At 40.7% G+C, this 72089-nt stretch overlaps 1 protein-coding gene across 5 annotated transcripts; it reads right to left on the bottom strand.

Moving 5' to 3' along the window:
- Window positions 1-11417: 11417 nt before the first annotated feature.
- Window positions 11418-70664, bottom strand: KYNU (kynureninase). 5 transcript variants are annotated; one of them, XR_003257338.1, is made up of 15 exons: window positions 70618-70664; window positions 64887-65076; window positions 60022-60142; window positions 53615-53697; window positions 47723-47784; window positions 46366-46437; window positions 44910-44984; window positions 43405-43551; window positions 36082-36180; window positions 35004-35077; window positions 18133-18185; window positions 16553-16638; window positions 13189-13419; window positions 12382-12843; window positions 11660-11743 (listed from the first exon to the last, which is right to left on the bottom strand). XR_003257338.1 is itself a non-coding variant. In XM_026089086.1 (14 exons), exons 2-14 carry the CDS (start codon window positions 65053-65055, stop codon window positions 11591-11593), a joined length of 1425 nt encoding a protein of 474 aa, XP_025944871.1. In that variant the 5' UTR covers window positions 65056-65076; window positions 70618-70664; the 3' UTR covers window positions 11418-11590. The 5 variants fall into 5 exon arrangements, 4 of the variants coding, with proteins under 4 accessions (XP_025944871.1, XP_025944872.1, XP_025944873.1 ...); XM_026089086.1 differs by lacking the exon at window positions 12382-12843 and having other exon boundaries at window positions 11418-11743; XM_026089087.1 differs by lacking the exon at window positions 11660-11743 and having other exon boundaries at window positions 11751-12843.
- Between the last annotated feature and the right edge of the window lie 1425 nt (window positions 70665-72089).

The raw sequence follows: 72089 nt of genomic DNA, 5'->3' as shown, positions 1-72089 counted from the left end.
CCCAGGTGTTTTGGGGTTCTTGACACTCATTTATTTTAAAGGTCAGCTTTGTCTAGTGGTATCTTTAATAACYTAGAAAAGCCATCGACAATAACTCCAACTCATTGTGTAGTAATACTGCACTAAAAAAGGAGACAAAACACAAACATATGTTAATGCATTATTTAAAGACTTTCCGTGACAGGATTTAGTAACATGCAAGCTTTAAATGCAGTGTAAATGCATTTTCTAGAGTGTTAGGCCTCTGAGTGCTAAAAGTRCTAGAATACTGAACTGCCAAAAAGGTAATTTTACATCACGCAATAACGGACTTTAAAAAGACAAACGTGTGTCGTGCAYATTGTGTGACAATATCTTAATCCGTGGAGCCAGGCTTAAGGCAGAATTACAAACTGGTGCTACTAGAAACCTCCTCCAAGCCCTTCTCGTCTCTGAACTATTAGCAGCGGGTTCAGGTCTGACCCAAACTCTCCCTGCCAGCTCTCCCTCCCTTGTCAACTGGAGACATTTCAAAAACTGTCAGTGTTTTCACAGTAAAGGAAATCTGAAGTGGCTGCCCTCAGTATGAAGCTGATACTCCAGCCAGTGTTGCTCCTACCTCTATCATAGAAGCTTCAGCTACGCGGTGAAYAACAGGCAGGGAGAGTCCCAAGCCGTGTAAAGTCCCATGCTGAGCAGGAAGAGGAGAGCGCTCTGAGACATCCGAGGATATTGCTTCTATTGCTTCAGCCTTCGAGGAAGAGGAGGCTTATTTTGACGGTATCAAATTCCACAGGTACGTTCGCAAAAAGAGAAACGTAAGTACATAGTATCGCAAGATGTCCATGAAAATAATACAGCTCCCATCACATCTAGGAGAAATAATAACTTCTGAAGTCGTTGGCTGGCTCTTCCTAACAAAGCTTGTGTCTGGCCTGCAGACCCTGCTCTTCTCCCTCCCACGCTACCGTTGCACAGAGCAAAACAGAACTGCCTGGACAGGTGTGCCAGAAGATAAAAAGTCAATAAAAACAAGCAAAAGTCAGAAGCGGGAAGTAAAACTCCTCTGCAAACAGATGATTATTTTCTCTCAGGTCCAGAAGCTTTCAGGAGAGGCTGTGCTGCCTGGAACCAACTGGGGAAGGAAAAAAGAATTGGTTTATCGAAGATCTAAAGATGGAAGCAGGTAGTTGAATTAAATAATTGAGTACCTCAGCTCCAATCACATCCTGTGATTTTACTTGGATGTGCAATGCAAGGATACTTTTAATTTTTGTACACCGCTGTGCTCCAGTGGCCTTTCCCTCTGCTCCCTTCCTCCCGCAGACAATTCCTGTTAGACATGCCCATATAATTTGGAAGGCATTGTACAAAATCATAGGGGTTATTGGAAACAGAGCTACCCAGATTTAAAAAATACAGACACAAAGTAGTGCACCAACAGTACAATTAATAACTCCAGGTTGGGAATGAACTAGGGATGCTGACTGTTYAAACTTTTTGGAAGACACCTTTTACAGCAGAAAATAAGCAGCAGGTCTTTACTCAGACCACTCCAACACATCTCCGCAAACATTTGCTTTGCTTCAAGCAGGGGAAAATAGAAACCTGATAGCCCTCATTTTACAGATTTTAAGATTGTTCCAGTTTTTCAGTTCCTCCTTACCTCTAGAGTTTGTGGCCTCTRAAGACATACACTTCCCTTGTTTCCCAAGACCACTCTGTCCTCCTCACTCTGCTGGTTTGTGCTGATAATCTTGCTTTAACAAGCCTCCTTTTTATTCTATTTCTGTCAAACTTAACCTTGGGCATCGTGAAACAGCTACACAGTGTTCTCATATTCTCAACCTATAAGTAGCCTACAGAGATTATCATAGAAAGATCACCTTTATACGAAGGTGGTAGATGGGTGGCGTGACATTTTACATCTCCATTCCTGCCTGGCGTTGTGGGGGCACTGACAGAAATATGGCAATGCTGATTTCTTATCAGCTGTTCTTACACCTTCTGTGCTGTGAAAAGCACTCATCCAGAATCATTATTTCTATCGTTCCACCCATAGGCACCCTCTACTATGGGACAAAGTGTATAATTAACAGTTCAAAAGGTAAACATTTTTTAGGGTTAAGCAATTTTTAGGAGCAAGTATTTTGGGCTCTGGAAAGAGGGAGTTTAAGATGGTGATTAGCAGTGTAGTGATGTCTCTGCTGCAATCCGTGTGCATCTGTGAAGGCTTCATTACAGCTCCTGGAGCCCACCTCCCCACTATGGTTTCCAAATCATCTTCCAAGCTTCAGGTCTCGTGGCCCTTCCGAGCAAAAGAGTGCTGAACCTTAGGCCTGTTGGGAAAAAATATTCCCCAAGTATCTTTTCGATCGTGGTTTAAGTCCTCAGGTTCCTCCTTCCCTTGGCACTGGATCTTCAAAACCAGCTCGCTCTCCAACATGGCCCACATGGGCCCTTCTCCCCAGAATGGTCTATGACCTTGCTCAGACCAACCCCACCTCAGAGAGGTCCTTCCTTGGGGCTCTGTGCTACCTTTTGAGGAGCTGGACCCGATGCACCACTTCAGCATGCACAGCTATTCATGCAATTAAAGTTGGGCGCAAGTGTGCATGCATAAAATGGCACTGTAACGCAAAAGAATTTCAACTTCAAAACTGTGCAGTGTATGTCATGATATACTGAATGCAAAGCAGCTGTTACRAACAGATTTGGCATATAACAGGGGTAATGTAATTTTACACAAATCATTATGTTCATTATATTAAATTAATAGATTAAAATTAGTCAGCAGTGTTTCTTAAGGTTGTCTTATCCATAGATCCTTTTATCCTTATATTCTAAGGGTTTTTTTCTCTCCTCAATATTCTGGGCAGTGCGCACATAAATGCCCTATGGATCAAAAGAGCATAAGCCCCTAAATTCATGGCTGTTGAGCCTTTTCCAATATAAGCATCTGAGCGAAAGATACTTAAGGGAAATAGAAAATGACATCATATTTTTCCTGATCTTTTGAAGACTGAGTGATTTTTTTCCATCCTGCAGGAACAGATTCCAGACTAATTTTTCTTACTAGAGGCTTTAAAGTATAAAACTCATCAAACATCTTGTCCTCAGAGACAATGTCATCTAAGTTCAAAGGATGTATAGCCCTGCAAAAATGATGTCTTATTTCAGAGCTAGCACTTTTGCTTTCATTGAATGTTTGATTTCATCAAATTAAATGACTTTTTATACATTCTATAAATATGAAAAAGGAAGACAGAACCAAACCTTGCAAGTCTCTGAAAAGGAACACAYGTGCACAAACCCATACATATGAACATATATACTGTATGCAATCAGTTTATTTTTCAGTGAATTCCTCATTAATATTTTTCCAGGATAAATTTATTGTAGATTGTTTTTTCAAATGTTTTTGAAAAGTCTTTGAATTGAAAATATTAGTCTTTTAAGGCATTTGTTTTAATGAACATCATTATAATTAAGAGCATGCTTTCCATAACTACATATGAAGAGAATTTTTTTCAAGTCTGGGTCTGATTACTGATGGAGGAACTTCAAGATCTGGTTTGCTAGGCATTTCAATATTCATTCAGAAAAATGTCAAGATAACAGACTTCAGCATGTGATTTTGGTGAGTCATACTTTTTTTTTTTTTTTTGGTATTTTACCACCTCAGTTTTAATCCACAGTTGAAAGAAAGTTAAAAAAAGAAAAAGAAAACTAATGAAAATGAAATRGTCATATTCTAGGTCCATACTTCCACAGCATTTATGATCTTCTAAAATTTGGCCCATAGGCTAGGTAGATCCAAGGACTATCCTTCCTGCATATCTGATACAGAGCAGTAATCTTTGGTTTATTATTAAATTTGAGAAGTTAAGCGTTATTTCCTTCCAGAATTCACTGTTTTTGTCACTCCTGTTTTGGCCTATAAGGAATTTACCTTTTATAACACAAGCTCATTTAAAAAGAGATAAAAATTAGATATTACAAAGAACATCCATTAACTTAGTCTGCCACTGAACTATGTTCAGACTCTAGAAGTCATAAACAGTGACAATGAATGGGATTTTCACATGAACCTAAGAGTCAAGTTGCAGTGTTTTTTAATAAGACACTATACATGGTGAATACCATTATCTTACTAAGMTGCCTTTGCACAACTGTATCTTAAGCAGTATATAGCCTAGAAAAGTAGAAAGTGCAACCAACAACAAGAAAGTCTGAGGTCTAGAAATGCACTTCAAGCATGACTTCATGATCAGTAAAATTGAAATACCTGAAACCAAGATGGTAAACCATAGAAATCAAGTTATACCCCAAGATTCCCTTTTCAGTGAAAAGGAAATTAGGCAGATCGGATAGTCAATGGGGAAGAACTGGGTTTTGGTGAGATTATCCACCATCGCCTGCACYGAGCAGGGTAACTACTACCTTGACTTTGCCAGTGAAAAATACRTCTAAACTCTTGTTCTTCTCTAACGATTATGGTTGAATCAGGACTGCGCATAAGTGCCTCTGTCCACCCTGGTCCTAACGCAGACAACTTGTCTCAAACTTATCTAATTGAACAGAACTTGTGTTTGTTAATACACAGCTCGGGGTGGTTGCACCCTGGAAGTTACCTAACAGCTCGGCAATAGCATTTAGTTCCTTTTTGCTAGTTCCTGCTGGGCTCGATGACTCTTGCGCTCTCGTCAGTGCGCCCATCCCAGCTGCAGGATGCCGCRTTACCTGCCCATCCTCCCCACCATACCTCTAGATACTTTAAGCTCTTGGTTAGTGTCTTTTTAAGAAAGGTGGAGAAAATATGGACTTACTTCCCTTAGGCTCAGGCAGGTCTAATAGCCAGGTGCCCCCTTCCCTGGGTACCAGTGAGCATTTCTGAGTAAGGCTCCACCATGCCCTTTTTGACTAGAACAATAATCGTTGCTGTACTTGCTGCTGGGTTTTATCCTGTTGGCATGTGCTGGGGATGTTTTTAGCATACTTAGACTGGGCTGCTCTGGAGACCTAAGCACTGCTTTGTTACTGGATCATGAACCATCACCCTGCAATCCCCAGCTCTAGGAGGTGAAATCTCTTTCCAAGATGATATTCTCTTGTAAAGAAATGTATGTTATTAAATGTAAGTATGTTATCAATCCCTRTATTTACCCTTTATCCTTCTGAAACTCAAACTCTCAAACTCAGGAAGCACAGGAAAGCTCACGGGCATACTTGGACCCTGCAGAAGAACAGAGCAAAAGGATAGTAAAGGGCATGCAGAGCTATGTTTTTAATATTATACTATTTAAYGTGAATGGCATCTCCTGTGGGCAGAGGTTGGAAGAAAAGCACTACGGTTACTGTAATCATGCCTGACAAATCAGTTTATACAGGACTTTCGTTTCTTAAGCTGCAGTTCTCCTTTCTCTTTCTCCATGCATACCAAAGAGCCTTACACTCATGGCTTCTACATTTCATACCTCTTGCATCAAAACCATTTTTCCAGTCTCAGTCATACAGAAACTCAGCTCTGGAATCAGAGAAATAACCCTTTCAGAGTCAATTAAGAGAACGGAGATGTAGGACGATCAGGACTTTCACAGTTAATTTCTCTCGAGACCTCCATCCTGTTTTTCTGTGTAGGAAGCAGCAATATAGGGAAGTCTAAGAGCATCCTTGCAAACGTATGGACATTTCCTTTTAAGTTACCTTGTGGCAAGGGGTTGCTCTATCTTAGAAAGTAGGAATAGGCAGAAACTGTTGACACACTTGATGACTTTGGTTTAAGTTAGATATTGCATATGAGAGAATCCAAACATTTTGCATAAACTTTCAGCTGAGAAATTAAAACTGCTTCTATGTCCTGAGAGATGAGTATTTCTGCAAATACACAGTACTCTTCACCTCCCTAGTGGAAATTTAAATAAAACACTCAATAGAAAGAAACACAGTTCCACTATACCTGACAGACCTCACTACTAAAATAGAAAGTGTCTTACTAGAAATGTTTCTGTCGAGATTCATTAACGTCATTTCAATAGCTCCCAGTTATTAATATCTTCTGTCAAAGTACCAGCGTGAACTTTGCAGACATCACCTGCCGGTCAGCCTCACAATAAACACATCCACATCATGATCCCTCCTTCCTGGTAAACTGAGGCACCAGGAAAGCGTGCAAAGTAGCAAAATTGAAAGTTAGACCCAGGAGTCTTGATTCTCAGCCTATTACCGCAAATATAAGGTAACACCTATCCCACTACAGACGGTTTCTTCAGCAGCAGGGACCTTACTCAATGGCAGGACTGTYGAGCCCATGAGATGTGCTGCAACCTATGTTTATCTGCGCAATCTGAGCTTCGCTGGGCAGAGGGCACACCAAGGCATAAATCCTTTCACGCTTCCGTGATATCTCTGGTGCTCATATGCTTTCTTCCATTCCAAATATGCTTTGTTACTAAGAAATAACTGGAAAAGTTTTCATATATATCTTCATGTTTATACCTGGTGCTGCGAATGTTATTTGTTTTTATTTCAAATGAAGGGTTTTCAGGATCAGTTGGCCCTGTGCTTATTTCAGAAGCATGTATAAATCTTACCCCACATGGGAGTCATTTTGAACCTATTAAATAATGATTTTTCTATGTCTCTTCTGCTTTGATGTAGCCTCATAGGAGAAAGAACTATCCTGAATGTACAATTTGGCCATGTTTTAACAATTTGACAATCTCTTGAAAAACTTTCAATTAAAAAAAAAAAGAACTTCTGCACCCAGCTCAGTTGTCCCCCACAAATTATAACATAGCAACTTTTTGAACATTACTTTAAATTCACAATTCGTTTCTTATTTTTAAAGCCATTTTATATCATTTGATTAATTGCTTAAAACTGTACACAAAGATAAAGGGAACTTTGAAATTCCTACCTTGGAGTATTAACATGTATGCAGGACTAGACGTAAATGTCAGAGAGAAGAAAGATCTAATGAACTCTTTATTGGTGAAATACAGTATTGCAGCTGCACAGAATTCTAAACGGTTTGTAGCCAGCATCCAAAGCAAAATAACTGTAGAAGTATACTTACAGCATGGACTCGAATTCAGGATTTATAATGCCTTCTTCCGGGGTGGATAGAAGCCATTTGCTCTGCTAGAAGTTGCAGCTACTTCATTTTGTTGAAGTTTAGTGGGATCCTCTTAAGGTTAGTGAAATATCCAGGAAAAAAAAAAGCAAAGTGCAACCACAGAAATATTTTTCTGTCTAGAAAATTACACCACCATAAGTTTTCCTTTTCCCTGATGTCTTCCCAGCCATAATAATGGCTTCAGGATTTAAATCCTTTGCTGCTATTGTGACTTCAAAGCCTTAAAACTGCAATTGAATGAAGTAGCTCATCTGTCATTATTCAAATATGAAGCAATTATGATGAAATAAAGATAGAACTCCATTGAGAAATACCCCAATCAATTCTGACTTATGTTTAACTAGAAATGTAAAGTGATGCTTAGAAGAGTAAGTTTAGGTAATAAAAACTTGGAGCATAAAAAGTATGAATTACTGGTCTATAACTTATTCATTTTCATATTAGCTTTCTAAATATATTTCACAAATATTGACAAAATTTTAAGCTTGGGGTGGAAAACTGTCCCTCAGCTGGCTGGAAAGACCGACTAGCTTTCCAGAAACCTATTTTCGAAGGTTTGGGTGCCCAGAGGTTGAGACAGGTACCCACGGAGACTTTTAAGAGTCTCCGAGCAGGTCAGCTCCTCTGAAAGAAATCAGATCACAACATGTTAATTGGAACCAAACCAGAACCGAAAGTGGGTTTTRTAAAGGAGCATGTGTAACAACGTGCTGCACGTTCTCACCAGGCATGGAGATATCTTATGTAGACGGGGTCACCTTCAACAGGCTGTGCAGAACACCATGAAAAGCTGGGATTTGGGCGGCTTTCTGAAAGGCGTTTTCACACCCTTAGCACAGGGCAGGTGGAGCAGGGACCACGTTTCCCAGCCACTCTCAGGGCACCTGAAAGCCTTTCATCCCAGCRTCTCCATGTGGGCTGCTTTCCTGGGCTGGGAGAGGGATGCACACCTCCCACAAGACTCCTCCATGGATTTAGGACTGCGTGGTTATCACCATCTTTATAAGCACGTATATCCCTCATGAAGATCTATCCCTACCCTCACAGCTAGAATTTCACAGCGAATTCCCACCTGCCTAAAGTTGCATTTGGGAACACGGTATACCATAACAAAGCTTAAAGCGTGAAGTATTTTGTTTCCTTGTCTCCCATTCTGTCTTTTCCCGCACTGAGCGTGTTGCTTGGATAGATTAGTATTGTTTTCTCCCTTTTTCTTCTCATCTTTCTTCCTTAGTCTACCAATCCACAGTACTCAGTAAATGAAAGGAAGATGAATTCTGCTGCAGTTAGACCAAGGACTCTCAACATTTTACATCTTAATCTCTTAAAATGGGTCATGTCTTCTTTCATTTGCACTCACATAACAAGCTTCATCCTTTTGTCTTTGCTCCGAGTATATCGTTCCTTCTGAAAACAAGAGCATCATATGCTCCTTTTCTGGTGATGGAGAGGACTTTGCCTTCTCTCCAGCCTTCCCCTGACAAAACAGGGGTAAAATTGTACAGATGGATCCCAAAATATTTTCCCTTCAAGTTTTCAACAGTTACAGGGAGTTTAAGAGATCCGTWCAGTATTGTGTTGTGCTAAGAAACATCACATAGAACCGGGAATCTACACGTTCTCATTTATCTTTTTTCATCTTACAGACATTTTTTCACTCTACCTGCATATCACTTCCTGCCATCTACAGATCCTCATGTCTTGCAGTTTAATTTGAAAAATGTAATTTCTTCAGACAATGCTAGAATTCAATCTCATCACAATTAGAAACCAGAGGTACTTAATACGGAATTTTAAATCAGAGAAGTAACTAGCAAGAAGCATTCAGGGTATATACAATTAATTCTTTCACACATAATTATTCCTGATATTACGCTAACTGTGATAACTTAGAGCATTTGAAACTGTAGACTGTAACATTCCTTTTTTTTTTTTGCACAGAAGCTTTCACTTGATATTCTCTCACTAAATAATATGTAAAATACTGACACCTAATGTTAACTTTCAGTATTATTCATTTTGCAAAACTTTTAGTACAAGTAAAGAAAGAACATGCAAAACAAGTGCTTATCCTGTAATATTTTAATAAAATACAATACATCCCTGCCCCACTTTCTAAATTTCTTAATTTTCTAAATGTATATACATGTCCAGGAGAGCAAGGAGTCTTATGTTTGTCCTCACAGTTCATAGGTAAAAGAGAAAGGATTCAGAAAAGTGGAAATAAGTGAATTTTGACTCTGAACTTTGGCAAACCCATCACATAACACAAATGCCTATTTGTAGAATCGATATATGTACCAAGCCTCAGGTGTTGCAAAATGACAAAATACAAGTGACCATTTATTAATAAATTGCTATCTTCTGAAAACCAAGATTTTACAGATCCGGGAAGCATTTTACCTCCCCTCTCTGGCTCACATTCCATACCTTAAAGGAATTGTTTTTACAGCTAGTGACTTTAACGCAGATCCCAAACTGCTGTGCTGGACTGAGACCTCAAAATTCGCCACGTGTAATTTGCCGTGCAATTTCCATCCTATCTGCTTGATGTCTAAGTACTATTGGACATCAGCAGGTTCTTCCCRGGTCTACCTGGCAACCAGAGTCGAGCTGAAATCAAAGGAAGGCATTTTATAGCACGACGCAGGGTCACGTCTGCATTTATATCAGGCGTGCCTAATGTTCTGCGGAAGACGCGAGTGCCATCGCTGCGCAGCGGCACGACTGCTTCGAAGGCGCCAGCAATGAGTTAAAGCCCTTTGCGCCACGGCGCACTCGCGCGGCTTTGTGCTCGGTGCTTCTCTGACGACGAGCCGCTCTGCGTAAAAAGGTGCTTTTTGCAAGTTCGCGGCACTCGACAGATGAAAGCGGCAGCACTTCAGATGCAGGTAGGAAAATAAAACTGCAGCCGCTGAAATCCAGACACCTGGTCTGCAACACAATGATACGGTTTCTTTAAAATTAAAGAGGGATGACGTCAGTATAATCAAAACCTTTTAGAGCAAGCCAGAGCTTTCTAACCGWTTAAGAAGGCCGTGCTTACCATGATATTCTAGGTTAAGTGGTTGTTCTTACTTTTCACAGGTGCCAAAAACACCGACAAATGCTGCATTTGCAATTCTTTCCATTTTCCGCTATCCCTTACAACCGATGAAATAAGTATTACTGCAACAGGGATTTTAAAGCTACCCTTTTGGGGGGAATTTCGCAGCGGAGGCTGGCACTGCCAAGGCCCCGGCCGCGGTGGGACACACGTGCAGGAGCCCAAGGGGGACACTTAAAGCGAGCAAAAGCATCAACCAACACGAAAGCCCTCGGGCCAAAAAGGTTTGGAGCCGTCCTCACGCCTCCCTCCAAATCCCTTCACACCCTACAACCACAATAAGAAGCGCTGCAAAAAGTTCTCCTAAGTATTTCGTACCAAAAATCAGATGCACTGAGTATCTGGGGAGAGAAAATCTCACAGATTAGTTGATTCTGGAAAAAGGGGTACAGCCTGAATACGCACAAACTTCAGAGCCCCGTTACCATTTATGTCATTAATGCGATAATAAAACAACTCTGCTTAAAGTATTGGTTTAATGTAAAGTCTTTCATTATTGCACTCGGCTGTCTGATGCAAATCTCTAAAATTTGGGCCATACTGTAAGGTAACAATAAGATGTTTTGCTGTAGCTTAAACAATTCATAGTTCATTTCACCTAATCTGAAAAAAGCCTTAAAGTCACAGTAAATGCTCCTATAGCCCTTAACGCTGGTTTTCATGAACAGGCTTAAAATCCCTCTCAGCTTTCTCAAGCATATCATCTTTTAGATCACACCCAGAAATATAAGATAAATATAAAACTTCATGTTTTAGCCAACTGTATCACACCTACCTACCAAAGGCGATGTCCACACTAAATTCATTCATCAATTAGATATTAATTAAACTAGAATTTCAAAATGTTGAGGCCTTTGAAAGATTCGGTATGCYGCAGTTAACAGTCTTTTGACAACTAATTGCTCAACTTTCACTCTTCAAGTATAGTATACCATTTACTTGCTTTAAATAGAACTGATAAATTAAAAATGTAAATTGGACTGTATTTTTTAACTAAGTTAGAGATTTGTCTATTTTCCATTTTTTGTTATGCATCATTTTTCTAATGAAGAGGGATTTTTTTTCATTCCTGTTGTAGCTGATAGGAATTCTTCCATGCTTCTCAAAGCTAATGTAATAAAACTACATAAAACGTTTAAGAAAAGCCCCATTAAAATATACAAAGCATACTAATTCATGAAGTCAAAGTCAAAGCAGAGTGGAAATACGAGCTTTAATAAAACTATGTCTGTTGTAAATAACTACTCAAGGACAGTCATTTTTTTGCAAATTGCATGGGATATAGCTTAGTCTACTAGAAGCAAAGAATCGCTCAGTGGGATAAATGCATCTTAGTCAAAAATAGATTAAAAGATGCAGCCGAGCCATCAATAAGGAGCAGATAGCGCAGTATTGTTTGCTGTTTGTTTTGAAGCGGTAATTGCGGATCCCAGGATTTCAATAAATCTGTGCACATCACGGAAAGAATTGTAGAGAGGAACCGGGGCAACGCGGAGCGCGTTTGGTTCTCGCATGTCACACTGCAAAACAGAAAGGGAGTGCTTCGTAAATTAAGGTCACTTCGCATTTATTTGTCAGACAGTTGTTTTATTTCTTTTTTAAGGCATGCCAACCTTGTCTTAAGTAGAACTACCCCAAGGAAGGAGGACTGACTAGACAGAGGCGGAAGAGCATTTGCGCGGCCATGGGTCATAACTCTGGGACCCCCAAGAAACTCTCTGGGAGCGTTAGCCAGGCTGTGCGATCCTGYCAGCTGTGCTGAATTTATGCCTCAGCCCCTAGAGCAACCTGTAGTTGGAGCCTCACAGACGACAAAAAAGCCACCACAAAATAGAAACACGCCAGTATGGTAAGTCTCTTGTACTCAAGGTACAAGTAACGTCACAGGACTTGCAGTCATTTTTTTTTCCACCTCTGCAAATTTACACATTTTGCTGAATATAATAATCTCTCAARCATGAAACATATTACTGTATCGCAAAGACAAGCCAACAGTACGAGGCCCTATGCCCTCTTAAAAGCAGCGGTTCCTGGAATTCCCTGGCAGCACCAAAACATAAGCATATTTAGCCTATAAGAGCTGCCCTTTGGGAACACAAGTCACCAGCAGAAATAAAACTCGTATATCATTTATATGGCATTACGCTATCAGCCTCACCTCCCAGCACTTCTAAATCACCAAATGTATAGCCTTAAATTTAGCTTTTATTCCTTCCGAGTAGCGCTCGCTGGTAGCCATGTCATTACATGTCATTATCTTCCAGTGGCCTCTTTTTCTGAGTGCTAAAACACATCTCTAAGGAAATGACAGCTTCTTAATTTCTCCACCTCGGCGCCTTGCGAAGAACAAGGTTTCGGCCATTTGCAGATCATGAAAGGGACGGATTCGGGTTCAGAGCTTCTTATTAGCGCAAGGCTGTGGGTATCCGAATTTTGGCATTTAGGGTGGCAAGTGCAGCCTCAGCTTGGCTCATTACTGACTGTTAGAGGGCAATTCTTGAAATGGCAAAAATTGCTGTCTATTCTCAAGTTGGGCAGGGGTGTCCTTGCAGTATGCCGACACCAGTCTCGACTCCAAGAAAATGCAATGGTTCCACGTAGGCTGAAATATATCTGTATGCTGAAAGAGATTTGCATGCACGTGGCAATTACTGAAATGACCTAAACATTTCTAGATCTGCAAAATGATCCGGTTCTAGGTTTGCACATGAAGAAATCACATTTCCATCATCTGAGTAAATCCTCTCTTTTATTATAAGTGAGAAGTTTATCTTCTGCAAGATTGCTCTGAAACCTGCTGAAGTTACTTGAAGTTTTTCTTGGCCTTATATGAGAATACAAGAATAAGATATAGAGGAATATAATATATTATATTATATATACAGGAAGAAAAACAAAATGATTACTTTGGTACAGGATAGCTTCTCAAAACAGTGCATAAGAAGGTGAAGTTTGATTTACTCACAGCTACTCCTCTCTTCTCCAGCTCTTTAAATACGGATTTGATCGGAAGGGAAAAAAATAGTGTGAGTTGACATCCTCTTTGCTCAATCTGAGGTGGGGTGATTATTTTAACAAAAGGCTTCTCTGGATTTGTTTTATCCTCACTGTAGTGATGTTTTATCAGGTATTCCAAGTAACCAGTAAGTAGAACGGATTTCCTTCTCAGTGCTTTCATTGTGGCTTGACCAAAAACCTATAATGATTTAAAATCGTTAGAATGATAATGCATTGCCACAAAACACAAAAAGAAGTCGAAGGCGGCTAAGGCCATTTCTGGCCTTTCTAATAATGTAAATCACTTTGGTAACATGGGCACCAAACCCTGTCGTTCTTACTTTGCTAGGTAGCAGATTTCTCCATATGCATTATGCTGCCCGATTTCGGTGATAATATCTGATACACATTATACATATACACAGCAGAACTGGGCTTTTGAGAACAGAGGATAATGTTATTACTTTGCATAATGAAAGACATCCCTGTCTACTGTCAAATAGTTTTACACACATCCATACCTGCATACATGAATTTGCACACAAAAGCGGTTTGCTAAGGGCGCACTCAGCAGCATATCCGAAGAGGATCCCCAAATTCTCTGCAGATGAAACTGTGCTGAGTAAAACTCAATCGCATACAAGTTTTTCCTGCCTCAAGTAACACAAGTCAAGGGTTAGGACTGAAACATCCTGACTGAAGCGCAAACTGTTGCCTTTAAAAACAGAAGAACTAAATTAACGTATTGACATTGCAGGTGTTGAGTTCTGTGCAGGCAGGGTTTCAGGCTCTCTGCTCATCCAAATAAAGGAAAAAATACTTGTTCAGGTTTGACTTAACAGCTCTTCTGCTCTTATACAGCTACAAAAAACTCGAAATACGATGCAACATGTAAAAGCAATCGCCTAGAAGCCCTGCTTTGCTGCATTAGCAAGAACAAAAAACATGGCAAAACAGCATGGGAACGAGGGGAAGGCCAGGCAGCGCCTGCTCCCCCCAACCGTGCTCAGGGAAGGGCTCAGCTACAGGAAACGGGGGAAAACGCCCCCCTGGGAACTATCAGCCCCTGCCTCACCCAAAGCCTCCGTTTTTTCTTCCCGTGTAATCAGCTGCAGGGGAAAACAACAAGATCTAGACAGCTAAGTACCCGGCCGTCCCTTCGCATCAGCGTCCRGCACAGAAACGTAACATAGCCGCGCATAGACGCTTCTGCCTCCACCGACGGCGGCTGCAAAACCAGGGGTCCTGTACACAAATCCACAACCCTCCTCCTCGGGAAATCACCGCTCCGCACCGCAGGAGAAACTTCGGAGCAACACTTCTAAGTTTACATAGATCAAGACCCGAAAAAGCCCATAAAGCAGTAACTGAGCAGTCCTACTTGATTTACGCCAAACCCTGGTTTCCAGCAGCATCTGGAAAGCGCTTTTTTGCAGACTCTCCCGCTTATCCCACGGTGCCATCGCCACCACAAAGGGTTGCACAAAACCCAAAGCCGCTGGATTCCTTTTCTGTGTTTCTGGGCAGCAAACTGGGGCTGCTCGCAGACGGGCGTCACGTTTCGAGCCGTCACCGCTGGTGCAGGTCACCGCGCGCCGAGAAGCGTTTCCTTGGGTGCAGGCAGGCATCGCGCACCCGCAATTATTCACCGCGCTGCGGGAGGCAAAGCGGAGCCCTGCCTCCTCCTGTGACGGGCTTTGCCGCGACACGAGGGCTGGCTCTGCTTCGGCTGCGTGCAAAGAGCTGTTTGCTCAGGCTTCGTGCAAGGAATATTTAGCCTCCGGGGTGAAATTTTAGAAAAAGTTTTTTTTTAAATGTGGTTTTAGAGCACTGCATCTTTTTTCCCCCCTATAAAAGGGAGCAGCTCCTGCCATAACAGTCCCTTTAAGCGCTATTGAGGAATAAAGCGCATTAACGCCCGCGGCTTTCACCGTTTCCACTGCAAATGTTGCCTCCTGCTTAATGGGTCCCGGCAATTTCACCAGCCGTCTCTTGCCAGACAAAAACTATCGTGTTTCCCACTGCATTCGAGCAATCGGCGCCGGGAAACCCTGGCAGCGGGGACGGCGCAGCCCCGCTGCTCACGGCTCGCGGCAGCAGGCGAAAGGACACCCGCCCGCACCGACYGCAGCACTGGCAGGCTGGGCCAGAGCACAGCAGCTTCCCCCTCGTCCCGAAGGTCGCGCACAGTTTAAAAACTGGATAAAAATAAAAATTGGATGTTTAAGGGCTGACGAAATGAACTGTCAGGCAGAACGGGCAGCACTGCGCTGCCCTTTGCAGCCCTTCAGCTCCGCGCATGAGCTGGAGAAAGCGTAATCCGCAATTTTCTGACTTTGTTTGCTTAAGATGCTGCATTTTTAGTAAATAAAAGTAGGAATGTGCAGTGCATAGAAATCGCCCTTTATTCCAGCATCAGCCTTACCATTACGCTATAGTTAACAAACTGCTATTAGAAATAAATCTGTCCCACTTACGCTGGTGGCAAAACCTTGGCAACCCGGGCTGACTTGCAAAGCCGGTTAGGAAAAACGATAATCTAGTGCTACAGAGAAATCCATGCAAAACCCCCCTTCCCATCCGCAAAGACCCGGCGCCCGGCGTTGCGGGGGCGAGCCGCCCGGATGGACGCGCAGCTCCCTGCGCTGGGACAGCCCTCCCCGCGCTAATAAATAAAACCAATAAAGCGGCGAGAAGAAAACCAGCCCGGAAYGACACCGCGCTCACGAATTCCCCCTTTTAGGGAGCGATCGCGGGCGGTTTCTGCCTGCTCTGTTTGTAATAAAAGCAGATACAACGGATGACGTGTTCCCAGAGCCGCTCGCTCAATTTAAGCTGCATGACATTGAGCAGCCTTTTTTTTGCCTTTTTTCCATAAAGGCAGCAATTAGGTTTTGTCCAGGGAAATATATGTTGAAGCAGCTCTGGACGCAGCCTCTCAGAGCTCCGCGAGTGCTTCCTAGGATCTTCTCCAGCCTCATCCTTCCCGTAACTACATCGAGGCAAGCTCTGAACATCTGTATAGAGAAAGCTGCCATTTGCACCCAAAAAGCCTGGAGAAACGTAGTTCTAGCGTTGGCGCCTGTCTAAAAGCTGGAGGAGCAAACCTCACCTGTACTGAATCCGACAAAGTCTGCAAGAACGGTCAAGAATGGGCATAATATAAAAGGGCTTTTTGTCTCAAGGTTTCTCTCTCCCCCCTCCCCTTCCTTTTTTTTTTTTTTTTTTAACCTTTTCTGGCATTTTTAAGGAAGACAGCAAAAAAACCCCACAACATTCTTTTAACACTGTTATCCTCTTATATTCAGGGTTAAAGTAAAGCAGTTACTTACCTCCAAACTAGCTTGCAGAGCACAGACCAGTAAAATTGGAGGATTCGATAACCGAAAGCCATTAATTCCTTYACTTAGTTGCAATTCTGGAAAAATGAGTAACAGATATTAATGTTTTTGAATTTTTACTCTTAATCTATTGGACCTTATCTTGAAGTCTACCCTCATGCAATAAAATATATCACTAACATGGCCTTTAGGAATCAGTCATTAAAAGGAAATAGTAATCTATTCACAGCTAATACTTTTAACTTCCAGAGAAGCCCAATTTTATCCAGCAGAAGATCTCATTAGCTGCTTCATGGGAACTAGAGAACTGCAATTAATTTGTTTAAATGGTGTGTGTTAAAACCACCTTTACACTTGAATCTCTTTTAACACTGGCATAAACCAGAGAAACTCCAAGTCAGCAGAGGCACAYTCATGTGAAGCCAGAGCGCACGATTAGGGAATCATGTTCCTTAACTTTATTAAACTGACGAGACACGTGGGAGACCGCATATGCGGATAAGCGTAGCTTCAGGCCACGTATAGAAGTTACATAGACTTTCGGCTGTGAAATCTCACAAAACCTCTTTAATAAAGGCATAAAGCCTCACTGTACGTTCTGTGTCGTTATTTATATTTTATGCCCCAGCACCTGAGCAGGAGGACGTTGCAAGGGAGAAGGTCTTCACGCACAGCAGCCCAGCTAATTTTATAATGATTATTGCCCAGCTTCTCCCTATCGACTCTCCATGGAAATGAATATAAAACAAGTTTCTTCTTCTAACAGTATTTCAAGGTAATTTGTGTCTCCTGCCGGCTTTTCATAATGCCACTGACTTACATTTGGTCAGAAGAAAAAGACTAGGTGGAGGCTATTAGAGATGCACTCTGCAGTCAAACCCAGAACTGCCTCCCTCCCCCCCCAAAAAAACAAAAATGCAAAGCTCCTTTCTCGTGATCCTTCAGAACAGTTTCTCTGCAGTGCTTTAAAACGGAGCTGCAGAAAAGTCTAGGTGGCAGATGTAGAAAGGAAACCTCATTTCACCACACTTTGGGGCAAGAAACTTTCAGCTTCTTTTGGAGCAGGTTTGGTTTTGTCTCATGCTCCATCCATTGCTAGTGCAGGGGATTTGGAGATACTGAAACATTCCTGATGTTTCATCACTTATGTCAGATTGCCTTACCTTTATTCATATCATTTCTCATTAATTCCCGTGGAACTAATCCTAAAGTAATATATTAGCCAACACGAATGATAGCAGACCCTCGCTCCTCAGCGTCTTACGAATTGAATTCACTGAGATGCTTTCAAACTTTCTTCCATAGTCTACATCTGCATTTTGAAGGGGTTTTGGTGTTTTTAAGCAAAATGTCTGGAAGCAGGTAACGAGATCAGTATGCCTAGAGATCAAATTTATTTCTATATTACTTTGACTCCATTGTGTTACATATTTGGGATGAGTTTAGTTTAATACCTTTGACACAGGTGAGAGGCAAAGTTCTCTCTTTTCTACTTAAACTACTGTAAAAGTGATGCTGGTTATATAAAAATGCATCATAGGAGGTAAAACTGAAAGTATAAAAATACATACTGTTTTCCATGAGGAATCTTGTTTTGAATTCATGACCCCACCAGCCAATTAGCCTAAAATTGGTCAAAAGAAAGTAAGTGAAAAACAACCTTGCTTTGATATGTTTTAACTTGCATTTAAGAGTTAAGAAAAATATAAATAAGATTTAGATACTGAGAACTATATACTTTTCTAATATAACAATGGCATATAAAGGCAATAAATTCTATAAATAGCTAGCATTAACAACTTAATTTTTACTGTTTTGAAATTTCTCTTTAACAACTCAGAATAAAATGTGTTACATTTTTCAATTGACTATTGATTTCTAACAATATCCATTTTGTCTGAATTCATTTTGCAAAATGAAAAATAGAACATAAATACTTCCAGTCTTTTGTTCCTAAGCATTAAATTCCACTCTCCTAAAGTTAGTTTGATGAATATTGAAAGCCAAAAGGTGTTATAAATGTCAAACTTAATTTCACAAAGCAAAGGAATTAGTGAAAACAGTAGATGGGCAACAGGGTCCTAGAACAAAGATTGTGCTGGCTTTGTCTTTTCCTTGCTGTGAGACAAGGACGTGAATTCTGGAGTAAATTGTTTTTCTCCTGAAACTGAGATTACTATTCAGAAAAGATCCTTCAAAATTAAATCCAAAACAATTTACTCCAAAGATCAGATTTTTCAGATCATCTCCAAGAAAAAAAAAAGTAAAGGTCTGTTACTTTGAAAATCATTTATCCAAGCATTTTAATTAAGATGACATTACATTATTACTGTTTCCAAACTTGAAGGGAAACCTTCTCAAGGACACTGCTATAAACAGGTTTCCAATCCATGCAGACACATGTTGGGAAATAGAGAAATAAGTTTCTGGTAATGGATGGGATGCTATTTGAATCCTTTATGGACTGAGATACCACAAAGTATTGCAGTGGCATTAACCCTTCTGGACAAGAGGTGGATGGGTCGGATCCCAGGAGCGGAGTCGGGGCTGGGGACTTTGCTCCCATCTCCCAAAGCAGCTGGATCGCACCCGGTGTCTGGGCGCCGCAAGATACAAAGAGTACCAGAGAGCAGCAGAAAGGAGAGAACCACAGCCTGCCTCCATTCCTTCCCTAAAAATGCCATTTTTTGCCCCATGTTTCAATCCTCACATTGTTATGACACATAGGAAAACATGGCCAAAGACTCCTTCCTGAGGTCTCTGGAGATGGAGGTATAAAGAGTGTTTCTTTCAAGGCTTTGCTCCTTTTTCTCTATGCCAGGTAGCAGAGGTGGTGGGGATAAAGCCTAGCAATGTTCAAAATTTGTAGTAGTAAAAAAAAAACAACCTAAGAGTAAAAGCTAAGAGTAAAAAAGAGGTAGATCAGCCTTCCTGAAGAGGAACAAAGAAAAAGAGAACAGCCTCTGTCTAAAGCAGGAACACTTCTCTGCACTACGCTTAGAGGAACTTAACTCTGTAGTATGAAGACCGCATTTGAGTTAAAGCCTTGTTATAGACTTATATAGTCTTATCGTGCATAGTGCAAAATAGAGTACTTGGTATTTCTGTACAACAACATAGGTTTTATGTTTACTTCTACGAAAAGCTCTGAGCTGCATCTAAACATGGTGCATACAGAAAAAGCACCGAGTTTTTTATTGCTGCATGATGTTTCTACTCTTCTAAGACCCATGAAAATCAATAGTGCAATACATATTCATTTCAAATGAGATATTACATTGCCAAAATGAATATTCCCCACATAAAATATACTACAGGTTCTGCACATGTGACTCCATTACAGATGCTTTGAATCATAAAAGATATTCCAGCTATTTAGTATTACTGTATAATACCTATAGAATATTTTGCCATAAACCCTGAATTACTGTATATTACTACAACATCCTACTGATGTCAATGGCACACAAATTCCATGAAGTCCAAAAGTTTTGCCCAGCAAAAACCCAGTGTGAAATGTAGCATGTGGACTAATATTCTGTAGTGAGGAGAAACAATAATATGTACTATTTGGACCATATCCTAAAGTCAACTCTGGTTGTGTCTCAAAAGCTCAAAACTTATTAACTCTGAAACTAGCTTAAAACCAGACCTCTGCTGCAGTGCCATGTTTGGAACTTGGGAACTGAAATTTCAGAACTTTTCCAAAATGACAGAATGAAGGGGTTTTTTTTAAAGACAGTTCTAGCTGTCTTGCCCTTTCCTACCATAACTTTGACAATTTGCTTTTTTTTTTTTTTTGGCTGTTCTAGAACTTCAGAAGTGTCACTACAGGATGTGCACTTTGATGGTTTAGGACCAGAGCTGCCTCATTGATCTAATGGTCCATATGGATGTCATATTATTAAACATTTAAGATGACAGGCTCCAAAGTGTTGAAATTAACAAAAATCTTTACAAATTAGCAATTTGCTGTTTACAATTTTCTGTGAAAAATTTGAAATGAGGGTTGCCACTGCTATGCCAAATTTCAGCCTGTTTTGATGGGAAATAGCTAAGGTGTTAAACCCTAAACATAAGGCTTTATAAATGCTTGCTAAAAATAATAGGCAATAAAACTGCACATTAAGATGCTGCAGTAAAATTTTGTATTAAAGAGTTGTTACTCTGCATGCAAAATGGGTATTTTGAAGTGCAGTTGCCATTTTGACTATTCTTGCTTCAAAAACAAAGGCACCAAGATCTAAATCGATTTTGAATTTCAAGCCATAATCTTTGCAAAATGCATAATATAGGAGAATCTGAACAGTCGTATTTGATGTTTTTGTATTTAAAAACACCTTAAGCTTGTATGTAACTGGACTCTAGAGTTAAAACTTTCTCATTGCAGATAAAGCCCAGTTCATGAATAACTTCTAAAATGGAAGGTGAGATATTCTCTTTCATCACTCAAATAAAACCCACATCCTCATGTTCTGATAGCAATGAGGACTTCCCAGAGAATTTTGTAACCTTCCAAAGTGTACACAGAATTAGTTTTTAAATGTGCAACATACAATTTAAAGCAAGCTATTACCTGCTTGATTTCATGACAAATAGGCATGAAAGCTTTTCAAATTCCTTAATTTATCCCCAAATTTTCACTTATTTTACAAATCAATAAGCAGAGATTTGCTGAGTCAGAAAATGCTTCCAGAAAGGAACACTGTCCTCTAATATAGTCCTCCTCCTTTTAAGCACATTTACACCAGGGAACAATTCCTTCAATAAGTGTTTTTATTTAGCTCATTTTCCCCCTTCATATCTGTATGCGTTAGTGTGAAGCACTGGTGGTTCATAACTTGAGCCATCTCATTTGCAGTTGCATTAATGATGCAAAAGCATGGGCTCTAATGATGATGATGTATGCACAGTGTAGGCAAAGAAGATCCAGTTAAATAACACAGGAAAAATACAAAAAAAACCCTTTGACCTTTGCTTCGAGTTACAATCACGCTACTCATTTATAATTTACAGCCTGAAGAACCTGGGTCTCATTTCCCTTCTTGGAAAGAAAGAAAGAAACTCTTGAGCAGTGATAGAGAAAACAGGGAAATATTATTAATGCAGCCTGATTTTTCCAATCCAGGGGAATTCATTCCAGGCATCTTGTCATTATATTGGGCGAGAATCATTTTCTGTCCACGAGAAAGCATGTCGGAAAGCTACAGCAGGAATGCAGTGTGAAGTGAGCAATAATTTATGTTAAAGTTGCCAGCCACACTGTGCGTGGAGCAGTGTGTCTCCCCTCAGCAATCAGGTCACAATTCTATCGAGAAATTTCCTATGTCTTTCTTAAATGATATCTGTATTAGGAGCGTATACCAGCAAACCACGCTACGTACATGAAACTACGGATTAAGCTAAATCATATACAGGCAGTTCTGAAGGGCAGTTTGCAAGAACTTCCACGTGTTGGCAAGGTTTTAATTGTGCATCCTACTATTTTAGCTATGAGTAAGAAGAGGGAACCGGTATTAGGGAAGTAGTAAGATACTTTTCCCTGCACCTGTCTTTAGAATGAAACTCACAGCTTTATGGCTGAGGAGTTTCAGACCCTTTCTCCCATAAAGAGACTTTCACAAGACAGTACCTAGCAATACTGGAAAACACAAAAGAAAGTTTATTCCAAGGAACTRGCATAGATATGCCATGTCTGCAAAGGCAACTTAACACAGAAAGAGAGAATGGAAGGGCTAATCATAATCATTAAGCTCAGTTTCCTGCAATCCCAGACATCCATGACATAAATGACTAGTTTAAAAGGGTCTATAATACATTGATTCCATATGTTTAGGGCTCACAATATCCTTAAGACCTATAAAAGACGACCAAGAGGCACACTACACTGTGATACAGGCAGAGGTTAACTGTGTCTCCAGTATCCCTCCATTAGCAGGGAACGTGTTAAACAAATAACCCACAAGGCCTTAACAATTAGGCTGCCAAAATAGAAGAAAAACCTGTCTGAGGTTAGGGACAAGTTGTATCTGACCTCAGTCATGGTGATTTGATCATGTTTAAGCATCATCCTGCTACCTAAGAGAACATGATGGTACCAGACCACTAATGCCAGATCCTGAGTCCAGGTTTGCCCAGCTTTCAATGCTTCAGAAGGCTTGGTTAAAAAAAGAGAAACCCCGAGAAACCAATGTTATAACCAACTCCCAAAATGCAAAAGTATTCCTTAATATGACTTACATCCATATATGAGTCTCTAACACACAAAAAAATTTAGTTCTAAATCTTGAGCAGCGTCCTGGAGCTCCACATAGTGCAACATAGACATTAAAAAGCAGCTGGGGCTCAGGTCTTTAGCAGGAACACCCCCTAATGCTGCTGTATTCAGGTGAAAATCAGTCCCAGAAGCCAAAGACATAAACAAACTCTTGTATCACCCTCCCAAAGCCATCTGACTCTTGCTCACATTTACAAACAGCTCAAATTTCCAGCATCACTTCCAGAAAGTTTTCAGAACTCTGCTGATTTTTGTCAGTCTGCTCTTCTCTACATTTGCATCTGTCAGCTAGGCTTTTCTTTACTAAAACCTATTCGAAGTAGACTGTTACATTTCTTCATTTCCACAGTCTTCCTCCCCCAGAAGGGCCCATAAGGTTTCCAGTAACTCAACAACAGACTGATGTTCATTCTCATTGTGTTAACATAAAAAATCTGGGCAGCCATTTCACTTACCCACATGCCTTCTGGAGCATCAAGTATACAGTATCTGTACTTGTCCCATAAACAGAGTTTAGAAAACCTAATCTAATACTCGTAAGAGGGAAGAGAGCACCCACGTGTGTGTCACAAACTGTAGATACACAAGTATGGACTGACTGGGCCAAACTAGCGTCAGACAAACCCAAGGAGCTGCAACTGGTAAGGGAGGACAAGGAGCAGGTGAGGGGAGGAGAAGAGTCAGGCAGCCACTTCTGTCTCACTCCTGCAGAGTCCAGCGCGCTCATACATCTAACTCAGCAGCACGAAGCTCATGAAAAACCAGCCCACACACCTCTGACTTGCACAAATCCGGTATTTGTGAGTGCACATGGTCTGCTAGGGCTTCAAGCAGACTTTGAAGACAGACGCGATGTCCAGGCTCGATAGTCAAGGCACAGTCTGTCCATTCTATTCTGCATTAATTTTATTGCATTTTTTAATATATTTGTGTGTATACATATATGCATATAGATATATGTATATTGCAAGTCCAAGGGCACAATCGTGCTCCTCTGGATTCAATGCCAAAATTTAGAATAAATAGAAAAAAATCAAGCCTTCTAAACCGAGTGAAAAACACGCTGTTCATTACTTTACATAGCATATTTTTGGCTCACTGACTGGGGTTTGAGAAGGAGTTTCAATTTTCTTTGCTRTCACAGACTTGCCTGATCATGGATGAATCATTTAGTTTTTCTGTGCCTCAAGCTCTCATCTCCAGAAATGATGCTGAGTACTGCCCTAACTCTCTGGTGAGTGGTGAAAATATATTCATTACCATGTTTTCACATACTTAGTAATGAGGACCATGTAGGAATAGAAAAATAGATTTCCTTGGAGTATTTTACACTGGATTTCTTGCAATGCAGATGGGCAGAGGGGAGTGGGAGGCCATGGCTGATGCCACGGTTTTCTTTTTTCCCCCTCTTCCCCCCAGCCTTTTCCCAAATTATCCTCTCAGGCTCAAAAGTTTTAGAGATCAGAATTTCTTTTTTTTTTTTTGGGGGGGGGGGGCATGTCACTTAAGTGGCACTTATGTCAAGAAAGGAAAAAAAAAGAAAAAAAAATCAGCATTTCCATCACTTACCTTCATACAGTAGTTTACTGAAACAAAACCAAAAAGCATATGGTAGGACCACGGTGTCCCACATTTGCACCACCTGAAACGTGGGCTGCTATTTGGTTGAAATGAGCTCCCGCTAACGATGCCTATCCCGGCCTGCCCGATTACATTGCAGCTCGGTCTACCTAATACCGAGCGCAGCGGCTGCGTCCTGTCTTGACCCAGCGCTCCCCTGCTGACAGCTTGCTGCAAGGAAGGAAACATTTCAAGCAATATTTGGTGTGGTGATGAGGGGTCTGTTTAATCAAAACAAGGAATAATTGAGAAGTGACTCCCAGTTTCATCACCGAAGTGCAGAATTCAAAGATTTTAACCCTCCTGTGTAAGTGAAAAATCTTCGTATATTGTGAAGCTGTCAATTATGGAACATACTTCATAGCCTATATGCTTGGCTAGGATTTGCATGGGGGATTAAGGGAGTTAGCAGCTAGCCCCTGTTAGATGCCTATAATATTTCGAAACCTAACTCTCACTATCTTCTTCAGAAAACCTTGCCATGACTGCCAGAAGCTATATTTAAAGTCCCTGGGTTTTTTTCTCCGTTATATCTACTACTTTGACATCCTTTACCCCAAATGCTAATGGACTTATTTCATTATTCTCTTCCGTGCAGTGTCTGTGGTTAATTTTAAAGTAGAATCTGTTGTGAGAATTTGAAAAGCTTTTGAAGCCCAGGTAATTATTAGCTTCAGACTTCTGTAGTTTTGGACTTCCACATACCCTGATGCTTCCTTACCCTTTTCAACTCATTACAAATGTTYCCTAATTATTAAGCATATGTGACTTGTGAGCAATGCCATGCATTATTAATGGACCGGTCTCTTAGAACTCAGCGAAAAAAAATCTGAAGTCCTCATGAAAAGTTGCTACTGTGAAAGTAGTAACTTTCCATATTTAATATCAATGAGGCTTTACTTTGTCAAAAGACCAAAGTAATATGATTGTATTAGAAGCTAATAACATGACATTTTTCTTCTGTTAAGTAGCTTGCATTTTTAGTACCATCTAAAGGGAGACAGTTTTTCTCCTCTATTTTGAGACTTGTCTTAGTTAAAAATGGCTAAATTCCCTTTCTGCCTAGCAGTAAACTTTAACAGCAAAGTTCAAAATCACTAAAAACATTTTATAATCTAAATATTGACACATAGTTAACTATGCAACTGAGATGGATGAAATTACTCAAACATAGAGGATTTTGTAATCAGCATCACCCTTTTTCCAAAAGGAACTGGACAGCACTCTCAGCTCCTGGACATCACTGTTCTCAGCAGGGGAGAATTTACTGCAACTGTTGCAACAATTAGAGACACCCTTGGGTGAAAAACCTGGCTGTTTGGTCAATCAAGCACAAGGTGAWTTACAGCTGATGGGTATTTGAAGATAGAGGCTACACATGTTCTTCTTGAATTGATTTTTCTCCTCGTTAGTCTTTTAGACTCAACACAGGTGGGAATACACCAATCTCAGCATGTCCCTCCCTATTACCCCTCCAGGTCAAAACAAGAGGAGACTGAGTTCGCTTCTGCAGCAGGAAACAAGTTGCTTTTGGAAGACGGGGAAGAGACACGGCTGCAGCGCTGGGCAATGCAATCAGGGCACGATGGCTGTGCACAGCACTCTGAGAAACCTCAAATGCGCCTGCGATGATGGATGATGATTTCATTTGCGGTGAGCAGGCAAAAGAAAGGTTACGATCAAGCCGCAGACAAAACCGGAGCCTAAATTAAATCCTGGGAAAAAGATCTTCCAAAAAAACCAACCCCTCTAAGGCTAATGAAGTTGAATGCAAAACTGTTAAATCAGCTTATGAACAACTATTATCACAAAGTGCTCATATATCACTTCCACTAGCCAAATATCAGATATATGAAAAGGGGGAATACAGCCAACTGTATGCCAGCACATTTAGTAAGAGRAAATCAAATCCTCTGCCTAACACCAGAAATTAAAAATCAAGCAGGGAGCCAATTTACTCACAGAGATATTAATAAAGTTCTCACTGATCTTTATAAACTATTGAATAGTTCCCAATTATATTACGGTGATAAAAAAAGGCATATTACATTCATTAAGAATTCAGTAAATTTTTCTAGGCTGTTTCAAATAGATTAAATTAAACAAGAAGCAAAAGCAACAATCCCTCCTAGAGGTACTTTTAAATGTGAATTCTGACTTAAAGGAGACTTGGATGGTTTTGATTACCATGATGCATTTACTGAACTATACAGTCTCCTCAATCTCTTGAATAAATCTTTGAGGGGGTGATATCAAGACAGATTTCTAAATACATATATATAGCTGACTGAACCATAGTATAAAAATTTTAAGCTGTGTTGCCTCAGGTTTTCGTTGTTTTTGAATACAGCAATTGCAGTATTAATGCAAGACCTTTATCATGCCAGAATCCTTATTAGCTGAAATGCAAGAGTTATCACCTCTGCTCTTTGCCTGAAAAAAGGATCACATTAGATGACCTTTTTTTTTTTTTTTTTAAATGTATGCCAGTGGACAGGCTGGAACTAATTGGATTCAAAGTTTTAAGAGTCAGAGTTACCACAGAATCCAGCTGTGTTTCAAAACATTTACTATCAATAAACGATACACAAAGAGAAATGAACTCAACCTGAGTTTATAGAGCTGAACTCTAAGACAAGAAATCATTAAGAGGACAGAAACGAGCATCTTTCAGGGTTCGAGTCCCTCCTCCAAAGAGGGCTGAAATTTCATCTCATAAGAGAACACRACAGAAAGGTGACTTCGGGACCTTTCTCTAAACAGAGCAGGCAAGAAGACATGAGGATGCGTCATGAAGCTCTCCAAGAAGCTGCGTGATCCCAGGGCTGTGGCCAAAGCAGGAAGGTATTTGGCCATGGCAGGGCGAGCTCTTGGACACGCTCCGTGTACAAGACCCCAGCTACTTGGAGCTGAACGGATAGCCGAGAGTTACAAGAATATCCTCCRGGGACATAAATCAATAAAAAGGTAAGTGTACTAGGGGCACGGAAATGTAAAGGACTACAGCTGCTGCTTTCAGATTGGAGCAGTTTTGTGAGGCATGCCAGGACATTGAAAGCACATTCAGTTCTGAAGAATTAGAAACAATTCCCCACTATGGACTAATGAACTAACACGTGCATAACAAACCTGATGTTTAAAGGACACATGCTTAAATAAGAATCTTAGAAGGAAAACCTCAGAGAGAGTACAAAAATGGGAATGAGGTGGAAAAAGTGAAAAATGATCAAATGCTGAAAATGAGACAACATCTACAGGAAAATCCCAAATGCCAAATTGCATTAGTTCCAGCAGATTTCTAAACAGAGGTAAGAGAACTCGTAATGGAAACGGCAGAAGATTTACTTAATGTTTTTGTTGAACATAAACTCTTTCCTCCCTAGGAGAGAAAGCRGCTGGATCAGGTTTTGTGAGGCGGGTGCACAGATGCAGAGATTAAGTAGTACAAGAGGGGAGCTAACTCTTCAGTTTGTGACTTTCGTCAGAGGTGTGCAACACCGGCTCGTGTTAGATCTCCGGTATCTCACGCAGCAGGAAGGAAACGAGCTCATCGCCTTCTCTTATTGGCACAACCGAGGTGCAGCAGCAAAGTGCTTTCAAAACCACCTCCCTCTTAAAAGCCAAGAACTGAGGCACAAAGGGCATGCAGCTAGCAATGTAAGTCTTTAAGTGGCAAAAAGCCTCCGCAGCTGCACCGACTCGGAGGAGAGCCCTGGGATCTCTTCCTTGCTAGTTAACCAGGATGCAAGAATTGCCCCCAGGCTATGTTCACCTTTCCAACAAGCTAAGCCTGTTGTGCCTTTCATGTATTCAAACAACCGTGTCTTACACCAGCTGATGAGAAAAACTACAGGCTGCAGTCAGGGAAACTGCGACCATGAGAAATGTAGGCCAGCTGCCCTCACCTTTCCAAGGGTAGGAGTAGGAGGAGGCAGTGGCAGAGCAGACTAAATGGTTTATGTCCTGCCAGCATGAAGCAGAAGGACAGATGCACAAGAAATTTGAATTGGCCCGTCATGTAAGCCAGCGTACTCCCCCACAAATTCCCCATATGCCTTCTGGAGGCATCCAGTATCAGGCAGGCTGATAAGACCTAGGTACTGGCCCCAAGGTCCGGGTACCTCCTGGAGCTGCATGGGCTCGGTAACATTATCAAACTCTTTAAAAGAGGAGAGGAAAAAAACAAGAGAAAAAGAAAAAAAATAGTTGCAAGAATTTTTGACCAGCCTCAGACTAAGAAAAAGAGGCTATGAGAAGAAGCCTGCTTTAAAGTGGTACTGCTGGTCTGAACATATGAAAGAGCAAGTCACAGGACAAAGATTTAAGCATATGCAGAACCCACAAATCTGTCCTCRGGATGCCTACACCAAACATACCGATGCTATAAATACTGTTTTAGAGAAGAAAGATCTGACTCAGTGAAGCTAAGTGTTTTTGTTTGCTTGCTTATCTCTACACATGGGTTTTGTCTAGGTTTTAGTTGTAATTTGAGTACAGACTTTCCTTATCTTTAGTGARCTTCCTCCTCTTTTTGATTACAAGAAGGTAAGTAAAGGCAGGGAGGTATGGGACAATACTGAAACAGGAAAAAAAAAAATTGTCTTAATGGGTCAGCTGTGCACCCACTTCAGTGCTACCATGGCTGGTGACTGCAAATGCTCTCAGGCCTCTTCCTTCCCTCCCACAGGTTAATCCAGGCCTGCAGGTTAAAAATGCAAAGGAATGCCTTGATAATAGGCATCAAAAGCAGGAATCAGTCCATGCTTTTTAAAACCAATATTTTACATATTTGAGAAATTTTACAGAAAACATGTCTCTGATTTTCCACATGCTAAGTTTTGAGTGTTCAAAACTAAAATTAAATGTCTGGGCTGCATAGGAGGACACAAAAGGAAAGAAAATAGGACATTAACCATTACTTTCACATGCGCACTATCTTTTAGGTCATACAACATAATATACAACAAATTTACTAGTACATAATCCCATGAGTTTACAAGGAGACATGAAGTTCCTGTTTCAAAGACCTCAAAATCTAACCAAGACAAAGGTGACAAAACATAGGGGAACACCATCAGAGAGGAGAGAATGAGAGGATTACTTATCATGACAAAATAAGCAGGGTTGCTTGAAGATATAGCTTAATTATAAAGGAGGATTTGAAGGAAGAGGGGGAGCGAATGCTTGGCAGAGAACTGGGAGACAACCATAGGCATAGGAGTGACATAAAAGGATGCACAAAAGCTGGAGAGTTGAGAATGGGGATAGATGATATGGGAATAGGTGAACGCGCATTAACCTCACTTTTTTTTTTTTCCCCTCCATTCCCTTCTCTCAAAGACTCTCTCTAAAGTTAAAAGATGCTCTTGGATATTTGCCATTCAGTTGGTGAAGCTGAGAACACACCCCTGCAGGCCCATCATGGGCCTAGATTGGCCTAATAAATCACTTGTCCCAAGACAATGCAATTAAGCCTAATTAGCCAATGCCTTTATTCCTAAACAGTCTCTTCCCAGGGGAGGTTTTAACTTTTGGTTTTTAAATTAGCTCAAGGAGCTAAATTGCTSTCATCTCCTTGGCAAAGAAACAGTTCATTTTTACCTTAATATGGGATACTTTATGCACTCCAGAGACAAGTATTGCGTGCCACAAATAGCTTACCGATATATTACTGAGCAATTTGAGTACGCTAGGACCAGCGACAAATCCTTCTGCAAACTTGTACACTTTTATCTGTGACCGCTAACTTTTGACCTTGCTCCATTCAGTGCAGCTTCCTGGAAGCCCTCTATATTGCTTCTGCAGATCCTCTCCTTCGCCASGGTGCTCTGATCTGATATAATTTTCAGAAAAGCTGAGCTATGCAGATCTGGTAGACTCCAAAGAAAGTAAAGGTCAGTGAAAATTTGGCCATCTTGGTCTATTTTTCCTCGAAGCATTTTAACCAAGAGCAAATATAGTTCTTTGCAGTATGGTAGATATTTATATCTACTATATATACACACACACTATACTATATGTATATCTACTATATATATGCACACATTTTATATATATAAATATATATACATGCTATATCTATCTACAACCTTCACCACCTTTTTGTGACCATCCTCTTGTCCCAACAAGAACMACACTATTCCACAGGTACATTATTTTCACAGAAGCTTCAGCCATTTAGTTTGGGGACTGCGTGGCTCTAATGAAGAATGGAATAACAYAGTGTCTCCTTCAAGAGAATAACTAGAGGAAGGCTCAACAGGAGCTACCAGCCCTGCCTGGAAGGAATCAAGCAGACACTTGCAAAATAAAAAATACTGAGCAAATAGGATCTGTCACTGGAGCTGCGGTATGCAGAGCTTCTGGGAAAAGGGGAAAGTGGAGATGCCAGGCACCTTGGATATCTTATTTTTGTGTATTTTATACCAGTGTAAAAGTTCACAGATCAAAACTAKGCAGGTCTTTATAAAGGGTTCCCATATGTGCTCTGGCATTTTCATTGGGACCATAAGTCAAAAAGGAAACCGATCTAAAAGAAAAGGTTGATTTCTCACCTCCATCTGCAAAGAATTTGTTTGAAGATAACTATTTCATACTAGCTTTGAGAAGCACAGGGTATCTTTTTGGGTTTTGTTCTTTGATACTTTTTTTATCCTGCAATAAAAGCTGACATGCTCTTTGGACATACAGCACATGCAGCATTTCTCCACATCACACAAACTTTTTATTTTTAAACTCTACCTGCTGCGAGTCTGTGCTAAAGTTAAGTCTTGATAAATCCTTTCATTTTAAACACTAGACTGTGTACAATTTTCATTTAATCCTCTGCCAAGGCTTATCTACTATTCTCCTGGATGCTTTACATACATTTACTTCCCTTTCATCTTTTAAAACTGTGCCTTACTTTTTATTATAGGGATTCAGCGAGGTCTGTTCTTTTCCCCTATCTCAGGGCTCAGCAAGTTTCCCTCCCAACCCTTAYGCCAGCTGACAGCAGAGTTAAACTCACCGTACAATTATAACTGCGGATACTCGAGTGTGAATGCCTAGCTTCCACACTACCTTTACCCCACACACTTACAAACATTCACATTTCTGTATAGCTAATTTGTTTGGTAAATTTTAATTATCCTTCTTTATATAAATGGAAAAAGTGAGGAACAGAAGAGAAAAAGAAGCTTTTTCAGGACACGACAGGCAAGGCAAGCTGAATTTCAGCATTAGTTGGACACCTTAGGGCTATCTGTGCCTTAGAAAACATCGCCTCTGCGACATAACTGAGTTCACAGGGACAGTCTGCGACAGAGGATCAGGCAGGCAGTAACTAGCCACACAGTTTCAGTACTACTTCATACTCCTGCTCTGACCAGGCCTTTCCTATTTGAAATCCTCCCATGGAGACATCACCCTAGSACAATTAGCCAAGAATAGATTGCATTGTGATATATAGAGCAGGTATTAAAAAAAGCTCTTCAGTATTAAAAAAAGACTTCAAAGGAGCTGAGATCATGTGAGAAGAGGGATATATTGGGCCCATATATGTCAGATTGATCCAGTTTTACTACTAAAGGAAGAAAGATGGAGGCCTAGCAAAAGACTGCCTGACACATTCAGGTAAAGATGTTAATGATGATGGTTACAAGATGTAAGTTTTAGACCCATGGCCCTTGCAGCGAATTAACGAATCCAGCATCAAGTAACCAGCATCCCCACGYGCAACCAGGGAGTGCAGAACAGGGCAGGGGACAGGGGGACCTCTATCTTCGTAGCCTTGGTCTTCCCACCACCAGGCCTGAGGATCCAACCTTGCTCTTGTGCATGAGTAACCTTCTTAGCTAGCAAATTGCTGAGGCTGAAAAAACTCGCAGGAAGCTTACAGGTACATAAAGAAGGAAAGTGGCAGAGGTATTGCTTTTTATCTGCTGGATATGACATGCGCTGTTATTGAACACCACCAGTTTTGGGTTGCCTTGGTTTGCACRTAGGTTGCCCCAACCTTGGTCTGCAGACTCCAAGCAGAAAGTGGCTTAGGCAAGCCCTTTCCTGGTGGAGGAAGGCTGTTAAAGAAACAAATGCGTCTTCCTCCAGTTGCATTTTAAAAGAAAGCAGCAGCAAATAATCATTGCGTTGTCTCTAGTCCAGGGACCAGCTCTGGGAATGCCCTTTGGAGCCACAGATGTGGGCAGCRCCTGGAGGGGAACCTGGTTTCTAGGAGAGGGCCCAGCTGCAAACTGAGTGCCCGCTCCTTTACACCATTAACATTGCAAAACTCTGGGCACAGAAAAGCACACTCGAGGTCTGCATCTTTGAATTATGGTCAGAGCATACATTTATTATTAAAATATAATACATTACTGATATAAAAAATAACTACCTAGCCAATAACTTGAAGAAAATAYGAAGGATGAGACAAATTAGAAAATCCATACAGGTGGGTAAAGTGACTCACATAATATTGGCTGCAAGTTAAAAACAGTATTTCAGTCTAAATGACAAAAGGGGATCAGCCGGATTGGAATTTAATCAGCCACTTACATGTGGGCTGAGGCACACAGAAATGGAGAGTTGGGTACTTCTGCTTTTGAATGAAGTTGTCTGGCCACTGGGTGTCATCCTTGATTCAGACGACAGCTGAAGACTTTAGATACAACATAAAATCCGCAACTTCCAGAGCAGTTAAATTCCACTCTATTTGATTGTACAACATTCAGCAAATTGCTCTGCATTTAAATCAGCTATAAAATTGAATACTTTGACATAGACAAATTCTCCTTTGTCTCACTGCCTTATTTGGAGACCTGAAATGGCTGGTTGATGTGGAAAAGAAAGAAAAGTAATGCAACCGGGGCATATTAACTACAAACAATTTGATGAGTGATTATCAAATCTTAGGAAATATGAAATAACTATGATTAAATAATGTTAACGGTCTCTGCAGGAAGTTTGGAATTGTATCCTTAATTGGGTCCCAGGCTGAAAAAGTCTATTTCACAGAAGCATTTAAGACATTCAGWATCTAGATTCAATACACAGGTTAATGACTATGTATGAAGAACTTGGTTCAGAAAAAACTCATTTAAGCTCCTACCTGCAATACCAAGCTAGTGCCCTCACAAAAGTTTCAAAATTTTATCAAGGAGGGAAAAAAGGCCTCCAAGTCCTTGAGGGTTTTTTTTCCATTCCTCCTATTGCTATTCTGTGCTTTCTAGCAGGCTCACTCCTTTTTGGCGCCCTGCATCTTCCCAGACTACCCAACACAGCCAGCGCAGACAAGCTGCACCCCGGAGCCTCAGCCACCGGAGTTCCCCAGAGCAACGAAGGAGATGGCCAAAGAGTAACTAGGTGATGGACAATTAAAAGGACAAAAAAAAATGCAGTATAATCTGGGAGGAAAGGGAAGTTTGTGAAGTAATCCAGAAGAATATCCAGATATTCAGAATATTTTTTTCCAGTGTTCACATGTGAGGATCAAATCAGCTCATGACGGTCATATATCTTTATAACGAGTTTTCTGTTACGGTGACCGAGAAGAACTCATCAGCGTTATTTTGTTATCTACCAGGAGTCTAGACAGTCTAAAACCAGCACATGGCACAGTGAAGCTGCTTATTATAATATTATCTCTCGCTGAAACCTGATTTAGTTTGTCTTCTTCAAGCTAAAATAAAAGCAAGTGCCAGCAGTTTCTCCAGGTATTACAGCCAGAAAGAAGTGTTTACATTTGTCAATGTATTAAAAGTCTTAAACCTACTGTTCTTAATATACATATACAGACTACAGTCATATAACATTTTAAATAACAGGTTTTTTTTTTTTAATGCAGCTAACCTCTGTTCTGACAGCACAGCTTTTCATGGATTATAAAGTCTTTGAGAACAGAGATCTCCATGTAATGCTTCCTAGCTTTACCAGTGGATATAATTTTAATGAAAACATGCCAGCATTAAAGAGCTATTAGACACAGAGCTGAAATTGGCTTTGATTTTGTTCACGAACTGGAGACTATGATGATTTAAAAAATCCATTTTTAAAGGAAAAAGTTAAGTATTCTCTTTACTTTAGACTGTCTCATAGGCATGATTGGGCTACTTATTTTTTAATATTATAAGCATTCTTTTATAATTATATTTAGTTGAGCACTGATGGCAGATTTCAAGGAGAAAATCTATTTAAGACATGAACATGTACATTAACAATTTCAAAATTAACTAAAATTAGCATAAAATAACCCATCTGAGGTAACAAAGTCAGAAAACCAAGTTATCTAAACTTTTACTGCCCTTTTCATTAATGCAATAACTCAATAACAAATATATGGCTAACAGGTTTTCTTTCAAGCAGTGACTCGTTCTTCTGCATCTATACACTATATATATATATATATATATATATATATATATATATCCCAGTATAACATGACTTCAGTCTATGACTAGGAATCCTTTATACTTTGTCACTTTCAGATCTCAACTCAAAGGGAAAATATTTTCTCATTTTACCTTCACAGCACCTTTTAGCTTTACTTGGGTACAAAAATATACTTACGCTGGTTTAATACTCTGGGAATGCTTCTGGTGAATGTAGGCAGCAGCTAGGCCTCCTGCTCCAGAATTTAAATACTGTAAAGAATAAATCAACATGTACACATTTTGTGCTCATTATCTGTAAGGTGTAGCTTTCCTTCTCTCACCCTGCCCTATAAAACAGGGCAATTTTAATATTTCTAATGGCTTCTAATTGAAGATCTTAGCATCAATCTTAGCATTTGTCTCAAAGTGTAGGCCTAGATAAAAGCAGATTCATTCTTTCAGATTAGTTCTAAAATTATCTTTCTTGGCTTATACATAATAATTGAAATGTGACAGACAAATTCCATAAAAATTGAAGTAAAGTTGAAGCAGTCCCCTATCATAATATGTATAGATTCCCCCAATAAAGTAATTCAACTATACCTATCAACTTCTAATGTCAAAAGAAGTTGGCAGAACTAAAGACACCTTGTATAATGATCTAAAATTATTTAAGTTTAGACAAGGATATTCTCTTATTCAGGAGCCACTTTTGAAAATCCTGTAGCTGCAAGACCTCCTCCATGTGGGGTATAACAGGAGGGCCTCATCTGACAACGGCCAGAGCAGATGTTCCACCACCACTCAAATTCATCTGTCAAGAGCCACAAGAGCTTTCAGGTCAAACAAAAAAATTGCCAGTATTGACTACTGGAACTGTTCATAACGAAACTGTCACCCAAGTCCGTGTACACCTCCTTTTTGTGGCTGTGTTCCAAACATCAAGAAAAGTTAAAGATTCCTGGGGGAAAATAAGTCTATAACAAATGGAACCAGCACTGCTACTTTATAACCAGTCCTAGAAAGACGCATTGAATAAATCGGTTCTAACAAAATTCCCTCATTCTCAGAAGCCCAGAAATGAAATAAGAAAAGTTCTTGTAGTGCCTCTACTTCAGCTGGGATTTCAGTAGCAAGTGGAATAGAAATGAAAAGACCATCTACAGTCTCAGATAAAGGTTCAAAAGGTCTTGATCAATGGTTACCAGTTTGCTGATCCACCATGGAATTGTAATAATTATGGAAAATATTCTCAAACATTGAATCTATTTTACCTTGTAGGAACACCAGCAGGCAAAATCTACTCCCCAGTCATGTAAACGAAGCTCTACGTTACCAACAGCGTGAGCCAGGTCAAATCCCACAAAGCAACCCTGCAGCAAAGAGATATGCAATACATTTCTTATGAAGATAACCATCACTATAAAAATGATCTTTGAAAAATTATCTTTTGAGCTGCATGCACTTGCATTCTATACAGCCATCCTATCAAGTCCCATCTGTTTTGAGTTATTACCAAAAACAAGTTTTTTTACAGTAGATATATATCCAAATCATGATTTTTATGAGCTTGTCTCTTCTAGGACATTTGAACATGGTTTAGATCTCTAAGTTTATTCTTATGGAATAAAGTGGAATAACTTGAAATAAATATTCAGAATGAATAAATTGTTTCAAACACTTGACTTATTATAACAAGCCCTAGGTAGAGACTAAATAGTAATAATATACATAATGATGCTAGCCACACAATAACAAATGCATTCTAAGATACACTTATACTTGAGGTCCCTCTGATTTTCTCCGTTTGAGAATCTTGCTCTTTGGGAATTGAAATGGGTTGAGAAAGCATCCTATGCAGCACATTGATCTTTAAGGACTTTTGTACGTGACCCTGAAAGCTACAAAAGCATTTTCTCATTTCTCCATGAGAAGTGATGTGTTTATTATAGCCACAATTTGTCTAGGGCACTGAAAAAGAAAAGCATACAACTACAGAGGTATAGATCACAAAGTAGCAGTTTTACACACGAACTAACCACTGGATGGCAGCATTTTTAAACTAAAAGCCCAAAAAAGTTTTTCCAAGCCATGCTATTTAAGTGTAGAGAAATAAAACTGCCTTTTGTGTCTGGACTACAAATTAAATGCTGTTTTGCATTTTGCTTTAAAAACAAACCGCCTGCTTGCAAACAGCATGGTAGGAATAAGAGTGAGAGCATAGGCTTCAAAAACATCTACGTCCAATAGTAAAACAAAGGATTTTTCTTAAGTCTCTTGCTGTTTCTTGCACAAAGGGAGTCTCGACTCAATTATTTAAACAGTACACTCAGAAGTAAGTTAAGACAAATCAACTGAAATTGTGAAGTTAATGCAGAGAAGTTGAAGCACAGTGGAGCCCCATGGGAACACGCTCATTCAGAGATAAAATGGCCTTGGTTCAGAGAAATAAGCTACAGCAAACTAAAGCCAATCTGCTTCTGAATAAGAAAGTTATCTTAGAGTTTTAAGACATTAACTTAACTTCAAAACTTCAGTTGAACGGATTTTAACATTTATGGGTATGCCTTTGTACATATGTCCCACACAAACATTTTTTGAAGAATCGCAGAATCACAGAATGGTTGWGGTTGGAAGGGACCTCTGGAGATCATCTAGTCCAACCCCCCTGCTCCAGCAGGGTCACCTAGAGCACATTGCACAGGATCACATCCAGGCGTATTTTGAACGTCTCCAGAGCAGGAGACTCCACAACCTCTCTGGGCAGCCTGTTCCAGTGCTCTGTCACCCTCACAGTGAAAAAGTTTTTCCTCATGTTCAGATGGAACTGCCTGTGTTTCAGTTTGTGCCCGTTGCCTCGCGTCCTGTCGCTCGGCACCACTGAAAAGAGTCTGGTCCCATCCTCTCAACACCCTCCCTTAAGATACTTGTACAAGTTGATAAGATCCCCTCTCAGCCTTCTCTTCTCCAGGCTAAACAGGCTCAGCTCTCTCAGCAAGAAGTTCTATCAGAAATTCATTGCTTACAGCAGAAATACTGTGATATACTGACAGAATGAATCTTTCTGACAGTACCTTAACAAAATTTTAAACAAATGGTAGTTGCTCATTTAAAAAAAAAAAAAATCTGAGCCTTTCCCCTGTCTATAAGTGATAAATTGTATTAAAAAAAAATGTTTAAACACAGGGTGACAAATTAGGAAAAAACTGTAGATGACTGCCATCCCAAGAAGTTCAAAGAGGTAGGACAAGACTCCTTGGGATATGAGAAGGTAGGATGCCCTTGCAACCAAAGCACTAGAAAGGGGCATCCTAGCTACATACACACCTGCAACCAAACCATGCCACAAGTGCTCCTGGGCACCAAAACCACCTGGGACAGACGAGCTTGCACCACCACTACTGGCCTCTCCTAGCTCTCCACAGGGTGGCCACCCACTGGGACATAATCCTGGAAGGTGGTAGCTGCTCTCCTCTGCTCTGAAAGGTGCTGTTTGACTTACTAATTTGATGCAGCCTGAAAACCAGGTTCAGCACCACCAGATTTCTGCACGACCTTGGGAAAGCCCACTCATACCATTTTGCTCAAGTTGTCATCTGCGAAATGGGTGGCACTGCTTTCCTTCCCCAGGGAGGTGTCTGGCACTCGAGTTGCACGAACAGCAAATGTTTAGTCACACAGATTGCATATTTTAAGTAAAACAAACTGAAATGGCTCTTCCTGCACAAGCAGAACAGGGATTGCGTGGGAATGTTGCTTCCCCAAACTATGGGAATAAACAGAGCTCTCCATCTGGCTTGGGCAAGGAAGAGGACTTGTGCTCTCCCCTGCCTCTTCCATTTTATTTTAACATCTAAAAGTCATTTCTGCAGCACGTCTGGATAGCTGCTGATATCCAGCAGGTAACAACTCAGCATGGACAATGACATTTGGAGAGAGGGAGAGAAATGACAGCTTCACACAAGCAAAGCTGGGACATTTAGAAAGAGAGACAGGAAAAGAAATGAAGATGAAGGATCTTAAAGCTCTTCCTACTGGGACTCAAGAGATTAAAATACTTTACATACTGTACAGAGTCAGTTGAAAGTTCAATCTAACTTATGAAAATTGCATTTGAAAGCTAGAGTCTCCTAGAAGCCATCCATTTCTTCACTTGAAAAGGAGTAAAATGACTCAACCAACCCCCATCCTCTAAAGCAAGCACAAAATATGAAACAAGGAAAACTGTTAAAGCCTCTTCAGCCTGCTGATGGAGTCTCTGGCACAATACATAGTAATTTTGATTTATCCAGGAGACCTAAGATGGAAAAATAGCCAGAGGTAGTTTTTCAAGCTTAACTTAGTTCATTTAATATTTAATGACTTAATGAAGCTGTCTATGTGCAGAGCTTTCACTCTGGGAGGAATCTTAACATACRCAGAGAACTTAGGAAATTGGCTTAAAAAATGTAAAAGGAAGTCAGTAACTTAATTCATAAATAACTGACCTTACGAATCCTAGGACATTCTCCAGACKTCCTGAGCTTGCAGCTCAAATCTCTAGCCAAGTCCTGATAGAGTACAACACTACAGGATCTTATTTAGACTGTACATTAAAAGAATTATTTAGACCATCTCTGTAGGACTTTGCTATACTAGTTGACAAGTGTTTTTTCCTTCCCTGCTCAAGTGACACCTCCACCTTAAATTTTCCCCATCTTAGTTGCTTGCTTGTCAGCTCTCCCCAACCAATTTTTTTTCCAAGAGCATGGGGTCATTCACTGTGCTTCACCACCAGTAGGGCGAGCCTTGCATTTTTGCTATGAACATGACTTTCTCAGGTTTATCCTCTTTCAGTACAGATTTTAAAGGACTTCAGCATTCCTATGATAATCTAATGTCTTGCATGAGACAGTTATTCTAACCCTTACTGGCTTTCTCAGCTCTAGAAGCTCTTGAGGGAAATGTAGCCTTTAAGTCCACATGCTTACTATCCTGAAAACTTGCAAGCCTGGGAACAGAAACTGGACACCATAGAAGAGAAATTAAGCCAGTACGCAATACTGATGACCAATTCTAGAAGGCAATAAAGCCACATCCAGCTAGTGATCTTCTGGATGGCATCTGCATTCACCCTCCATCCATCAAATTAATTCTCCAAAGAGCTGAAATATCTGTATAGCAACCTATACCATGTCCACTGAGGAAGAGCACTTGATCCTAATGTCTCTTAGCATTCCCAAAAAGGCCTTACGAAAGAGAAATAACTGCTCACCTGGGAGCCATCCAAGACAAATGAATGAAACCACCATATTCTTGCTGTGCTTACTGACTTGTGTAGGCAAGAGCTGTGCTGACTGCCATTGCTAATCCTCAACAGGGAAGCAAGGTGCTCCTTGCTCCAGGGACATCTTACTCCAGTAAGTACTGAGCATAAGGACCCAAGTCATCTCTGCTCTCAGAAGGCCAGATGGGAATGCCGGCATTCAGACACGACCTGAGAAATTCCTGCTGTCACACTGCAAAYACAGGAGTCATTTAGAAGTACAGCACAAATAACTACTCATGAAATGAAATGCAAGAAAAAAAGTTTAACAGTTAGGTAAGATTTAATTAAAGAGATTACCAGCTATACCTGTTCCCATTTGCAACTTGCTTCTCAACAAAGGTTGTGTATTTCTTCACTAGCAAGTACTTGCATAATCAAAAATAGCAAGAATGTGTGCATACCTGAACCATGTTAAATGGTTAAAATAAAATATTACAAGACCTATGTTAGCTTTGTTTTAACCCCCCCCACGCACACACTTCCTTTTGTTCTTTTCCTATCCACTCTGCATACATCTCTCATCTCATCTACATTTAGATTAGTACAGCTATACACAAAAGTATAATATATGTTAACCCTCTAAGAGACTTGCACTACTTTAACCTGGACTGCAACTGCTTCATTTAACACGTTACTGCCAGTTTGTGGTCACTGCTATTGCCAGGTATCTCACAGATGAGATGGCATGTGCTGTCTTCACACCTCTATGCTTGAGTAGAAGCATTGCATTTGAAGTTTAACCAGTTTCTAAATTAAAGACAAAAAGGTCTAGATTAAAATCAAAGCATTCCTGTTCAGGGTCATCAGCTAAATAAATTCAGATTTCTTGAGCAGGGAAGGCTGTTGTTTCCTTTTCATCGTGTTTCCTTCTCCTCATGTGCCTCCAGTTCAGCAGATCCCTCTTCTCTCCTCTAACCCAACAACAGCTCCCAGCATCAGCTCTGCTGGGGAGTAGAGGAGAGGAGCCTCTCCTCTACTTCTGAAGACCAAGCATTTTTATTTTGGGTAACCAGAAACCCTGAGACTTACAGAAGCAGCAAGACACAGGAAAAGCTCTTACCACTATTAAGACAGCAAACTCTGCCAATTTAATAGCTATTCAAGTAAATATTTGCAATATGAAGATGTTTAAGTGTGCTATAACTGTATGTTACATAGTGGTTTTGTACAAACGTCACAACGCAGAGAGCAGAATCCATAGAGACATTGAAATGTGCATATCTGACAGGAGAAGAACAACAACTGGGCTGGCTCAAACTTTTAAATTTTCCTGGATATCCAAGTAGTTCTTCAGGCTTTTTTTTTTTTTTTTTAATATGCCTGTGATAATTCAGAATGCATGAATCCACATGGATCAGTCCTAAGCATTCTAACTGCAACAGGGTGGTAATTAAAATATATATATACACACACACATACACACACACATTTTTTGAAATCTCTGGAAGAACAGATCACTGTGAGAGATGGGCAACGAGGACACAGGCAAGATGCGAGGACAAAGCACCACCTCATAAGTCGTGTTCAGATTCTTGCGTAAAGAGTTAAGGCTGCAGACACCAGAGAGGATTATCTCAGGAAGAGTTTTTAAGCTTTCCCTGACAAGTTCTGGTTATCTTCTTAGATAATATAAACAAATTCATTTTCACTCCRTTTAATGAAGTACTGGTAACTATTTTTCCTCTGAAAGAGGGATTCTCAGCYGCTTTGGGCCAGTTTATAACTTTCAGAGAAACCGCAGAGCTTTCAGTTGGCTGAGCATGTGGCCCAAGGTTTGGAGAGCATCTTTAGGGAGGCRTTGAAGCGATAGGTTTTTCCCAGGTTGTTCATATTTACAGTATAAGGAGAAAGATTTCTCTTCCAGACACCTTTCAGACACATCACTGAGCGAGCAGATTTCAGAGAGGCAGCCTAGTACGCGTGTAGGCGTTGGCTGGGGAACGAAAGCTTTGCTGCCACCAGGAGCGAGAGCAAGCACAGAGCTGGGTGGCAACATCCTATTAATAGACTATCTTCCCTTTCAGCAAACTTTTCAGCATAGCCTTTTGATTATTTATTGTTAGAAAAGGGCTGGAGGACCCTCAAGGAAGGCACTATGAAGATGTCATTTTTAGAGCTACATAGAGCTAATACAGACATAGACCCCAGTTTCCCTCTCAGCTGATTTCCCTCAGTTCCTCCTGGATTTCTGCATCCATCTCAGGAGTCAGTCTTSTTTTGTACTTTATTCAGGACCAATTTTGTTGCTAGGTGCTGCTCAGCGAGAAAATGCACTTCTATATCCCACAGGCYGTACACTAACTCTTGCACCTGTTCTGGTCTCCCAAAGGAGATTTTACCATCACTTTACACACCAGCATAACTTACACTCTGACCTCCAGAAAAATGTCCCCTGACAAGCCCACAACAACTGAAGATGTACATCCCGATGTGAGTCAGGAGCCTCTCTAGAGAGTTAAAACACCAAATATAAATAGTTAGCTGGTTTGCAGAAATCCAGAAATACTAAGCAGCTTTAGCCTTGAGTGGCTTAATCTTAGATGAGATAAGGTATAGGCAATAAAAGACTGCCTATAGAGAGCCTGGTGACCGCTTGTTGATAAGATGACTTGATTAAAAGCTATTTTCTCCTGGATTCCTGAGGCAATCAAGATGGTTAAAGAAGTTTTACAGCTATGTCCATAGAGTAAAGTCTCTTGCATGCTGGCTGCAAGTTCCTGCGGCTGAGTCATCACTAAAACATAGTCATCCTGTGAAGCTGATGTACTCCACATTGTGCCTGTCTCCGGAAAACTGATCAGCTGAGTCAGAGAGCTGCCGGCTCTGCGGGGAGCTCACCTGCCCCACTGGCTGGAGGCAAAGAGCTGTGATAGCAGATGCCAGCAACGGGGTGGGAAAAGAGGAATAGCATGAAAGTCTGTTGAAAAGCAGAAGTCTGACACACGCTACCCTAACCTTTAAAGGGAGTCTGCAGCTACGATTACCACCTCCTCCTTCACTGAACTTCTTGAAATTCTGTTCTTGAACAGTCCGGTAGAAGGTTAATAGTCATGAATAATCTCTCTCTATACTTTAGGTCACACCTTTAGGATGACTATCACAAGGATATTTCTTCATGACGGCYCTCAATCCTCCAAGGATCTGCAGACAGAATGTTTTCTTTTAGCAGAGCCCCACAGGTCTCCATATGTGCCCTGCTCTGTTTCACAAAAAGTGGAAATTAAAAATATTTCACAAGGAAAATTGATCTAAAATTGGTGTTAGGGGGACAGTTTTGGAGCATTTCTACCTTTTCTTGGCCAGCCTTTGTTATTCTGGGGATGTCAAACAGCTGTCCCGTGTAGTACTGCACTCCGCTGAACAGAATTACGGCAATAGAGTCCCCTTCCTTCTCAATTATGGCAAGGATATCTTCAATTCTCAAGGTCTCCTCCCCCTGAAACAAAGTTAAAGCACACATTTTACATCAGCTCTGGCAGTAATGAAACTGTCGTTTCTTATTTCATAATCTATATTTTACTATGAGCTGCGCTGCTTGCATAAGGAGATCAAAAGCAAACCCTTAGCATGGTAATGATATACAAAGGTAGTACCATGAAGTAGCCTATGAGTAGGTTACTTGGAGGGAAAAAAAGAAAAAAAAATCATTAGCAAACTTATCTTGAAGGTGCCAGTCTTAAAAAGTCTATTCGCTTTGTATTCTATCATGCTTCACAGTCTTTAATATTTCAGACAGTTTTAATTTACAGTATTAAAAAATATTCTGGTGCAAACAGCATATATAATGATTTTTTTATGTGGTATCTGAGTTTTGTGACACCCACAAGGCTTAAAAGTTGTCTATCAGCTTCACTCTGTACTTTTCTGATAAACGTCATATCCCACAGGAAGCTATTATAAACCTGCCATATTTATATTTCAAAAACAATAAGCCTCGCATCATCAAAAGTACAAAAATCCCCAAACCCGGGGTCATTAAATATAGAGGAATTTCAACCAAAAAAAAAAATCTCACTCTTGATTCTTTACAAGAAAATTACTGCCCCATCCTCCTCTCATCTTCCTAGCAAGGGATCATGTAAAACACGCCACCACCTAGGGATCAATTAGGGTGTGAAAACCTAGAATTAAATTAGACTTGTTACTGAAAAGAGCTTGGGTAAGACTGTGGAATTGAAAGTAACTATTATCTCAACAACCTTTGCAAATCTATCAAGCATTCAGGAGTAGGCTCTTTACTCACAAGATGACTCAGATTTCAGAAACAAAAGGTCACCATCAGTTTATAGTTAGGTGGCAAAGTTCTTAATACCCTGAAAGTGAAGCAAGGCAATCTTTCAAATGCATCTGAATTGCATATTACTCAAAGCAGACCTTTCCCTTGGTCTGCGCTGATAAAGATACAATGGTGTTCTTGTCAAGGCAATTTTTTATGTTAGGACACTAAAAGGACATTGGGGCTTCTGAATGAACCGATGAACTGCTCCGTTTTGCAGTTCTGTTAGGATGCTGTCTGCTATTGCAAACAGGAAAAAATAGGGAAAAACAACATTTTTTTGTTCTTTAGGGTAAATGTGCTAGTTGAACCAGGCAATTATAAAATGGGTTCCAGTATCAAAGAATACACAAATAGAATACACAGTGCATAAAATCTAACCGAAAGCGTTAGAAGAAACACAGATTATAACTTATGCAGGCAGACACTGGGATATCTGAGAGCATATGACCACACTCATGCAAAGTACATGTCTGCCATTAGAATTAGCAAGGAGAGCCGACATATTTCTCACCAACCTCCCGTGGCCGTATCATGAGCATGCATTCCTCCACATCAAGCTCATGAAGTCGAAGCTGGGATTCAACAACATACTGCAAGAGATTTCCACATACTGCACGTCAGCACAATTAAATGATAAAACAACAGACAGAACAATAGCCGAGCGCATTACAACTTCAGAAAAGGGACTTGGATGCCTGCCTTTCACTAAAATTAATGCTTGAAATCCTAATCCAGCTCAACGGAAAAGATTCTAAGTTTGCTTTGGTTTGGAAAAGATCAGCATTTAATTCATATCATCAGAGAGCAAGGACAAAGTCAAAGTCTAAATCCTACAGGATAAGTTTACAGAGCAGAATGAGGGTGGAAATACGGTAGAGGCATGGGCTGTACCGCACGCCAGCGAGCAAAGCTAGCACGGGTAACAGCCGCTGAGCAGACGCAGCAGCACAGCCTATAGCTCGCAGAGCTAAATCCCAGGCCGTCACATCCGCGCTGCTGTCAGTGCAGAGATTTGGTTAGCACACGTATGCTKGCCCTTGCTATCCTGTCTTAAATTGGCTGCACAGCTGGAGGGAAATGAGAGCTCTAAACCCTCATCCCATTTTGAAAACCTTGCCCACTGATTTTATCAATCAATAACGCTTTGGAGATGGCATAAGAATTACCAAATAGCACTATAAAATAGTTCAAAATTACATGGCAGGGACTAAAGTGACTGCCAGCACGCAGGGTGTTACTGAGGTGTCGCGGAAATTTAAATAGATGGATTCCAAACGCACCAGCGCGCTCAGAACAAAGGTGGCATTAGGATCAACGCTGCTTAGAATAAAGGCAACTTGAAATTTATACATCTGTGCCGCCATCTTCGTTACAAATAAACCTGTTAGTAGTTAGAGTCATTTTTATTGCACCTTAGAGATCAAATTTGTTATCAATTTCCAGGAGTTTACTGAGTTGATGATAAAGTAGCAGTGGGCCACAAACGAAAAGATTAATTTGTTCTAAGCTCTGATGCACGGGCTATTGTCTCCCATTTTATAGCACACAAATTATGTTTGAACTAGTAATCTAAAGTGCTAAGAACAAACACTTCCATCTCTGTCTGGGGATATATAAGTGTTCATGTTGTGAGTTTGTATTGATTTGGTTTCATAAAGTAAAACAGCAACAAGAATTAATAAAACATTTACAACTTCAGTTGATTTAGGCCAGTAGTTTGCTCAATGTCTTTAAAAAGACTAATAAATCAATGTACCCATTCAATCTTTTCCTCTTGTAACATTTTTTATTTGAACAAAAGGAATAAAGCTACAATCTGTAAAATATGCTGAGCTCAAAAGCTTCTGACAGATTTTTTTATTGTAATGTTACTTGGACAAGATGAGCTAATAAATATTCAAATCAGGCTACTGATATTCTTTGGAAAAATATGATTAATAATACAAATATGGTGAAATATTAATTTCTTACATGGTCAGAGGGAAAGGCTTTGGCTTCCAGAAGAATTTTATAGCGTCTTGGAGTAGGCTTAAAAAAAGATAGCTGTTAGGAACAAAAAAAGATATGTTAAAACACATTAAGCAGAGGCAAGAGAGAGATGCTTCCAGTATATTACTTAGTAAAAACAATTTTACTTTTACACAGGCTGCATCAGAGAATCCCCCAGGAGTTACAAGTATTTCTTTGCCCATATAACATTTATTGAAGTAGGAAGCATTGTAATACTTTATTTTGTAACAGAGGCCACAAAAATCCAACAGTGAAAATTTGCTCTGGGAGGGATCAATGGCAAAGCTTTGACTGAAGCCAGGACTTCACCCAGCTGCATCTTGCAAGTGAAATCAGCTGCAGAAGAGCAGCAGAGGAACCAAACTCCTATCCCCTGCTCTAACCTTTAGTTACCAAATCATTCCTGCCTCTGAAACAAGCCTGACCAAAGCACTAAGCCTTCGGCAAAGGTCTTGTTCTCATCCACCTCAGCACTTGCAGCTTTTCCTGCTCAGCTCCGACAGCAAAGACTTGGGCTCACCACCAAGTCTAGAGGATTCAGAGGAGGCTGAAGATCCCAACTGCTCACCTGCTCAGGTGGGTTAACTAACACCAAGCCAATTACCCTGTACTTAGCCCCAGCCTGTCCTGCTTAAGATTTCTTAGTTTTATAAAACAGTAAGATACATATTATAGAGGACCAGGTCCAAGTATTAAACCTTTTTGTGTGAACCATTGGCCTCACGTCTTCCCTTGGTTGGACAAAGTCTTTAGTGCTACTAGAGAAGTAGAGACAGACCTAGTGACCAGCTCATCATGAAACCACGTCTATGGCCAGTATTTCATAAAACTAACAAACAGATGCTTTCCCAGACTTTGGGGCTATATAAGCAGCATGACTAGATAATGGTTCTCTCTCGTGTGCAACTGTGTGCTAAATTTGAYAGAAATTACAGCGCTCTCCTTGCTCACAGATGAGAGATGTTTCTTGAYTGAGATTCAGAGAGGAATGTTGAGCAGCTATTTGGAAATCTGTCTTAAATAACAACCTGTCCTCTCCAGGGACTGACGTACACCGCGTGCGAGAACAGCTCAGAACTTCCCCCGTAGCGCCTTTGAAAATATTTCTCTGTCCAGCTTCTGTGCTTTATATTAGGCAGAGCTGGGTCTTGTACATGCCGAAACATAGTTCAGAGTATCCTGCCAGTACAACTTCCAAAACTTAAGAAAAGTTAGGTTATTGTCCCATGTTGTCATCAGAGACAAAATGTTTTGCTTACATTCACAAATGAAGACTATTTTGTCAACACAACATCACGTAAACATTGTAAAGACATACCAGCAGGAGGTGCAGATTAACAGTTAGCCCGTTCATTAAGGCTACTTCCTGTCTTTGGGCCCCTGAAATGTAAAAATATACCGGTTGGGATTATTCCTTTATAATTTCAAAGAAATCCAATACAACATTTTCAAAGCAAAAGTATGTTTTTCAGTCAATCTCTCTCTAAAGGCTAGAAAGTAAACAAATGCTTGAGGTGTCATCACGATGAAGCAAGAAGATTTCTTGTCTGACTCACACCACCACGCTGGCAGGAAAATATTTATTTTTTCAGGTCAGCTGCAGAAAACAAAAAAAGATGAAATATTTCCGTTTACCGGCAAGCTACTAGTGGATTTATTGTCATTAACACCACAGACATAATCAGGTCACAAGTCTATACGTAAAGCAAGACTTACAAACTTACTTTTCTCATAAGTTTACATGCAAAGCATGTACCAAAACTTATTGGGACAATCATCTATGGTAAGTGGTTACTGTAATGTCAAGCTAAATCTCATCCCTAACAAAGACAAAAAAAATGACCTAACAAAAGACCAAAAAATGAATAACAGTAGACCTCTGTTAACGTACCAGCTTGACAAGAAGCCATACACACATAGCCTTAAGGAGGCAAATAACAGATGCCTTTTGGCTAAAGATAATCACAGACAGAGCTAATAGAGTTACAACCAATTGTTATTATCAAGTGTTTAGTAATGAATTCTCAGACCCTTATCAACCACTGGTGAAAGGGTTTAAGCAGGATGAGGGACTGCACGTTAGGCAGGGCACCACCAAGATATGGAGAAAAATCAATTCCTATTTCTTTTTGTTTTTTCCTGACGTCCATTGCTGAAAAGCATTAATTCACCCTTGACAAATCAGCGCTTGGAAAATATTCGTCTGAAGGAAGATAGGCTTGATGGTATTGCCTACCCATCTTGAAGGAGGTGGGGTTTGCCAAAGGGGGCAGGAGGGTATGGACACTGAGCAGACAGAGACAGATGGAGAGACATGTGAAAAGACAGAGAGGGCAGCAATCACTGAAGGGATGGAGAAAAAGAGGAAAGAAGAACACAACAYTGGGGCAAAAAAAGGGGAAGGGGAGCAATAAGGATCACTGAGCCGCTCCTGTCCTACCCCTGCTGCAGACACCAGGCCCCAGCCACCGCAGGAGGAGAAGCAGCAAGAGCACCAAGACCTTCCTACCACGTCCCACAGCATTTCACTTCACAGAGTTATTACTTCACCAGACCAGGAAAGAGACACTGGATTGACCTCAGTACAATGAAACAGACCATTTCCAATGAACACGGAAATTTATAAATAAGCATGATTCATGATTTATTCATAAACCCTCTTTCTAAGGAGTCCCAYGCCAAGCAGGCCTCAGCCCCTGCCACCACAGCAAAAGCCAAGAACCGCTCAAACTGAGATGTTTAGTGGCCCTTTTTTGTGGTGCAGAAATCTAAGTATCAGACAGAAAAACATGTCATTAGCTGTCAGTAAATTAGGAGGACCTGTCCAGGAGATGAGTCAGAAAGGAGAAGTCCTGAGTAATTTTGCAGTCCAGACACTGAGAACATCAAGTTTGGGAAAAAAATGTAAGCGAACCTAGTTCTTCATAAGAAAAAAATATGCCTCCCCCACACACACACTTAAGCTACTCTGCTTTCTTTTCTTCCCTCTGATAGCATTGCACCTGCAGGCTCCATGCTGCTGGGAGAGGTCACCTTGTGGCTGTTCAGCTGCAGATGAAGACGACAGCTAGAGAGCGATTGCAGCTCGAAACGGTATTATTTGCAGTCTTAATATTTATATGGAACTCCTGAGGCTGGAAAAAAAGGCTAGCATCAGGAAACGGTGTTAGCATTTCTCCCTCTGCTCCTTCCACAAGGTCTGTGGCTTTCGCTGGGATTCTGCGTGAACAAGTCTGTCTGCTGCACCGTCCGCACACGAAACAAATGGTTAATCTGTAGATCATTTTTAGCTGCATGCTAGCAACCCAAATTAAATATGACACTACATTTGTCATGTAAGTCTTGGTCTTCCGTAAATTATATATTTATTAAAAGCTTTCCATTATTGAATTTCATGCCCACAAAACAAACTTCATCCATGTCATTGGAAAACTGTTATCCTTCATAACCTGCACTGTATTTCGGAAAACAACCTTTCTATGATCCAATTAACCTATTACAATATTCAAAGACCCAGCACACARGAGACAAAATTATGTTTGCTTTCTTTATTTCCTAACTTTATACCGTATCTCCAAGACGGGCTAAAACCCGTATGTTCCGTTTGATAAATCTCCTCTTTAATAAAGGGAAGCAGCGTTTGCAAAGCACAACTTCAGAGACGATTATGATTGCGTTAGGCAGACGCAGCCGTCCTTTTCCTCTCTGCCTGCAACAGGGGCCTGATCTGCACCAGAAGAAGTAAAAAAAAAATCATTTAAGAAAAAAAAAAAAGGCTCCAGTTCTACAGGCACTTTGGCTATTTCGAATAATCCTTATCATTCAAAGTCACYACAAATCTGCTCAGCGCCCAGTCCCGCCTCAGCGGAGCGCTGCCTGAGCACGCTGCGGAGCGGCGGCCGCACGGTTAATCCGATTCCATCAGAAGGTGATCCTGCCAAGGTTGCAACGTTTTAATAAAGTCTGGTAGGAGAAGCCGAGATTACCGCCGCCCCGTCACGCCGCTCGGCGCGAGCGTGGAGAAGGGGAAGCTGCGGCCTCCGCTGACCTTGGCGCTGCATTTCACAGCGCATTTACTACTGTAACTTTCACTGAACAAGAAAACGGGGCTGCGTTCAATAAGCAAGGGGTTATAGCACCATAAACCATTACATGGACAAAGGTATTTTACAGTCTTGAGCCCAATCCTGAATGAATCTCCCCAAATAATATTCACTTACTAGTACTTAGAGTGAGAAGGGGCAATTCCTCCTACTCCATAACATAAATATTGAATAAAAAATGTGTAAAATTGTTTATGTTCTCACAAGCTCTCAAAAAAAAGAAATCCAGAATTCACTTTTGACTCATACTGATATACTTGCTATTACACATTACTGCTGGAAGAGAGTGCTTAATCCTAAGTACTGCATTGGAAGACAGCATTTTAATGTAACATAACATCTTTTCCTGCATGTATTCTCTTTGCTTTTTCACTGTTACATAAGATAAAAAAAAATCAGTACTTATTATGAAGCTATAACCAGCACAGATATATAATGCATCCGTTTTTGGAAGATATTTATTCACATTCAAAGGATGCTCACATAGGTACTGAAAACAAGATATAGAGGTATTTTATATAAAATAAAATCCCACTGATCTGTGAATCTGAAGGCCAGATTTCAGCCCAAGTCACATTTTACAGTTTAATTAAACAACCCCTGAAAAAGGAGGAAAAAAAAAAGCACCACACCACACACGTGCCCTGGAGAATGAAATCCAAAACAATACTGTTGACTTTTACTGCTGAGGAAAACAGGACTACAAAATACCTTCCAGTGATGAATGTTTTTCTAAAAAGTTAGTTAATGGCAGGGTATGTCATTAAAATGTCTCAGTCATGACAGGCTTTATAGAAAAGAAATTAAACATATGCGTCACAGTTTAAAGCGAACGGAGCTGCAAAGCCCAGTGTGGTCTGAGCATTGTCATAAGTTTYGTATGGAGAAAACATAGGGAGCCTGGCTGACAACAAATTAGATGAAGTTTGTGCAAATATCTGATTTTCCTCTCCTTGGGCTTCAAATACTTTTAAGTTAAACAAATATTATAATACACATGGAGCTGGCAACCTCTGCAAGACAGATGGTTAAGGGGGGGAAAAAACAAAAAAACAGCCTGACTCCATGCTTTCTGCAGGGACTCTTGACCTAAAGCTTGAGGCCGAAGGCCACTGGCACCAGCRCTGGCAGGAGGTCAGCGCGAAGGCTGCAGGTGCTGCTGTCCAGGGCCAACCTCCGCGCCTGCCCTCCCTGACGCCTCCTGCCAGGCCATGGTCCCCACAGCGGGTCTCAGCAAYGGGAATTTAGAAAATTAGCCCTTGGGGGACCTCGAATCTCTGCTGGTTACGTKGAGAGCGTCAAGAGTCCACCCTACTACTTTGCAAATCTAACTACCTCCAGGTAGGTAGCCTGGCTGCTCRCTGCTCTCGGCGTAGCGCAGAGCTAAGATAAATCCTCCACCCTCCAGCTAATTAAGTTYGAGGTTTGCAATTTTAAAGCCTTGGCTCTGCAGTTGTGCTAGACGTGCGGCAGGTTGCGTTTCTCTGCCTGCTCGCAGCTGCCCCGTTACACCTGAACCAGAGCACCGGCTTGCCGGAAGGGATGGGGCAGACCAAGGAATCACTAATTCAGCTGCGTTCAGAGACAGCTTCAACCCTCCATGTTTCTCACACTTTAATATACCATGCTAGTTAGTAGATAAATATACCATGTTTGCCCTTCAACATCAAGAAAAAGTCATTTCCTAAACTCCTGAGCAGTACCACGTACTACGATAATAAGTACCAAAGCCAGAACCTAGAAAGATAAAACGCCTGACCTGCATTTTGGGGATTATTTCATCCTACGAGCAGGATATCTCTACATGGCACAATGATGTCATGGGTAGGCATGCTGATATTTATATTATCTTAGTACTTACATTATGGATAAACATATAACACAGTTTTTCCGTATTTGTTCTGCTCCAGTGAAAATTTCCAATGTTTTAGCTGTTTGGAAGCTTCATGAAGAAGTCAGGAAGCTTGCACATGCTCCCTTTATTTGCTTTAGGAGTTAAATATATAAATAAGCCTGTCATGAAGCACTCCTTAATGTCTCCCCTTCCTCTTGTTCCGAGCCCACTTACTCCTCCTGAAGGAGGAAAGACATAGCTTGGCTCTTTGTACRCTTGTCTATAATTGGAGGAAAAATTACATGAGACAATATCTAACATATGCTAGGTCAACCTAACCGTAATATTTTTCTTAGTGACAACACAAATGAACCCATGATAACTCAGTTCAGACGGTCAGTATTGACAGTTACCTTCAACAGCTAAATTGAAATACTGGCTAAATCTAACTAAAATCTACTAACCTAGCCTTGACAACAGCCGTAAGGATTGAGGAGAAATACRGTCTGAGAGAGACCGTGCCAACGTCGTTTCTCTTCCCCTTTCCAATAGTAACAGATCCGAAAGAAATCACAGTGAAAGATTATTTTAGCAACTACACAGAGGACAGAGCAAGAGGCAATGGAGGAAATTTGCATCCAGGTGCAGACGACTGCTTTTGGGGCTGGCAAACTCACCAGGAGGAGTCTCCAGGGCTACTTTTCAATCTCTGGAATAACCAGACGCATTTGCTGTCGGCGTCCTTCAGCACTGCCGKTTCCTTAAGGAGTGCAGCAGGGTAATGGGGACTTACAAATAGCAGGTCCTGCCCCAATTATCTGCTTCATTGGCATAAGCAGTTCTCAGATACAAGGCTGGATTTAGTGACAGAGAAAGGAGAAAAAAAGCAGAAAGCAGCTAGAGAGAAGTCATTTTTCAAAAGGGAAAGATCATTGGCTCACTTTTAGGAAAGAGACGGAGACTCTCTGATATCAGCTGCCCTTTAAAAGGGCTTCTCATGTTAGACCAAGTGGTTTATGATGCTCCAAGAAACCCTTTGCTGCAATTAGTTTCCTGATATGCATGTGCTCATATATTACTGCCTACATTTCTCTTAAATCACTTAAGCCTTAAAATAAAGTTTTACTCCATGTAGCAGGCGGTCAGAAAAACTCCTTTAAAATGTAAGGACTCAGGGAACTAAATCCTGGATACAGAGTTTCAGGACTTCCAGCCGTAGAAGAACAGAAGTACATTTGCGTTTCTAGGGCAAGTGTCATCTCTGCGCACCTACCCACAAGCTCAGCCATTAGGYCCACGATGCACTCGTCTGCCAAAGCCCATGGGCGCCGACCGTTGAAATGGCCATGAACGCCTCTAAAAAAAGGAAAAGAGACAAATTATGAAAACATACGTACTCCCTTTGGATCAGTCCTAAGAAATGTAATTGATTCAGAGATCCAAYGTTTGGAGAAGGGAAAAGGAAGAAGACTTGCATAACCTGAGCACATTATTTTTATTATAACTCTGAAGCTCACAAGTGAGAAGCTAATGAAAACCAGCTGTTGATTCCTTAGACAGGAATTGCTTGAAAGCTAMGCCAAGCTTTAACCCCCTCAAAATTCCTCCGGAATGCTCCATCCCATAYGGTGGCCCACACCAGCACCCTAAATCTGAACACTTCACTACACTGAAAGTCCAGAATTGCATGTGTGTATCTGTCACAAGTGCCTTGAATTCATTTTTGCTTCAAATAAGACAGAAGAAAACTTCTAAGGTAGCCACACTACATATATAAAGACATTACAAAGTTTATTAAGCACACAGGCAGTAGAATACAGATTTAAATGCAAACAAACACAGGTTGAGAAAAATAATAATGGTGTTAAGCCATTGCTCTGGGCTTCCATCTCGCACTATATGATTTTCATACTTGCTGAGCACCGCAGCGTACTTGGGGAGTTTGAAATGCTGGGCTGCATATGGCAGAAAGCTGCTTCAGAACAGGGACAAAGGCAGCAGGAGGCTGGGCAGAGAGCAAAAGGCAAAACAAAAAAAGAACAAAAGAAAGAAAATCACTTAGAAGCTGCGATGAGAGAAAGAAAAAAGAACAACAAACCTTTTAAGGAAGAACAGGCCTAAAGCATTCACTCAAGTTCATGAGAGGACTTCTGGCAGACTAAGACATGTGAGAACAGGGTGTAGGAGGCAGCTACCAGCTTTGGAGAATCCCCTGTGCTTAAGCCTGTTTAAAAGATTGGTTTTTCCTATGTGCCTCAGACTTTCCCTTCTCAGGCAGAAGTTTGTTCCATCATGCCTACCTCCCACAGAAATTAGATGAATGTTTTGAGGAAGACCCTTTCTCATTGACTTGGGTCTACCTCAGGCCTCCTAGGGGTATTTAAAAAAAAAGTACAATTTGCATTAACCATCTYATTCCTTTTATGCTTGGAAAATACCATTTGATTTGATTACTGTTTAGGTCAACAGCTGAAGGAGGGCATAGGTACAGTTGACCATCTGCCTTACAGATGAAMTACAACCCCAGTATGTTGAGCAAGTCTAACCTAACACTGGTGACAACAAGGACCCCAGCCCTAAGTTAAACAAGGTCACAGCACACTAGATGACATCTTTTCTCRGTTTCAGAATGACCTGCAGATGAGATCTTGATAGCAGAAAGTGGGCAGTGTGGAAGAACACTCATATACAAGAACATTTTACAGATGAGGAATAAAGGCAGTAGCTTTTAGGGAAAGGAAAAATTAATGAGGGGCAGGATTAGTGCTAAAAGTTCCTGCCTTCTCCTATCAGACCATAACGCAGCTCCTTTCCCTGAGGACAGCAGTCATCCATGTTCCACAAACAGCAGGACATTACTGCTCATTTCCCTTAACTGTAACATAGCAATGAAGGGAGTTTGGGGTAATACAGACTGTTGAAAGAAAAACAAAGATTTTCAGTGACTCCCAGCCCAAGGGGATCTGCATTTCTGAAACAGGATACTGACATAATAAGATGGGAAAATGAAGCCCTAACTACCTATGGGATTCTCTTTCATTAGCTTTCTCTGATTTTATAGCCATTAGTGTCCTTCTAATGGGAATTTACTGATGAAAGTTCTCTATACCAGCACACAAGACTAGCAAAATTTTGGAATAAATTTCCAAGTTATCATGAAAACTGATATGAGATTTCAGGCACAAGAATATTTTATTTTGAGAAGAAAACATGAAAGTTTAACTATACTTAAAGATGGAAGAGGGAGTATTAATTATTATTCATATTATTATTATTATTACAGCACAGCTTACAGCTTGCCTCCCTCTTGATGGCCAATATAAATGCCAAGAGACAAAAATTATTGCCGCTAAAATGGTAGTTAAAGGCATAGTCTTGGATCCTTTTTTTATTTTAATCACATGAAACTCTGTAGCCTTTGCTGATGGCACAATACATCCTATTACACTTAGGCTGTAAAATTCTATGCTCTGCCTCAGAGAATTTATATCTCTGTATATTATGCCACCCCTCTCTCTCAGCTCTGGTAGCCACTGGGGGTAATAATCTTTAAGGACACAACGGCAATGCTTCTGGCGCTCCACTGAGACAACCTCAGACACGGGTATCCGACTCCCTAAATTTGTTTCCACTACACCCCAGGTAGCAAGAGAGATTTAAATTGAGGTACCCCAATTAGCGAATACAAAACATGGTCCAAACCATAAAGCACCATACAAACAGAACTTTAAAAAACTGAGTCTCTCATTGTGCAAATTAATTTTTCATCAGTTACCATTTTATTTTCAATTTGGCAAGAAATCAGAAGGCCACATTTTATGCGCTGAGGTCTAGTTGATTTAAAGCTCACTAGGGGAGCTAGAAACACATTCTGATATGATCCCAGGGTTTCAAAGGAGACAACAAAAGGGATTTAAATTAATTGCCAGCTTCAGGAATCTTCTGTGCTCATCCAAATCTTGCTCAAGTGGAAATTTCCTTCTTGCTTCTTTGCCAAAGATGATGCAAGCTATTTAATGAGCCAATGCAGACTCTAACTTTGAGTATGGTTTCAAGCAAAGAAATAACCAAAAGAAAGGAAGACACATCCAAGGTGAAGAACTGTATGGAGCAGTAGGATGAAGATAAAACTAAATTAAAAAACAGGGCATTAGAACAGGCATTTGCAGTTCTAAAGCTTAACCTGCTGGAAGGGGTTGAATGGAGAGATGAGACTTGCAAAATGGAAGGAGAAGTGGGTTTGTCAGACAGAATTGACCAAGCCTTGCTGAGCTGCACTCCTGTTTGCAGGGCTGTTATATCCTCCAGGATTAGGTAGGCACATACAGCCAAAGACACCTTTTGACTCACTAAGACCAATTCTTCACTAYTTCAGGTGTTAACTTATCTTGTCAAAGACTTGGACTTTTTGTCTACTATACTCATATCTGAAGGTTGTTGCAAGACTACACTACTTTAATGCTCAGAAATGTATATTTTTTCCAGTTTCTGGCCTACATTTATTAATTCCCAGTTTATATTTACTGTGCCAACATGTTATTTCACATAAATGGTTCCTTTTTTCCCCCTGGGCTTATTCATGACACATTCATATGGAGATATGGAGCAATCATTTTTTCTTTCAGCCTTCATTTTGCTGGACTGAATAACTCTAATCCTCAAGACTTGCATACAACAGGTTCTCCACTCCCCAATCATCCTACTAGTCCTTTGCTAGAATGTGACCCGGCTACAACAGACTCCCTTTTAATARTTCCACTTTAATAACTTACTCAGGCATGAGACATTGCCTACTACAGGGTATATGTATGCATACAATAATGATTTTATAATACATTAATTGCATAAACAGCTCTGGAGGGGAAAGGGAAATACACGCTGCAGAATATCCATTGGCCTTATGCAACCAGACAAGTTACTTGAACTTCAGTCTTCAACATTTCAAACAACTGGCCTGTTGGCTCCTCTAGGTCATGCATGGAGGAGACATCTCCATCTCTCCTTTTTTTCCCCCCACTTCAAGAAATCTTGAATTTATCTCTAATCCAATTCTAATCCCCAAAAGAGGGGAAGAAAAAGAATGAAGTCTCAAAGGTTTTTTTAATCTACATTAAGAATGACAGTAGACAGAATTTGTAGTCTTTATACATTAACATAAATAAAAAGAGGAACTAGGAAAGAAAAGAATATAAAAAAGGGACAAATATGGGGGAGTCAGAGCTAAGAGAAGAAAAGTATTACCTTCCATTTAAAGGAGAGGGGGAAAAAAGACATAGAAAAGAACACAACACAAAATGTGGGGAAAGGCCTCTTTCTCTCCATGCCTTACTCTAATGAGTTACTGCAATCACCACACAGAGCTAAAGATTTGTGCTTCCTTGCCCTTGACAATAGATGCTGGATAATCTTCCTTTCCATTCTTGCCTATCAGCTATAAGCAGCTAAAACAGTTTAAAGAGACAAGTATAGCAGCCATTTGAGATGAGTCCCAAGACACAAACAAACAGAAAATGCGATAAACCTATTTATAAGAGAGCCAGAATCTATATCATTGCTGACTTGAAAGATGCATCTAATTTGTATGCCATTTCTTAGATTCTTGCTATTTATTTATCTAAGCCACAGCTACTAAACTCCATGCTGCCTGCACRTGAGCCATTGAAGGGGCTTCAGCTGGTAACAGCTATTACCTTTGACTGGATTTTGCTCATCTGTCCTTGGTGACTGAAATAAAAACACCCATTTTGTTCATCTTCAACTGTCTACTCCTTTGTGGTCCCCAGCACCCTGCTCCCTGTTGGCTTATTTAAGCATAAATTGCTCTGCTCAAATTTAGCTTGACCTTACCCTGACATTCCCAGTTGCCTTAGGTGCACCTCCAGCTAGCACGATTCGCACACGCACGCTTTTTCTGATGTATTCCAAATAAAGTGTTTGGGCCCCAAGTTGTATTTTTGGCAAACAGCCTTTCACCTTTCTAAGTTTGCTCCTCCTGTTCCAATTGTTTGAAATCATGTTCAACCTTATTTCCCCCTTAGACACAGCTACTGAAGACACTTTGGATCTTCTGGAGAAACATGCTGCCTCCCCTTTTCTTTGGGATTTTTATAAACATTGAGTTAGAAAAAAATTAAAAAAATCCTTCACTGTAGCAAAGGCAGGCATAAGAACGGAAGGGAACCAATAAAAAGGTACAGCAAAGGAGCTGAAATATGTTTGCACTCCCAGCGCATCATTTTAGCAGATAAGAGTGCTATCTGACTTTTACCTTTTGAAAGAACTCAGCTGTTTCCCTGATAAAGTATGATAATCATACAGAAATGGACAGGGCTGCAATTTTTTTCAAATGACTGGAGAAACTGCAGTGCTGTGCTGAATGAATAACCAGGAGGAAAGAGCGCTTCCCAAAGTTCAAATTCATTCTCATTCATTCCCAACTCCCTTCTCACTTACAAGAATGTAAGTAATAAATAAGACATGGTAAACCATTTTTATTAACCCACAGCATTCATATATTAATGAGTAAAACAGCAGCTACAGAATTTTCACATTTGTGCTGTGAAATCTCTGTCTACAGGGTTTGCTGCTCAGGGTTTCCCAGTTAGCAAGATTAGCTTTCCTCTTTCTACCTCCCCGTATTTCCTCTGCTCACTCACCATAAAAATCACATCTGTTCCACTCATATCCCATACCCAGCAAAACTGCTCCTCTTTCCCAGCTCACTCATTCATCTGGATGTTACTTTCCTTTCCTGCCTTCAGCAACCAGATTTTTACCTATTTCTTTCCCTACTCCTCCCTGCTCCAGCTGCTCAGGTATGTGCTGGACACCTCAGCAAAAACATGTGCACAGAGTAACATTTAATCATCATAAGGGAGTGTGTTTATATATATGTGTGCATATATATTATATGGATATATTTCCCTCCTCTCCAGTATAACCTCACTTTCTGAGCCCAAGCCTGCTGTCACAACTCAGTTGCAAGGGAGACTCAAGAGTGACAAAATCCCCCTTTTCCGCAATGCTGAAGCGCGTCCCTCTAGTTCTCCTGTCTTTTACGTCAGCTCCTTTCAGCAGAGCTTGTTGCAATCCCTGCTCAGTTCTGAGATGTTCCCRAGAAGACAGGAATGTTTCTTTCAAAATCAGATGAGCCCGTCGGGCATGGACCTGGCTTAAGGGAAGCCAAGAAGCTGCCAGCGCTGGCAGTGGCACTGCTTGTCCTCAATGCCTTTTAGAGGGGAACTTGCCTGTTATAAGGACTGCAGGGATGAATCACAAGCAGTTAAAAATACTGATTAGAAAATCATGGAGGCTGAAATTGAATCACGTTCAGTGGCAAGCAGCAGTAACTAAATGCGTTTGTGTCCTGTGTATAAACACAGATAGCAACTGAGCGGGGATGGTTAAGCTGGGCAGGTCCACGAGAGGAGCCGGCACAGAGCCGCCGAGCACAGCGCAGACCATCCCAGCCATGAGTTTCTCCTTGCCTGCCTTACTGCTCGCCCCTCTAAAGAGGGTTCAGATAGCGCTGGGGAAACACTGAACTTGCTACTCCTGGCTTGGAGGGGGTTTAAACACACTGTTCTATTAAAACGCTTCCAAAGCRGATCCCAAAATAAGATGTAGTGCTCATCCGAAGCACAGGTGGTTAATGTTTTGCACATCCCGAAATGTACTCACGTTCTAGCCCACATGTCCAGCTCTTCATCCAAGTAAGCCTTAACTTTCTTTGGCTCGAGCCCAAGAGAATTCCCAGCAAAGTATACACAGCTCTCGTTGCCGTTCACCAGGCTCAGATCGGCTGCAGGGGAAAACCACAGACAACACAAACATGTGAATGCACACGGGAGAGAGAGGGGAAGCAGTCGTCCACGAGCACTAACACCACAAGAAGGGAGACTCAGGAGATGCAATATCCTTACCTCCCTCCCGGGACACCATACAGGTGACGCTCACTGAGGACCTGAGGACAAGGACAGTGGGGCATTTTGCAAGTGATTATCACCCAGTCCTCCTGCAATTTGTGGCCAAGACCATCTATATCTGTTTTAGAGCTAATGTGACTTCAGGCAGCATTAAACCCTGGAGCTATAGGGGAGCAGCCACCAGTTGTGCCCCAAGGACAAGTGAAGAGGAAGCATATTCCAGACCAGCCTATCCACTTTTCTTCCATCATCTGTATATTCATACTCTGAGTCATGTAACTACTGGAATCATACATTTAATAAAAGTTAAGACCAGGTAAATCTGTGTCTTTCATCTAAGTTCTACCTGCCTGATTAAATCACTGTTTAGAAAAAATGTAGGCATTGCACAGAATATTTTTAGAGAGCCTCAAAAGTTCTTGTCTCGTCAGCATCTATTGTGGGCTGCACGTCATATCATCTGTGATGTTGACAAATCCTTTCAATGATTAGGAGAAAAGCAAGGCGCTGGAAACTTATAAATAATAGTTCTAGTGAGGTTCTGAACAATCTAATTACCCTGCGTCATCATCTATCAATCCAAACATTGCCTTTTTCTATTATTTCTTACGTTAGAGATTCTGGGAGAGACAAAAGATGATGACCTTCTAGAGGTAGTAAGCAATTTGCATTCATCTATACATATACTTAAAATTGTGTTATTTTGATAAATATTGCTGATACGCCTCAACAGAAAGATTAAATGAATGTGCTAAGATACATGCTAGAAACAAATTATATGAGTGCATTTCTTTCTATGAAAGTTTTGTGTTATGGCTGTAGAAAAATAGATTAGATGTCTGGAAAAGGTCTTGTACTACCTTTTACACTAACAATTACTAACTTCATTGAACTTCACCAGAAACACATTTTTCAGAAGTATAGACAACTTAGGTAATTTCTTAATTAAAGCTTTAGAAGCTTTTAGAAAGCATAAGTCAGARAGCAATTTCAATCTAATCTGTTTTACAGATACTATGTCTGTTTTTCATCTGTATTCTAATATGAATGAAAACAGAAAGGTATAAATATTATCCATGCTCCTAAATTGGTTCTATTAACAGTTCTTTTGCTATCAAGAAAGACAATAATAGTGTCTCATTGGGAATACAGAGAAGGATTTTTGCTCAAGGATTCAGAGCTCTAAATCTCACTAATAGTCTTTAAATTCCAATCAAGCATTAAAACAGGTAATGAATTATAAGCAAATTAGCTTTTTTTTTGCCACAGTCCTCTCTAAACGAAAATGCCTATTGGGTCACTGTTGCAGAAAGACAGCATTACCTCTTTGACAAAATGTCTTTTCATACTTTTACATCTATTACTTTGAATATTCTTTTGGGGGGGCGTGTTATCAACTCTGTATTGAGCTGTACTCTTTCTTTTCACAAAATGCTGTTTATTTCCTCCTCTCTGATATCATTAAAAGACTCATTCTGGACCACCGCTGCTTCTCAAAATACACTCTTTTGGTGCCATCATCATTTCACAGCTTTTCCAGACCAGCATGTTGTTATGCTCTAACATTTCCTCTGTCTTTGTTATATTCCTTACAGTCAAGCATTAGTATTCTTAGACTACCACTTATCTCTCCACAAATTACTCTACCCTCATTTCTCACAGAATTGGCCCTTCTTATTTCCAGAGGCGCTACAGTTGACRAGGAACATATATTGAGATGTTCACAACCAGTAGGAAATAAGCACAGCTGATAAAATAAAGACCAGTGCAAAACAGTAAGATGATTATTGAAATGTGTCCTTGGAGCAGCCTAAATAAAAATACATGAACAATATTTTACATTAATTAGATAAATGGTTTTCACACCTACTCAGATTTGTGCCAACTGGTCAGATCTAATAACCTATATTATTTTGCAAACTAATACACCCAGTGCCCTACATTACACTTAGAGATGTGCTTCTAGGCCTCTTAAATCTCAAAAAAGAACATGTGGTTTTTCAAAAATATTCAGTCCAAAAGGAAAGGACAGTGTCTTCATTGACCAGAAAGGAGGGACTGTAYCTGCTTATGTATCACCTGAGTCCTGTTACCTGAAGGATAGAAGATCCTGTCTTTCCCACCTCCCTGTGCCCCCCCACAAAGTGCCAGATTTATTAGATTAACATGATCTTTAAACATTTCCTCAGGGAAATACAGTTCAACACTTTCACTCTGGGACATCTTTTTATTCCAAAGAGCCCCCCAAAATGCTCTATTCCTTTATGGGATAAAAAAACACACACAAGCAATAGCCTTAGTCAGTTTGGTGGTTTGGAGCCTGACTGCCAGCCGTAATCCAGTCACTCCAACTCTACCCCCCTCCCCCCCCCAAAAAAAAAAACAGCATTAAAAATACTTTATTGGCGGCTCTGAGGAGAGAGGAAACCTGAGCATTTCTCCAAGTCTTCTACTGTCATCCTTCCCCCTTGCTCACCTGAGCCTCATCTCTCATGCTTGCCCACGGCATCGCAGAAAGATCTGCCACAGAATTAGTCTGCTCAAGGGTTTCACTTGACTGATGCAACAAATAAACTTTATAAACAGCTGTTGCACAGTTTGTAAGTTGATAGTCAAATTAAACTACTATGATTTTTTTTAATATTTTTATGTACATAATCTTATACTCGTCTCCTACAGATGTTCATCTGCTTTGTGTAAGGCTACATTTTAAAACCTCATTGTAATGTTTTATGTAAATATATAAAGAATATTTGATGGCTAATCTCTGTAATGACATTTATCTTCAGAAGCACATTATCTAGGATCCACTCCTGTGCTAAGATAAATGTCACAGGAGATCAGTCTCTATGGTATAYACAATGTAAATATATATATTTGCCCCTGCTGTTTTTCAGCAGGGAAGCTGTTTCTGATAACAGTTGAAGCAAGGAAAAGAAAGGCAGGGGAAGAAGAGGAAAGAAAGAAAAACCCCTCAATTTGAGAATACAAGAATGATGGGTTCTCTGCCCTGTTCAATCTGTACTATTATGTAGGTTGCTTATCTTCACTAAAACATAYATWTCCACAGCCTTTGGGTCTAAATATTATAGTCACTGAAAAACAAAATGTACATCCATAGCCTTTGGGTCTGAATATTATGGTAATTGAAGAACAAAAATATAATGGAGGTTGGAAAGGAAGCAATGGATGCTGTCACAAGGGTATCAAAACAGGGAGAAAATGCAGACACAGGCACACAGGCAGTGACATACCGCTGGCGAAGACAGGCTGCAGGGCCAGTACCTTGCTTGAGCTGGATCTTATGGAGTAGCTAGAATAACCATGGCAGCACAGAGGCCAACGTGAGCTACTGCCCAGCATCCCACCAGCACGGTGCGGTCCCCAGGCCAGCACAGCGCTGGAGACAGCTGAGCAACCCCACGTCAGTCACAGAAGGACCTGCATGCAGATTAGTAAGATAATTCCAAAACCATCCAGGAATTCAGGCAATCATTACTGTTCTGTGATGGATCTTTACCAAAGAATTTGGTCACCACACCTGCAGTTTCTGATGCATCATCCTTTCCAGAAAAAAATCTGCAGAAAGTTTTTTCTATATCTATTAGAAAATGAAAATATTTTRCAGAGGAAAGTTCTATCAAAGAAATTGATATCATCCTTTCCCCCATTAATTTTTAATAGATGCTTCCTGATAAGGAGAGAAAGCAGGAGACTGATTACGCCTACACAAATTCACTGTCTAAGGAAACAGCATGACACTGCTCCAGCTTCCAGCATGCCAGGATCAGGGTCCTCAGCACAGCCCCAGAGTTTGGGTCCTGCTCCCTACACGTTAGAGCAAAGTGAGTAGTTCAACAAAACCAGGAAGGATCAGAACCTAGATCAAAGCAACCCTGCCCCCATACCCAGGCAGGCCACATGCTCTTTAAAATACAAGCTACAGACTGGGAATGAGGCAGAAAAACCTCAGAGAATCATTTTTGCAAAACTACATTTAAGTCAAGTGTGGTTATCTATTCATAGGCAATTCATGAGAGAAGTAGGGGGAAAAGAAAAAATCTTCAAATAACTGTTTCATTATGAATTATTTGCTCAGATCAATTATTTGTTCTAAAGCATAGTCTTCCACTAGGCCTCAGGAAGAAAGTCATCTCTACTACCAGCAATAAGACATAAATGTTAATACAATATATCTGCCGTCTCTTTCATTAACTAAAATAATTGTAACTAGATAGATAATACCAAACTATATTATACTGAAGCAGCAACTGCTCCAAACTGAAAGTTCTGAGCGACACTGCAGTTTTGAGCCATTAGATAGAAATGCTTTTGCCTATAATTTTCAATCAGTCACTATATTGTTCAAAGCAGCTGACTGACAGCATAAGCACCATGTAAAGTACTGCATCCTCGCATTTTATTCAGGATGGGAATGAGAGCATGAAGCTTTCGGTACTAGAATAAGTTGACGGATTGATTTAGCAACACCAGGGACATGCTGTGCTCCGATATGACTGCAATTGCTCAATTATCTCATAAGTGACAGTGATTTCCAAAGATTTGTGATAAACACATGCAGAAGATGCAACTCCCCCCCCCCATAATTATAACTCTCACTTGGAGGCAGATCCTTGACTTTGGGGATGTAGAAACATTCGCGAAGGTGCTTTAACTCATCTTCTTCATCTAAGTGAAAGGAGAGTTTCTCGTCGGCTGGGCTGCATCCGAGCTGCGAGGCAGTTCGCTCCAAAATGGTTGCTGGTAACACAGGGGAAGATGGATCCATTTTCAGGTCATCCAAATGCACCTTAAAATGAGAAGTGCCACAGTTTAAATTCTACCTTATGTGTATTTGCTAATGGCTGATAAGCAGCCACTAAAGCTGCATCATTCAAGACAAACTTATTTAATTTAAAGCTTTTTAAAAGTGAAGTATTTGAATAGAGTGGTAAGAGTAAAACTGATCAATTCAAGTATTTCCAAGGCAACATATTGCTGTAACCCCCAAAGGCATTTTTCCCCCCATAGATACAACGCTGCTCCCTTTTTAAGCTATATCAGCAGATCCCGAGCTCTACCACCACACCAACAGCAGTTACAAACACTGGAGTGTCGTTCACAATTTTGGGATGTGGAGCTAGAGGCTTGTTCCTGCAATCCGTGCTCCTAAGGAGAACGGGCACACAGACTCGCTCAAGGTGTTTTCCAGGCTGTGCAATGTTCAAACTCTTCCAGCTTTTCCTTCCTCACCAAACAGGAGTGGGTGTTTGGGTATATCCATGCTTGTGTACAAGGGGCAGAGCAGGGAGGGCACCGCTGGCGGACAGAGCCGTGATTAGAAACATGCCTTCCGAGACCAGGACCTTGAAATAATATTTCATTCTAGCTACACCACATACCAAATATCCTGGTGTTTAGCTCCATTTGTCTTGGGAAAGGGGAGAAGCACAAGTCAAGCTGCAGATGTGACAGACTATTTTCTAAAGAATATCTAAAACTGCAACTGCAAAATCTACAAGCTCATTGATCTTTATAAAAAGATATATTTCTATAGCTGTAATGTTTGGAGACACCACTGTGTTCAAGATAGCGGTGGTGCAGGTGGCTTTACATATCTATTGGCAAAGAAGATTTACAACTTGCACTCTGTACTYTAAGCAAAATTTTGCAATGCTCCCCTGCTGCATACTGTTGCAGACAGCAGCTGGAAGGCTCATTTGGGTGCTCGGTGTTTTCCCTAATTCAGGAAACTAGACAGACTATGCAATATTCTATACCTTTGCACCAAAAMACTTTGGGATGTTAAAAATGAATCCTGGCTATTTTTTCTTCTTCTTGCCTGTATAGTTCCATTATATTCATTCAGCTAGCAAGGAACAGAGCTAAATAAACATTAAAAAAATGTGGTGTTGCACTGAATTGACTATCCTGTTCCGTACAACTTGAGATAAAATAAGTACAAGAGAAACAGAAACTTAGGAGGATAGACAGAAATAAGAGATGAGCGTACAACATGGAATCTATAGCCACAAGAGAATAAAGCATTTCCCTCTTTTCTAAGCAGAAAGCCWTCTCTCAGTAGACACTTTTTTGTTAAAACCAGTAGCTCTCTTTTCTTAAAACCAATWGCTTACTACAGATAATTATCCTGAAACAAGCTGTGGGGAGAACAACAGGTGATTATATGGGTTATAGCAAGCTGAGGAACACATTCATTGTCACTTAACCTAGATTAGATTGGGGTRGAAAATGGGTTCCAATAGTCAGCATGCAGTTATGTTACAAATTATAGATTTTTTTTAAAGATTAAATCCACAATAACAAGAAATAAAAGCAGATGGGTCAAATACATAAGTGTWGATTGCTTTTATTCCCCCCTCAAATATTGATGTTTGCTAGGAGTTGGCACAAATAAGAGCTTCATTTACACATACAGGAAGGACAACAGCCAGCGCTTAACTATAACCCCCTAAATATCACAGCCTTATCGGTGCTAATTAACACAAACTTGTATATGCTTTGGCCAAATGGCCAGCATGRTGCTAGTTATTACCTGGTCCAATTTGCTAACATTTAGTTTATGATCACAGTGCTCCCTCCAACCCCAGCTCTAAGCAGCAATTCCTCCTCTCCCACCAGCACACCCAGTGACAATAACATGCCAGGAGATCTCTTTTAGCCAGCAGGTTCCATTTAGCTGATGTTCAGCTTCTCCCAGAGGTGTTAGAGATGTCCTGCTGCATTGCTGGCTCCAGGTGGGTTGTTCGCATCTCCTCATTGTCACTGAATCAGCCATCCCCACCACCTCTTCAAAAAGGAAAGGAAGAAGGCAAAAAAAGGTAGATATTTGAACACCTTGGGTCTTGGACTTYTTTCAAGGTTTCTAGGAGGTAGGTGGCTACAATTAGACAAACAGGATGACACTGGAGAACTAGCTCAGCCAACAGGAATCTGTTTATCCAGCCAGTCACCTCCTGGGAGGTTGCCACCTCTGACAAGCCTTGCTGCCACTATAACAAGGCTGCCAATTCCCTGGGGAATGGCTTTTCTGCTCTTCCACAGCTGAGGGGCAGGTCCAAAGACTCCACCTSTGTCAGCTCCTCTTCTGGGGCCATGGTAACAACATCTGCACCACCTTTGTGCAGGTCAGAGAGCATTAACCTTCTGGACCCATTAGACAGTTATCAAGGAAGAGGGCTTAGAGACCTCCATTTTCCTCCAATAGATCTAGAAAAGCAGGCTAGGTCCGTAGACACTACACACCAATAATACTGGCACCTCGCTGTATTCTAAAGACACTGTAAGGTAACGCAGGTTTCACTCATCCAAATTACACATTCTAGGGACCCATGGGTTTAGCCAGTATGCCAGAGCTTATTTTCAAGCAATCTTGGAATCAGCACCTGGAAGTTACAACTACCTCGTTTCCATGTGCTTCCTTCTTTGTTTTACAACACTAGCACAGAAAGCCCAATCCAATAGGCATTAATGAAGGCATATCAGATATTCTGTTCCTGTATTTTATCTAATGACTATTTAATATAAACTATGGAAACTATCCTTGGACAAAGRATTGGAAATCAGGTCTCCCCAGTCATCAGCTGGCCTGGGCTCTGCACTCCACCCCAGGCATCTGGTCCCTACGATGCAGGCTCTGCAGCATCAGCATTGCCATCCCCCACATCCTCCACTGGCTACAGCCTATAAGAAAGGTCCGGGACCCTCTTACAGCTTCGCCAGTTAGCCCCAGAGGCCAACGCAGGCAATGCCAGCTAATTTCCCTGCAATTTATGACAAGAAGGTGCTTGAAGGATGCTTTGGCGCATGCTGGATCCCTCTCATTTGGGCTGCGAGTTCTTCACTTTACATCATATGAACACAGTGCAGCATCCTACCATTTGACTTMCTATTTCCCATTTTTCAGTAAGGACAGAGTTATTATACTGGATTAATGACTATCATATTCCAGGTCATCGGCTGACCCGTCTGGCAAGCACAGATGGTTTTTGTTTCCATTTGAGGCCTGACCCAAAACCCACGGAAGTCAGTAGGTGTCTCTTTATTACACACAGATTTCTGGATCAGGCTTTTGGTTCCTTGTTGTTGCTGTATTTTGCTCCAGCTGATCAATGACTTTCCTTTATTATGATTCTTATTTATATTRCATTTTGACAGCAAATATAATATTAAATACAAAGATCTAGAAGCTAAAAATGATTAAGTGCTCAGAGGTATCTGATTTAATACAAACATTATGAAATAAGATAAAACTACTAAAATAAAATCAATCAAAATCCTATTGAGGAATGAAATCCCAGAGATCCATTTCTGAGGCCAGAATAAGAAAGTACTTTTGTCCTTAGAATGAGAATTAGGCTTCATACAGATGAAAAAACAGATTTTTTTTTTTTTTAAACCTTTATGGCTGACATGATGGCATTTTTCTAATTGYTACAGAATGAAGTCCCATGCAATTATTTCACAATAATTTATGAGTCATTTGTTAATTTCTACATGCAGAGAAAATACATCTGTATGAGAACAGAACAACTTTATTTCACCCAATTATCTTCATTTAACTGCTAAGCATATTCTGTATCCTCGTCAAGTTAAAATTCAGACCCATCAACACCAAATGTTCTTCCCACCCTGATAAACATTGTTTCTTATCAGGATTTTTTCCATACAGCTCAGTAAAAGTAATCAATATTTTAAGAGAAACACCTTGCCTCCACCTCCTCCTCTGGAGAGAAAAAAATGTTAAAAAGCATTCAGCTGTTTGCTTCCTTTCCCTGAAATTTCCTGATGCTGTTTGGCTTTAAAGATACAGATAGCGTGAAGTCAGCTTTTTTTTTTTTTTTTTAATATGCTTCCTTTACCCTTGTGACATCTTCACTGCATTCCCTACCCCAGGATTATTYGTCTCTACTGTGTGTTGCTTTTCTGCTACTGCTCCCCTCACCCTGTGGCTGCTCTCAGCCCTCCACCGCTCTCCCCTCACCTGCTCCCCGTTTCCTTCCTCCTCCAATTTGGTGCAAAGAGCTCRCCCACAACTGCAGGCAACCTCACGTTTTCAAGAACAGCGCACACAACCAGAATAAAACAGGCCGGGAAACAGCCATCATTATATATATATATTTTATCAGCACAAATATCAGCCTGACTATTTCACCTCCCATTTTAAAACCCTGAAAGACAACGGATGAGAAATAGCCAGACACAAGTGACACAAATGCCTGGCCAGCTATTCCTGTTTTGTCCTTTATGCATAATTTACTGACTAAATAGGAAAAAAAATTTGCGTGACTATTAACAAGCCATCTTATCAAACTTACACAGAAAGGTCCATTAGGTTTAATTATAAGAATGATTATCTGAACTATTTTTAGATCCACTTATGATGCTCTTATAGATCTGCTCTCTGCCTAGAATTGTATCATGATGTCTTTATTAAAAAAAAAGAAATAAAACCACTGTAAATAGCTCTCAGCCCCTTTTAAGCATTTTCCTTAAGTAACCCAAGATTTTACTCACAGTCCTTCTACCCAACACAGTGCCGACACAAGCATACAATGCATCTCTGCTTAAAAGCTGTATCATTATCTTCAAAAAAAAAAAAATTTTGAGCATGAAAATAACAGGTCCTGCCCTTTCTGCCCTCCAATAGCTGTTTACCAGGTTGCTAAACACTGCTCAGCCCACAGACCTTTGACATTTTCAGGTGTCCGCTCAACTGAGCTTTAGGAGAACGGAGGGGGGTGCACACGCCTGGATGCGCCCGCTCGCTGCCGAGGGCTGGGCTGTCAAAACACACCCCCTGAAAGCACCAGTAGCGCCGCTGGATTGGAACCGCTTTAACAAACAAACACGGAGAACCGACAGAACTGCACACAGCGCAAGGGCTCCTTCACCTCCCCGTCTTTACACCAGTAAAATCGCTTTTGTGAAAGCCATTTTGCAGAAGGAAGTTCTAAAAACAAAGCAAAAAAAACAACAAAACAAACCACACAGCCCAGAGCAACGCTCACTCTAAATTTACTTCAGGTTAAACACACTTCGGTGAATTTGTTTAAATTGCAGAACCGTAGGGAGAGAAGGAACTCTCAATGTTCATAGCCTGCCCAACACAACAGACACAGCGGCAAACACACAACCGTATAATTAAGCGAGTGACACAGCAGAGCGTCACGGCTGCGGCAGGGGAACATGACAGCGCAGAACCGTAATAAACGCTGTTACTTAGAGCAATTTAGGCGCCCGTTGACCTTAGCGTCAAGAAGTGATTCAGTGTTAAAAGTAATTTTACATGTAAAACTCATCTTGCCCCTCCGGGGCGAARCCACGTTACCCTGCAGTTGGCAGCGGCTCCAGAGGACGAGGAAATGCTTGCGCAAATGCCCAGCGTAGGGTTAAGAAACAGCGACGGTCACGTGTTTGCTCTTAGACTCTGACCCGYGCAGCGGCTCGACATGTGACCCCTGTTAACCAAAAGCCACGTTTATTATTAATTTTTCCTTTGTCACCGCAGACTAACTAAATGCTCTAATTAAATTAGGAATGCATCTTTCTCCTACAGAGGCACTGGAACGGGACCCACGGTCAGTTCTAGCGAAAGTGGTTTTGAACCAACCTCTCTAGGCTTGGCATGAAGGGAAAGGGGTGGAARCATCGATAGACACACTGGGCCCGGCTCTGCAGAGCTCTCGTGATCAGCAGCAACCTAGTAGGTCCCCCAAGGTAAATATCTCTCACTGGCTATTAACAAGGGGATAGGAATTAGACACAGCAGCAAGGCAAGGCAAATCAGAGGGAATAAAAAATAAAAATAAAAAAATAGGGAGAAAAAGTGAGGAAACAGATCAATATCATAGCAGCTAGAAGTCAGCAACATTAGCAACACAGCAGATGGAGCAACTYGTATTTACATGAAGCATGGATTTACCAGCATGGGAAATAGAGGATTTAGAGTTGAAGTTATAGAAGAATAGAGTCTATACTCCCCTTCACTCTCCCATAAACATTATCTCATACCACCCATGCATTCTTTGTCTGCTCCATCCCCTCCATGTGCCTYTGAGCTAGATCCATTCCTACACACACAGCACATAGTTGTCTGAAAGCAATAAAAATAATTTCATTTTTGTCTCTATTCAGCCTCTGAAGTGTCAGAAAAATACTACAACAAGGGAAGATAAATGGGCAAAGAGGTCCAAGTGGTAACCCTAAATTAAAATTGTTAACCCATGTTCCCAGTAYGGTTCTCTGCATGCAAAGAATCCTGCAGTAATGCTTGTTTAAAAACTAGATTTCTATTTTAAGTAAGCACCAAAATATTTGGCACTGCTGAACTGAAACATTTCATTTTCATTGCTAGGAATAAAAGTGATGAGTTCTGTTTTGAGTCAATGTTAATCTCTATTCCCCAGTTCATKAGGTACTCATACCTTGTTTTGCACTGCAAAATGATGTTTTGGATTTCCCTGTCTTGTTTGCTTCCCCAACAGGAAGCCTGGACYGCTGCTCAGGAGACATTGTACCACCAGCAATTCAGGCCAAGAAGGAAGAGTGAGAGGTTGAGGCACTTCTAAGTGCCTCAACTAATGCAAGAAGGAGCCAACATCAGATTCACTCAGAAAAGGTACTTATTTCTTGTTTGGTTCTCTGCTCATGTTAAAATCTAACTGAAACACAATGTTACATTTCAGTGTGCCCTTGGAAAGAAAAATACAAGAATACTAAAGCATAGATTTTCCCACTGCATTTTCTTTTCCAAAARCATCTTGAGTTTTGTCCTTGATTGTCAACAACAGCAGAAGAGCA

Source organism: Apteryx rowi, unplaced genomic scaffold (genome assembly GCF_003343035.1).
Source record: "Apteryx rowi isolate R43461 unplaced genomic scaffold, aptRow1 scaffold_8, whole genome shotgun sequence".
In the NCBI taxonomy this organism is placed as follows: Eukaryota; Metazoa; Chordata; class Aves; order Apterygiformes; family Apterygidae; genus Apteryx; species Apteryx rowi.
This window is presented reverse-complemented; position numbering and strand designations above follow the sequence as displayed.